Below are 72,089 nucleotides of genomic sequence, written 5' to 3'. Positions count from 1 at the left end.
GTCGATGATGCCATCCAGCCATCTCATCCTCTGTCGTCCCCTTCTCCTCCCGTCCCCAATCCCTCCCAGCATCAGGGTCTTTTCCAATGAGTCAACTCTTTGCATGAAGTGGCCAAAGTATTGGAGTTTCAGCTTCAGCATCAATCCTTCCAATGAACACCCAGGACTAATCTCCTTTAGGATGAACTGGTTGGATCTCCTAGCAGTCCAAGGGACTCTCAAGAGCCTTCTCCAACACCATAGTTCAAAAGCATCAATTTTTCAGCACTCAGTCCAACTCTCACATCCATACATGACCACTGGAAAAATCATAGCCTTGACCAGACAGAACCTCCCCTTATTCCAGGCAAGTAGAGATGAAAAGTAGAAAGTTCTTGTTTAATTGAGGTGTAACTTTGTATCAGCTGGTTCTTGGGAGAGATGGCTTAGGCAGGCCAGAGCTGATGTCCAGCTGCCCTTACAAAAACCAAAACCCTTTCTGCTAGCAAACTGAGGTACCAGTGTTGGGGGCAAGATAATGTCCTCTGAGAGGCCGCTGTTAAGTGTTCACCACTGCAGAACAAAGATTTGCCTTGCCCAGTCAGCAGCTGATGTTCCTAGGTCTTTAGCAATTTTTCTTCTAAAATAAATGCAAATGATTCACCCAGAACATCATGAACTCGTCCCTACCCAGACCGCTAACTGCATCTTATACCTCTCTCCCCTGTGGCTTAATTTCAGTCGCACTAAGCTTGATGTCTCTCAGGCAGGACAAGTTTGCTCTGCCACAAGGCCTTTGCCTCAGCAGATTTTCTGTCTGGGACCCCTTCTCTAAACCTCAGAGGACTGGTTCTTCTTTGTCACTCTGGTTCAGTTTAAGTCACCTCCTTAAAGAGGACTTCACTGGCCATGCAATCAAATGGTACCACTAGATCCCCCTTTTCTTTTTTCTGTATTTTTAATTAACCATTTTAAAAATTATAGTTAATTTACAATGCTGTGTTAGTGTCAGGTGTATAGCAAAGTGATTCAATTACAGTATACATACATATGTGTGTATATATACACATATATTCTTTCTCAGATTCTTTTCTAGTATAGGTTGTTACAATATCTCAAATAAATTTCTCTGTGTTACACAGTAGATCCTTTTCATTTACTTTATATATAGTAGTGCATATCTGCTAATCCCAGGCTCCCAATTTATCCCTCCCCACCCATTTCCCTTTCAGTAACCGTAAGTTTGTTTTTTATGTAAGTGAGTCGATTTATAAACAAGTTCATTTGCATCATTTTTTTAGCTTCCACCTGTAAGTGAAGCTCCAATACTTTGGCTATCTGATGCAAAGAGCTGCTTCATTGGAAAAGACTCTGATGCTGGGAAAGATTTTGCGCAGGAGGAGAAGGGGGCAGCAGAGGATGAGATGGTTGGATGATATGGACTCATTGCTCAAACTCAATGAATGAGAGTTTGAGCAAACTCCAGGAGGTAGTGAAGGACAGGGAAGCCTGGCAAGCTACAGTTCATGAATCTCTTTGGGGTTGCAAAGAGTAGGACACAGCTTATAGACTGAACAACAGTAAGTGACATTATGATATTTGTCTTTGACTTTCTTCACAAGAATATTGTTTGACAAAGAAAAGGTTTTCTAAAGGTTTGTTTGAGGCTGATTTATTTAGGAAAAGCCAAAAACATTTTAAAGACTTCCTCAATATTATGAAGATATTTTGTGAAAAGTGAACATCATAGTAATTTTCCCAAAAACAAGTACATAGTTTTGTTTTTGGTATAGAGGTAATGAGAAATAAATATGGTAGACATAGAAGATGTCGAAGAATTACAGAGATGCCACAAAATAATGACAAAAGTCTCTGAAGTACCAGGACAATGAGATCAATAACCGGCCTTTGAAAAGCTTCATTGTTTGTTAAAATAAATCTTACCCTCTCATTCCCTTCCTGTGTCCTTGAGTCTGTTCTCTACATCTGCCTCTCCACCTCTTCCCAGTAGCATTCACATTTATACACTAAAATGTGTAAAATAGATAACTAGTGGGAAGTTGTTGTATAGCACAGGGAGCTCGACTCGGTGCTCTGTGACAAGCTAGAGGGGTGGGATGGGGGTGGGCAGGAGGGAAGCTCAAGAGGAAGGGATATGTGTGTACACAGCTGATTCACACTGTTGTGAATCAGAAACTGACCCAACCTTGTAAAGCCATTATCCTCCAATTTTAAAAAAATAAAACACAAATAAATTTCTTTTAATATTTTAAACAAATAAATAAATCCTGACTTGCAGGAGGACTGGGTATAAGTGAAGACACTCTTGTTACCATGCCATTCCTCTTACATGCATAAGATTATTGTTTAAAATACTTGAAAACAGCCCATGTGAGCAAAAGGGTTAAACACCTTCTAGATTCCAATATGAATCTCTACCATTCCTGATATTTCTGGGAAAAGATAAGCAGACAGCACTGTTATAACAGCCAACCTGAAATTCAGACGCAAACAAAGAAAAGACCTCCTTTCCAGAAGGCATGTTGCTGCCACAGGACTAGAAATTGACCTCATAGGCTGTCAAAACAATGTTGCTGGGCTCTCTAGTGTTTTAATGGGAATGCTGGCACAAGATCTATGAGGAAGCAACTGGATTAATACACAGTCTAAGCATAGCATCATGTTCCAGTACCTGGTACAAGAGTAGTCCACGAGAGTTACTGCCAAGTTCATATAAGATTAAAAATAGATCCCCATTAAGAGAAATACCCCAGCACAGGCTTGAGTTTAAATGGAGATTACAAAAATAGGAATGACTTTGGTTGCCACATTACTAAATTCCTAATACAGCCTCCTTTCAATTTCCTTAGTAATATTTCACTCTCTCTCTCTTTTTATTTTGACCCAGTGGCATGTGGGATCTTAGTTTTCCCAACCAGGGATTGAACCTGTGTGCTTTGCAATAGTACAGAGTCCTAACCACTGGACCACCAGAGATGCCCCTTAGTAGCATCTCTTGACCAAGTTAGCAGCAGATGCCAAGTTATATTCCTTTCTGAAATATAAAGGCAATATAATCAATGACTTTACATCCCCAGTCAGGAGTAAACGTCATTGTGCAGATGCAGGTTTATTACAGTGTACACAGAATGCCAATTACCACCAAATCTGTTCCATGACGGGCATTCTGGAACACAGAGCTCAGACAGCCATATTTAATAATCTAAATTATATTAAGATAAAAGAAAAAATAACAACATAACTAAAAGAGCTTGGGGGTATGTGTGTATACAGGTTCTGTAGTAAATTTGACATAAACAAGAGGTTCTGAGCTAAATACTAAGAGAAACTAGAGAGTTCTAAGGTAAAATCTGACAGAAACTTGAGGGTTCTGAAGTGAATTCTGACAGAACAGAGGATGTTCTGAGGTAAATTCTGACATAACCTAAGATCTTCTTAGGTAAAATCTGACAGAAACTAGAAGGTTATGAGTTAAAATCTGACAGAACCTAGGACGTTCTGAGGTAAAAGCTGACTGAAACTGGAGGGTTCTGAGGTCAAATCTGACAGAAACGTGAGGGTTCAGAGGTCAAGTGTGACAGAAACTCAAGGGTTCCGAGGCAAAAATCTGAAAGAAAATAGGATTCTGAGGTCAAATCTGAAAGAAACTAAGGGGTTCTGAGGTCAAATGTGACAGAAACTAGAGGATTCTGAGGTAAAATTTGACAGAAACTCAAAAGTTCTGAGGTCAAATCTCAAAGAAAATAGAAAGGTTCTGAGGTAAAATCTGACAGAAACCTGAGGTTTCTGAGGTAAAATTTGGCACAAACTAGAGGGTTCTGAGGTAAAATCTGACAAAACCTAGGACTTCTGAGGTAAAATGTAATGAAATGTACAGGGTTTTGCAGCAAAATTTGACAGAAACTGGAGGGTTCTTAGCTAAATATCTGATATAAACTTGGACATTCTGAACATAGAATAAGTGAAGGTGAAAGTCTCTCAGTCGTGTCCGACTCCTTGTGACCCCATGGACTATGCAGTAGCCCATGGAATTCTCCAAGCCAGAATACTGGAGTGGATAGATAGGGTTTCCCTTCTCCTGAGATTAAACCCTGGGATTAAACCCTGCTCTACTCACATTGCAGGTGGATTCTTTACCTGCTGAGCCACAAGGGAAACACAAGAATACAAGAGTGGGGAGCCTATCCCTTCTCCAGGGGATTTTCCTGACCCAGAAATTGAACCAGGGTATCCATGCAGGCAGATTCTTGATCAAGTGACCTATCAGGGAAGCCCTACATCTTACTATGTTCTGTGGTAAATCTAACAGAAAGATGGAGGTCCTGAGGTGAAGTGAACTGAAAGTAATTTCTGTTGTAAATTTGGTGGGAAAGAAGGATTTTTTGTGGTGAAATTAGATCAAATAGAAAATGGAGCTTCTAGGTTATTCTCACAGAAAGAAGCAATTTTCAAACAGGGAGACAGATTTCTGAGGGAAGCTTGTATGGGAAAATGTCTACTTCTGACTAAAAGACAGGGATTTCTGATAGAAAGAAGGAAATTTCTGAGAAATACCTGACAGAAAGAAGGTTTCTTACAGAATAAAAGGTGATTTCTGAGGAAATTCTTACAGTAAGAAGAAGATATGTGACCCAAAGGACATTTCTGAGGGATTTTAAATGAAAGTTGGAAATTTCTGATTGCAAGATTTCTGAGGGAAACCTGACAAAAAGGATATTTCTGACTGAAAGAAAGATATTTCTGAGGGTACTTTGACTAAAAGAAGAAAACTTCTGAGGAAATTCTAACAGAATACAGAAATTTTCTGAGGGAAAGAAGATTTCTGAAGGAAAAATGGAGATTTATGAGGAAAAGAGGCAGATTCCTGAGGGAATTGTGAAGGAAAGAAGCAGATTTTGAGGTGGAAAAAGAGATTGCTGAGAGAATTCTGAGGAAATGAGGAGACTGAGGAAATTCTGAGAGAAAGGAAATTTCTGATGTAAATAATGAGATTTCTGAGGGAATTCTGATTGAAAGTAGGAGATTTCTGAGAAAAAGTAAGAGATGTCTGAGAGAATTTTGAGGTAAAGAAGATTTACGAGTCAATTTTGAGGGAAAGAATTGATTTCTGATGGAGAAGGAAATGGCAACCCACTCCAGTATTCTTGCCTGGAGAACCCAATGGACAGAGGAACCTGGTGGGCTACAGTCCACAGGATCGCAGAGTCGGGTACAACTGAGCGACTATACTTTATTGATTTCTGAAACAAAAAAAGACACTTATGATATTCTGAGGGGAAGGATGGAAATTTCTGGGCAAAAGGAGATTTCTGAGGGAATTCTTTAGGAAAGAAGGGGATTTCTGAAGGAATTCTGAAGAAAAGGAGGTGAGTTTGAGGGTTACTGAAAGGAGGGTGAGAGGGATCTGAGTGAATGTAGGTGAGAGGAATTCTGTTTGAGGGAGGATGTGAGGGAATTTTGAGGAAATGAGATTGACAGGGAATTCTGAGAGAAAGGTAATGTTCCTTCTTTTATTTTTTATTTTAGTTATATATACTTTTATCTCTTTTAGTATTCTAGCTGAGAGTTTGTCAATTTTGTTGACATTTTATCTTATTTTGTTGATTGTTGTTTTTCCATTCTCTATTTCATTTATATCTGTTCTATATTATTTTCCTCCTTCTATGCAATATTGTTCTTTATAGCACTGGACTTTACTTCCACCACCAGACACATCCACAACTGGGTGTTGTTTTCCCTTTGGCTCAGCCTCTTCATTCCTTCTGGAGCTACATCTCCACTCTTCTCCAATAGCATATTGGGCACCTACCGACCTGGGGAGTTCATCTTTCAGTGTCATATCTTTTAGTCTTTTCATACTGTTCATGGGGTTCTCAAGGCAAGAATGCTGAAGTGGTTTTCCAGTCCCTTCTCCAGTGGACCACATTCTGTCAGAACTTTCCATCATACCCATTCATCTTAGTGGCCCCACACGGGGGGGCATGGCTCATAGCTTCATTGAGTTAGACAAGGCTTTGATCCATGTGATCAGTTTGGTTAGTTTTCTGTGATTGTGGTTTCATTCTGCCTGCCCTCTGATGGATAAAGGTAAGAGGCTTGTAGAAGCTTCTTGATGGGAGGGACTAGCTACGAGGAAAACTGCATCTTGCTCTGGAGGACATCTTGCTCAGTAAGTCTGGAATCCCATTTTCTGCTGATGGGTGTGGCTGTGTTCTCTCCCTGTAGTTTGGCCTGAAGCAACTTCCTTCAAAAGGACTTAGGCCAGCATGCCCTGGCTCCCAGGACTATTATAGTCAGCGTCCCTGACTCCACAGCAGGCCACTGTCAACCCACGCCTCCACTGGAGACTCCAGGACGCTCACAAACTCTGGCTTAGTTTCTTGTGGGGTCATTGCTCCTTTTTCCTGGGTCCTGTTGGGCACAAGATTTTGTGGCACCTTCCAACAGTCTGTGTCCCTAGTCCTATGGAAGTTCTGTAATCAAATCCCACTGGTCTTCAAAGTCAATTCCTTGGGGGATCTCAGTCCCTTTGCTGGATCCCCAGGTTGGGAAAATGGTTGTGGGCCCTAGGAATTCTTGCAGCAGTGTGAGAATTTCTTTGGTATAATTGTTCAGTTTGTGGGTCATCTGATTGATGGCTTTATGGTGGGGCTAATGGCAAACTCCTCTAAGAGGACTTATGCCACACACCAAGCCACCCAGATCTGCTGCAGCCAGAGTCTCTGTCCCGTGTCAGGCATTGCTGACCCATGCCTCCACAGGAGACACTCAGACACTCAAAGATAGGTCTGGCTCAGTCTCCTGTGGAGGTCACTGCTCCTTTCCCTGGGTCCTAGTGTGCACAAGGTTTGTTTGTGCCTTCAGAGCATTTCTGGTGGGTATGAGGTTTGATTTTAAGTGATTGCGCATCTCCTACAGTCTTGTTGGGGCTTCTCCTTTGCCCTTGGACATGGGGTATCTCTTTTTGGTGGGATCTAACATTTTTCTGTCAAAGTTTGTTCAGCAGCAAGTTGAGATTTTGATGTTTTGCAGGAGAAGTTCAGCACACGTCCTTCTACTCTGTCGTCATGTTAGACACATCTGTTTCCACAGCCACGTCGAAAGTGGCCCCCTCAGCTTATCCTCGCTGCTGACAGCTCTCTACTTGTCCCTGGAATCTTTGCTGGAGCTTCCATCTCCAGGTCACAACCTGCTCTGCAGGCAGAAGCTTGCTAGGCAGGGACTTGTGTGGAGCTTTTCTCGGCTCCCCAAACATGCCCTCTGAGTGGGGGAGACTTGTGTGGGCTTCTGTCAGCATCCTGAGTTCACCCTCTGTGTCACAGGGCTTGTGTGTACATCTCTCAGCTCTCCAAGTCTGCTTTCTGCACCATGGGGCTTGTGTGTTCCTGTTTGTGGTCAACAGGAGATGGCAAGAGTGAACATTGACATTTTAGGAATCAGTGAACTAAAACGGACTGGAATGGGTGAATTTAATTCAGATGACCATTATATCTACTACTGTGGGCAAGAATCCCTTAGAAGAAATGAAGTAGTCAGTGAAATAATCTGAAATGCAGTACTTGGGTGCAAGCTTAAAAATGACAGAATGATCTTTGTTCATTTCCAAGGCAAACCATTGAATATCACGGTAATCCAAGTCTATGCCCCAATCACTAATGCCAAAGAAGCTAAAGTTGAACAGTTTTATGAAGACTTACAAGACTTTCTAGAACTAACACACAAAAAAAGATGTTGCTTTCACCATAGGGGACTGGAATGCAAAAGTAAGAGGTCAAGAGATACCTGAAGTAACAGGCAAGTTTGGCCTTGGAGTACAAAATGAAGCAAGGCAAAGGCTAAAAGAGTTTTTCCGAGAGAACGCACTGGTCATAAAAAGCACCCTCTTCCAACAACACAAGAAATGACTCTACACATGGACATCACCAGATGGTCAATACTGAAATCAGATTGATTATATTCTTTGCAGCCAAAGATGGAGAAGCTTTATACAGTCAGCAGAAACAAGACCAGGAGCTGACCATGGCTCAGATCGTGAACTCTTTATTGCAAAATTCAGGCTTATATTGAATTAGGGAAAACCACTAGGCCATTCAAGTATGACCTAAATCAAATCCCTTATGATTATACAGTGGAAGTGACAAATAGATTCTAGGGGTTAGATCTGAGAGACAGAGTGCCTGAAGAACTGTGGACGGAGGTTCATGACATTGTACAGGAAGTGGTGATCAAAACCATCCCCAAGAAAAAGAAATGCAAAAAGGCAAAATGGTTGTCTGAGGAGGCCTTACAAATAGCTGAGAAGAGAAGCAAAAGGCAAAGGAGAAAAGGAAAGATATACCCATTTGAATTCAGAGTTCCAAAGAATAACAAAGAGAGATAAGAAAGCCTTCCTAAGTGATCAGTGCAAAGAAATAGAAGAAAACAATAGAATGGGAAAGACTGGAGCTCTCTTCAAGAAAGTTAGAGATACCAAGAGAATATTTCATGCAAAAATGGGCACAATAAAGGACAAAAATGGTGACGACCTAACAAGCAGAAGAGATTAAGAAGAGGTACCAAGAATACACAGAAGAGCTGTACAAAGAAGGTCTTCATGACCAGATAACCACGATGGTTTGATCACTCACCTAGAACCAGATATCCTGGAGTGTGAAGTCAAGCAGGCCTTAGGAGGCATTACTATGAACAAAGCTAGTGGAGGTGACAGAATTCCAGTTGAACTATTTCAGATCCTAAAAGATGATGCTTTTAAAGTGCTGCCGTCAATATGCCAGAAAATTTGGAAGATTCAGCAATGGCCACAGGACTGAGAAAGATCAGTTTTCATTCCAGTCTCAAAGAAAGGCAGTGCCAAAGAATGTTCAAATTTCTGCACAATTACACTCATTTGACATGCTATCAAGGTATGGTTCAAAATCCTTCAAGTCAGGCTTCAGCAATATTTGTACATCTGGTGTACAAGTGGATGTACAAACTGCATTTAGAAAAGGCAGAAGAACCAGAGATCAAATTGTCACCATGCACTGGATTATAGAAAAAGCAAGAGAATTCCAGAGAAACATCTACTTCTGCTTCATTGACTACATTAAAGCCTTTGACTGTGTGGATCACAATAAACTGGAAAATTCTTAAAGAGATGGGAATGCCAGATCACCTTACCTCCCCTCTGAGAAACCTGTATGCAGGCCAAAAAGCAACATTTAGAACCAGGCATGGAATAACAGACTGGTTGGGAAAGGAGTACGTCAAGGTTGTATATTTTCACCCTGATTGTTAACTTCTATGTAGAGTACATCATGCAAAATGCCAGGCTGGATGAAGCACAAGCTGGAATCAAGATTGCTGGGAGAAATATCAACAGCCTCAGATACGCAGATGATACCATTCTAATGACAGAAATTGAAGAAGAGCCAAAGGGCCCCCTTGATGAGGTGAAAAAGAAGAGTGAAAAAGGCAGCTTAAACTCAACATTTAAAAAACTAAGATCATGGCATCTGATCCCATCACTTCATGGCAAATAGATGGGGAAACAATGGAAACAGTGGCAGATTTTCTTTTCTTGGGCTCCAAAATCACTGCAACCTGTGACTGCAGCCATGAAATTAAAAGACCCTTGCTTCTTGGAAAGAAAGCTATGATAAACCAAGACAGAATATTAAAAAAGCAGCAACATCACTTTGCTGGCAAAGGTCCATCTAGTCAAAGCTTTGATTTTTCTGGTAGTCATGTACAGATGTGAAAGTTGGACCATAAAGAAGGTTGAGCACTGAAGAATTGATACTTTCAAATTGTGGTGCTGGAGAAGACTCTTGAGAGTCCCTTGGACTGCAAGGAGATCAAACCAGTCAATCCTAAAGGAGATCAGTCCTGAATATTCATTGAAAGGACTGATGCTGAAGTTCCAATACTTTGTCCTCTTGATGCTCAGAGCCAGCTCATGGGAAAAGACCCTGATGCTGGAAAAGATTGAAGACATGAGGAGAAGGGGGTGACAGAGGATGAGATGGTTGTATGGCATCACAAACTCAATGGACATGAGTTGGAGAAAACTTTGGGAGATGGCAAAGACTGGCAAGCTGCAGTCCATGGGGTCACAAAGAGTCGGACACAACTTAGCGACTGAACAACAACAGCAATGTAGAATATTCATGATCTATTGAATCTGGTTTCTTGGTTTCCATATTAAACATGAAGAAAATAAAGGCTCTTACAGTAAAAAGAAACTAGCAAGATGGTGGAGGAGCCAGGATCAGACACCACAGTCATTCAGATTTCATCTTCTTGGCAGGTGCTGAAGTATCTTAAATGTTTCTTAAAAGTATCTTAAATGAATTCACCAGGGAACTCATCTGGACTTGGTGATTTCTGTTCTGGGAGATTATGAATTATTGATTCAATTTTTTTAGTAGATATGGATCTATTTACATCATCTGAATAAGGACACTCATTACTTTTTATAAGTTTAGAAACTGAAAATATTCTTTCATACTCTGATGAAGTTTCAAATTTTATTTCATATTCTAATTTTAATTAATCATTTTGGACTTTGCTTATATATTTTCTTAGAATTATATATATTTAATTTAATTCTTACCTCCAATACTAGTGAAAGGAAAGACAAAAAATAAAATCTAATTCGTTTTATTTTTTTTCTGATTTGACAGAACAGGACCCTACAGTATTGTATTATATCACAATCTAGTATATATAGAATAATACCTTCCAATAGACCTTTTGCAAACATTAGCTTAAGTGTTTTTTTTTCAAATCTATAATTCTGTGAGGTGTTTTAGTTCTCAGTTACTTCTGATTCAGGCATTCTTTATCCTCATAAGATAATTGATGCTAAAAAAAAAAAAAAAGAGAGAGAGAGAGAGTTACATTTCCTGACATTTTTCTCAGGTTAATCTTCAAAGAAGGGTAATTAAAGCTCTTATTAATTGAACGTTGCTAGGAATTGAACATATGCTAGGAATCACCACAATAATTAATCTTTAAAAGACATATTGAGGTCAAAGATAGAACTCTACTATGCAAGCAAAGTTTTTTTAAACAACTTTATTGAGGTAAAATTGGCATACACAAAAATGCAGGTATTAGAGGATACAGTTTGCTAAGTTTAGGCACATGTATGTTCCCATTACACCATTTCTACAGTTAAGATAGTGAGGGTATCCATCAGCCCTAAATTTCTTCCTGCTCTCTTGTCATCCACCCATCTCTCTCCTTCCCTGCCCCCCACTCCCATCCAGATAACCACTGATCTGCTTTCTGTCACCAAAGATTAATGTGCATTTTCTAGAGTTTCATATAAATGGAGTCATAAAATATGCACTCTTTCTATTTGGCTTCTTGCACTCAGCATACTTACTTTGAGAGATTTATACATGTCCATTGTCTGTATCTGTGTGTGTGTGTGTGTGTGTGTGTGTGTGTGTGTGTGTGTGTGTGTATGCATGTGTGTGTTCATTCAGTCACTCAGTTGTGTCCAACTCTTTTGCAACCCCATGGAGCCCATCAGGTTCCTCTGTTCATTGGATTTTCCAGGCCAGAATACTGGAGTGGGTTGCCATTTCCTACTCCAGGGTATCTTCCTGACCCAGGGATCAAACCTGCCTTATGTCTCCTGCATTGGTAGATAGGTTCTTTACCACTAATGCCACCCTCTTTTTTGTAGTTTTATCTCACCATGACTAGAGACACAGATGTAGAGAACAAAAGTATGCATACCAAGGGAGGAAAGGGGATGAATAGGGAGATTAGGACTGACATGAATATACACGCTGCTATGTATAAAATGCATAACTAACAAGAACCTACTGTGTAGCACAGGGAACTACACTCAGTGCTCTGCGGTGATCTCAATGGGAAGGAAATCCAAAAAAGAGGGGATATATGTATGTGTATAAATAAGTGCTCAGGCCTGGTGCACTGGGAAGATCCAGAGGGATGGGATGGGGAGGGAGGCAGGAGAGGGGATCGGGATGGGGAACACATGTAAATACATGGCTGATTCATGTCAATGTATGGCAAAAACCACTACAATATTGTAAAGTAATTAGCCTCCAACTAATAAGAGTAAATGAAAAAAAAAAAAAAGACATAGACTGGTTGGGGGGATGAAAACATATGCGTGTGTGCACTTCCACTTACCACCCCCCTCCCAAATTGTATGTAATTATTTTATATTGTTAAGTTGATCATGTTCCCATTATGGCTTGCAATTGTAATTATCTTTTTTTTGGCCTAGCTATTGATTGTGAAAACTGATAAACATCTTTTACTATTGTGATTTTGTAACTTTTACTCAGTTAATACCATTGTATCATGATTGGTCAACAAAAATAAAAGAACTCTATATCACCAATAAATAAATAAATAAATATACCTGATTCACTTTGCTGTATAGCAGAAGCTAACATGACATTGTAAAGCAACTATACACCAACAAAAATTGTTTTAAAAATCATCAGGATAAGCATTTCATTGAAATATGTAGGAATACCAAAGTATTTACCTTCACTAGTGTCTCCTTTGCTTAAAGATAAAAATCCGAGTTTTCCCCTGAGTTGAAAAGAGTAAGAAAACATGTTTCCTAAACCCTCCATTTAAAAACTGTGTGCTTAGAAGGCACTGGGCCTCAAACTAAGTGGTTATAAAAAATACCTGGAGAACTGATATTAAATGCAGAATCCCAGGCTTCGTCTCCAGAGATTCTGGCTCAGTAGACCTGAGGAGGGCCCAAGATTGTCAACTTTTATCATTTCCCCAGGTGTTCCTGATACAGGTGATTCTAGATCACTGCACGAGAAACCCTGCAGACTAATGGAAAAGCAGCTGTGCCCCGAGCACATTAAAACCTAACGATTAGATTCTAATGCTCCTATTGGTAGTCCTTCTAGAGAAACCGGACAGAGCTGCTACAAGGAAATTGTTAAATATTCTGTTCCAGGAAAGTATGAATAATCCCATTTCTTTCGCACTACAGAGAATTATCTTCTCAACATGCAATATGATTTCTTTTCTGAAAATAAAACTGTTGGCTTAAATAGTCACACTGTATCATAATTTTATAACTAACGAAAATGACCTGAGAGCTTTAGGAAGCATGAGGGCGAATAAATAAATTATATCTATTTGATGTTTCCAGCATTTTCTCCTTTCTATTTCCCATCCTATCTTGGAGTTGAACTTTAGTAGCTAGGTCCCTGGAACTTCAAAGGAAATCCTAGTTAAGGCTCAACATTTTCAGTGTCATCACTAATGGTACTGTTATCATTGCTGACATGAACCTATGAACTACTAAACCAGGCTTGACTTAATTCATATTAATCAAGATGTCAGATAGAGGCACTTACCCTATCTCCCATTTGACTTATAGGTCTCATATTTTCTATCCTTATAAAAGGTGCCACCCTATCAGTTGAAAATTGAACTGTGGCTTAAAGTCAAGTGGTTAAATCAATTAAAGCTATCCTTAGATGTTTAAGAACACAATGCTCAACTTATCACCTAGAAACTAGCATATCAGAGGAGGAAAACAAACACAGCCAGAAGAATTCATGAGGGACCATGTTACAGACAAATAGAAGGGGGTAAAGAAAGAGGGTGAAAGATGTGGAGAAGGTATTTGAAGGAGGAAGAACAGAAGAAAGGGAAACTAGCTTAGTGACATAGTGCCTGACAGAAGTCGTTCAATATATTTTGTAGGATTCCATAGAATTTTCTTAAGACTATAATCAAGTCGCTTACTATACGGCCCTATTTCCACTGTAAGGTACTGATGGTTTTGCACAAGAGTTATGATTGAAATAGCCTGGAGTGTATTATACCTACACATTTAACAGAGGCAACCAAGAAAATAGATGCTTCATTCTTTCAACAGAATCTTTATCAGGAGGCAAATGAGAGGAGAGCTAATGGTAGACCTATAGAAATTAAATGACTATCCCAAAAGAAATTTAAGTCTTGTTACTTTTTATTTCCTTAATTCTACCTCAGTGTCCAAAGAACCTAACAAATTTATAATAGAAGCTGTCTTTCTCACATTTATCATCTCATAAGATGGGGTGATGGAACAAAAAAAGCGGAAGGTGGTGGAACCAGAAAGTGGTGTGGAGAATTTTTGATAGAGCAAAAAGTTTGATTGTCTTATTTCTGAATACACCTTTAAATACTGATGGAGCAAAAGCCAATTTATCTTAAACAGAAAACCTTAACCTTAAGAGACACTCACTTGCCATTTTAGAGAGGAATGACTAGGTTTGTATGAAATGTATCTGAGAACTTCAAAACATCTCTCTACTTTTGTATAATAATGATTGTATAATAAAAATAAAATGATTGTATAATAAAATTTAAAAAATTGTATAATAATGATAATGATGAAAATAATGAATAACAACTATTGAGGAATTAGTGTGTGTTGTGCCAAGCACTAAGCTAACTGCTTCACCTGCATAATCTCACCTCATCTAATCAAAAAAGTCACAGTGGAACTTAAGGAGACAGATGCCACGACATTGTCAAAAATTAGTTATGTTCTGGTTCTCCAACTATCACAGTTGTCAATCAATCAATTTATAGATCACAAGCAACTTGAAGGCAATGTGGTATCTCATTCATTTTTGTCATTTCCATAGCACCTAAAATATTAAGCTGTTGGTAAACTAAATGGTTGAATTATTTTATGTAATTTTGCTGTCTATCCTCTGACAATACTGGTAGCTGTGGAATACAAAGGATTAGAAAATACTCCCGAATTGCAATGTGTGTTCAAAAAGGGTAATTTAACAATTGGGAAAAAAATAACTGTAGGCAAGTTAAAAAAAAAAAAAAAAAAAAAAAACAGGGTGATACAAACCAAAGGGGCTTCCCTGGTGGCTTAGACAATAAAGAATCCACCTGCAATGCAAGAGACACGGATTTGACCCCTGGGTTGGGAAGATCCCCTGGAAAAGGGATATTGGCAACCCACTGTAAAATTCTTGCCTGGAGCATTCTATGGACAGAGGAGCCTGGTGGGCTAGAGTCCGTGGGGTCACAAAGAGTTGGACAAGGCTGAGCAACTAACATTTTCACTTCACTTTTAACAAACCTAAAACATTTCATCTTAATTTTATTGTATACAGGACATTTTGGCTAGAAGAAAAAAAATGAAACCTAAGTCAATAATAATCTTTACTCCCAGAAAAGGGATACTCATTTTTTAAATCCAATCTATGTCATGGGACGGGGTAGCAGGGGCTCAGAGCCACTCTAATCCACTGTTGAGATGGTTCTGGATTTAGTGGTAGCCTTAGATCCAGTTCACCACTGGTTTCATGTCTTCAGCAGGATCTGGTGTATGAGCACTAAGGAGATACTGAGACTTCCCTGTGCTTTCCAGCTGGATCCTCGGCTTTCCAAAGTGCATGTGGTTCATCTCCACTGGGCAGTCCAGTGCCAACCATTGGGGCTCTGCTGTTATGGACTCAGGGAAAGTCTGGTGCACCAGATGGGGACTGGGTGGGATTTCCTTTCAGCCCCAGGCTCTGTACCAGCCTTTGGCACTCAGTAAGAGCCCTGGTAGGAGGGATGCTGACTCACTTTGTGACAAGGCTCCCTGGAGTTTTAATCCATCACAGCAGCCCACAGGTGGCTATCAAAAGTCCATTAAACATTGGACTGGTTTCTACTTACCCCAGTCAGTGGTGTATTTGCTTCTGAAAATGACCATGGGTCTCTTCTTTCCTAGGAAGGGCTTGTGACTCTTCAGAATTCACTTAATTTCAGTTTCTCTGCATCCTCAGTTCTCTGGTAAGTTTTGGAAAAAATAGGTAAGCAAGGATTTTGTAGCTTATCTGGATAGTCCTTATTGTTGATCAATGAATATTTATTAACAGACTAGCATATGACATCTGAACTCTCTAGTATGACCCGTCCATCTTGGGTGGCCCTTCACGGCATTGCTCATAATTTTATTGAGTTACACAAGGCTGTGATCCACGTGATCATTTTGGCCAGTTTTCTGTGACTGATCCTGGGAAAGATTGAGGGAAGAAGGAGAAGGGGACAACAGAAGGTGAGATGGTTGGATGGCATCACTGACTCAATGGACATGAGTTTGAGCAAACTCTGGGAAATGGTGAAGGACAGGGAAACCTGGCATGCTGCAGTCCATGGGGTCGCAAAAAGTCAGATACGACTTAGCTACTGAACGACAAGAATATGACATCTACTCACTTCTACAAACTTCCTTTTCACTATTCCCAACTCAGAAAACACCAGCTTTTGTTGCCCTGGTGGACTCTCTTGTCTTGAAATATGCCACATGCACCTCGTGGGAATGGCAGCATCCTCCACCATCAGTTACACTCAAGTCTAACCTGCCTAGCGAGGGTTAGGGCACTTTCCCCCGCTTTTGTGGTGTTGATCACCAGCACCATGCACCGGGAGAACTCTGCTGTGACAGCTCAGGTATGTACCTCTCTTCTTTCCAAAAGAACGCAGCCCTTGGAAACCAAGGGCAATGTGATCATCCTCACAACTTCTAGCAAAATGCCTTGAATAGAGTAGGGCTGATGGCATCCTCAAAGAATCAAAGGACTCAAATATTTGTACCAACCAACCAAATCCTAGGCTCCTGTTCTTGGGTTTGTTTGTGTCTTGGAAGATGGCATCCTTTTCTCTGTGAATCAGGGTTTCTACTGCTGCTGGTCTTAGGGGAACAGAGCGATGATGTTCAGCAGATCGGAACTGCCCTGTCGCTGGTGTGTGGCCTCAGCACTCATACACCTTCTCTGGCTTCTTGATGACTGTAGTCCAGCTAATGAACTCATATCAGGTAGAATACTGACTAGAGTAATAAACTAATGCCTCATTTACCTTAGATATAATTTTTTTTATTGCAGTATAGCTGATTTTTTATGACTTCCGAGGTGGCGAAGTGGTAAAGAATCTGCCTGCCAATGCAGGAGACGTGGGTTCAATCCCTGGGTCAGGAAGATCTCTTGGAGTAGGAAATCACAACCCACTCCAGTATTCTTGCCTGTAAAACTCCATGGACAGAGGATTCTGGTGGGATGCAATCCATGAGGTCACAGAGCTGGACATGACTGACCAACTGAGCACACATAATTTTACAATGTTGTGATAGTTTCAGATTTAATTTGAAAGGGACAGAGATAGTCCTAAAAATCAAGGTATGTGAGGCGGATGAATGCACAAAAAACTTCAGACATCACCTTCCGAGGCAAAATAGGAGGGGAAATAGAAGGCATCGTCTTTCATGCACCCTTAGGAAAGGATTCAAAACGTGTGTTAAAAAATCACGCAATCTCTTAAAAATAAAATTTAAAATATACAGTTCCTTCTTGAGGCTCAGACTTTCAAAAGAGCTGGGAAAGCAAGTGGCTTTCATTATTTCCTGAAGACTATGTGCCTTAGAATTAAAGAAATTAATTCTTATTTATTTAGGTGCTTCTACAAACAAACGGTAAATCACTGCATGTGATACTCAACTTTCTAGCAGTTCACTTCATAGTGGGAACTTCTACAGTGCCCCTAATAGATTTGTACCATTTTTCTCCTGGAAAAATTTTAGGCATGTTGAAGAATTCTTGCTATTTCACCAAAAAACCCAGCCACATGGTCATTAAAATTTTCTGTGGCATTTAAACTTAATATGACTAAGACGTGGTTATAAAATAAAATAACACTCCATATTGGGATACCTTTTAAAAAGCTGAATGAACCTTTTTATTCTACATACATCAGACTCTTAATGGCTTTTCAACAGTTTGGACCATTTTGTGCAATTGCCACAGCTGCTTTACATTAGCGGAGAGGTTTTGTTATAGAGGCTTCGAGTACAAGCTGCTAAGTCAAACTCCATAGTCCCAAAGTCAGTTTTGTTATTTATTCCTTGTGGGTCTTCTGGTTTGTTTTGTTTTCTACTTAATGAAGACTTTCCAGGAATTTTCTAAAGTAAAAACAAAAAGAAATCGATATTATGGTCTCCCTGATGAAAACACCCAAACAATTCAGGTCAATTATTTATGGAGCGTCTAATCATACCTGGCAAGAGGCCTATTAAAATATCAAAATATATCCTCAGAACTTCTGAAATCCTTGCTTTGTCATTTCCCTGAAATGGCAGAAACAAAAACCTCCCAGTTTCAATACATTGTTTTTTCAAAGAGAACAATTCACATTGAATATAGCTTTTCTTTTCAATTGTAACCACAAAATTAAAAAATATATCTTAACAAAACTAGTTTTATTACCAGGTACTCAGAATGTGGCTTTGAAGTGGGCACATCATAACTGTGAGTCTGATCACTTAACAAATAGGAAACACGAGGAAACCCTGGCTGCTTTTTTCCGAAGACCACATAACATTTACATTGAAGCCAAAGAAAACCTTTACAATGTCTATAAGTAGGCTTAATAAGATCCACAAGGTTCTGTTTCCAGTGACTTTAGCTTATGCAGAAAAGCTCCCTGTTTTCAGCATAGATGACTTTGATTTCAATTAGAATGATTTAATTCATCTGAAAAAAATGATAAATATTTCTTAGTAACATTACTATATCCTGACCTGTCCTTAAATAATTAAATAAAACTATGGTTTTTAAATGTTCTTAAAGTAAAAGTCTGTTAATTCCAAACTCCTAATTCATCCCTCCCACTCCCCTTTCTCCTTTGGTAAAGTTTGTTTTCTCTGTCTGTAAGTCTATTTCTGTTTTGTAAATAAGTTCACTTATACCATTTTTTAGATTCCATGCAGAAGTGATATCATGTGATACTTGTCTTTCTCTGTGTGATTTAATTCATTAGTATGATAAGTGGGATTAATAGATACACACTACCATATATAAAGGGGCTTCCCTGGTAGCTCAGACAGTAAAGAAACTGCCTGAAATGCAGGAGACCTAGGTTTGATCCCTGGGTAGGGAAGATCTCCTGGAGAAGGAAATGGCAAGCCACTCCAGCATTCTTGCCTAGGAAATCCATGGACAGAGCCTGGCAGGCTACAGTCAATGGGGTCACAAAGAACTTGATATAACTGAGCTACTAACTCTATATATAAAATAAATGGCAAGGATCTGCTATATAGCACAGTGGGTACTATAATTAATATCTGTAACTATATTAAATATTTAATATATTTAATATTAATTATATTTAATTAATTAATTATAATTAATATTTAATATATTTAATATTATAATTCAATTTAGTGATTAATAATATTATTTAATTTGATTTAATAATTAATAATATTATAATATAACTAAATTATAATTAATATTAAATATATTAAATATTAAAATATATTTAATATTTTGTAATAATCTATAATGGAAAAGAACCTGTATGTATATATATATATATATATATACACAAATAAGCTTCTCAGCTGGCTCTAATGGTAAAGAATCCACCTGCTAATCCAGGAGACAGAGAGATGTGGGTTCAACCCCTGGGTCAGGAAAATGCCCTGGAGTAGGAAATGGTACCCCACTCCAGTATTCTTGCCTGGAAAAATCCTATGTCTGAGGAGCCTTGTGGGCTATAGTCCATGGGGTCCCAAAGAGTTGAACATAACTAATCAATGAGCACACACATGAATAACTGAATCACTTTAATATACATCTGAATCTAACACAACATTGTAAATCACCTATACTTGAATTTTTTTTAAAAAAATTAAAAAAGACTGAACAATTCCTGAGGAAGATAGAAATATGTGAAAATTCAAGTGCCTTCAGCTTGAGAGCAGTGTGAGAAAAGACAACCTTGCAATTGTAAAGTAGCTGAAATAGACTCCTTTGTTTTTATTTTTTCCTGAAGAATTTAGTTCCATGGCCTACATTAATAACATTACCTAAACTTAACTATCTATCTCTTCTTAACTCTGTATTTTCATTCTTAAAGTAAGACACTGGCCAGGATATTTTCATAATTGGCAAAGGGCCAACTATTTGAGCTTGCATATTTTGCTTGCTCCTTGGAAGAAAAACTGTTACAAAGCTAGACAGCATATTAAAAAGCAGAAACATTACTTTGCCAACAAATATCTGTATAGTCAAAGCTATGGTTTTTCCAGTAGTCATGTATGGATGTGAAAGGCGGACCTTAAAGAAGGCTGAGAACCGAAGAATTAATGCTTTTCAACTGTGGTGTTGGAGAAGATGATTGAGAGTCCCTTGAACAGCAAGGAGATCAAACCAGTCAATCCTAAAGGAAATCAACCCTAAATATTCATTGGAAAGACTGATGCTGAAACTGAAGCTCCAATACTTTGGTCACCTGATGAGCTGACTCATTAGAAAAGACCCTGATGCTGGGAAAGATTGAAGGCAGGAGGAGAAGGGGATGACAGAGGATAAGATGGCTTGATGGCATCAATGACTCAATGAACATGAATGTGAGAAAACTTTGGGATATGATGAAGCTTGGCATGCTGCAATCCATGGGGTCACAAAGAGTCAGACATGACTGAGCAACTGAACAACAACAATTTCACACATGGATCTCAAAGACCGTGATAGTGTTAACTGATTTTTCTAATGATTGGTTGAATGAAAAATATCTAGCTGGCAACCAAGAGGTCTTTGTCCATTTGATTACTGTTTATACATAGGAAAAGAATATTGTTTCTATCTATAAGCAAAATTAAATTAAAAATAATTATTATGTGTTTGGGACAACCTAAACATATGGATTAGATCTAGTACATGACCAGATAAATCAACAATTACAGAATGCAAACATGGTGGGGGCAGCAGGGATGGGTAAGAAACAGGAAGGAAGAAAAAAGAAAAGCCAAAAGTAGGGGAGTGAAAGAGGAAGGGAGAGAGAGAAAAAAAGGAAATCCATTCTCAAATGATCACTTAACAGGCTACATGTGGACATTCCCTCAAAAAAGCTTATAGTTTTCTGTATTTTTTCAGTTCAGTTTAGTCACTCAGTCATATTTGACTCTTTGCAACCCCATGGACTGAAGCACACCAGGCTTCCCTGTCCTTCACCAACTCCCAGAGCTTACTCAAACTTATGTCCATCAAGCCGGTGATGCCATCTAGTCATCTCATCCTCTGTCATTCCTTCTCTTCCTGCCTTCTATCTTTCCCAGCATCAGGATCTTTTTCATTGACTCTGTTCTTCACATCAGGTGGCCAAAGTATTGGAGCTTCAGCTTCAGCATCAGTCCTTCCAGTGAATATTCAAGACTGATTTTCTTTAGGATTGAATGGTTGGATCTCCTTGAAGTCCAGGGGACTCTCAAGAGTCTTCTCCAACACCACAGTTCAAAAACATCAATTCTTTGGTATTCAGCTTTCTTTATAGTCCAACTCTCACATCCATACATGACTACTGGAAAAACCATAGCTTTGACTAGATGGACCTTTGTTGTCAAAGTAATGTCTCTGCTTTTTAATATGCTGTCTAGGTTGGTCACGGCTTTTCTTCCAAGGAGCAAGCATCTTTTAATTTCATGGCTGAAGTCACCATCTGCAATGATTCTGGAGCCCCTGAAAATTAAGTCTGTCACTGTTTCCATTGTTTCCCCATCTATTTGCTATGAAGTGATGGGACCAGATGCCATGGTCTTAGTTTTTTGAATTGAGTTTTAAGCCAGCTTTTCACTCTCCTCATTCACTTCCATCAAGAGGCTTTTTAGTTCCTCATCACTTTTTCCCATAAGGATTGTGTCATCTGTATATTTGAGTTTATTGATATTTCTCCCAGCTATCTTGATTTCAGCTTGTGCTTCATCCAGTCCAGCATTTCACATGATGTACTCTGCATATAAGCTAAATAAGCAGGGTGACAATATACAACCTTGGCGTACTCCTTTGCCAGTTTGGAACCAGTCCATTGTTCCACATCCAGTTCTAACTGTTGCTTCTTGACCTGCATACAGATTTCTCAGGAGGCAGGTCAGGTGGTCTGGTATTCGCATCCGTTTAAGAATTTTCCACAGTTTGCTGTGATCCACACAGTCAAAGGTGTAGTCAATAAAACAGAAGTAGATGTTTTTCTGGAATTCTCTTGCTTTTTCTATGATCCAACAGATGTTGGATTCCTCTGCCTTTTCTAAATCCAGCTTGAACATCTGGAAGTTCTTGGTTCACATACTGTTGAAGTCTAGCTTAGAGAATTTTGATCATTACTTTCCTAGTGTGTGAGATGAGTGTAATTGTGTGGTAGTCTGAACATTATTTTGCATTGCCTTTCTTTGGGATTGGACTGAAAACTGACCTTTTCCAGTCCTGTGGCCACTGCAGAGTTTTCCAAATTTGCTGACATATTGAGTGCAGCACTTTCACAGCATCATCTTTTAGGATTTGAAATCGTTCAACTGGAATTCCATCACCTCCACTAGTTTTGTTTGTAGTGATTCTTCCTAAAGCCCACTTGACTTTGCACTCTAAGATGTCAGGCTCTAGGTGAGTGATCACACCATTGTGACTATTTGGGTCATTAAGATCTTTTTTGTATAGTTCTTCTGTGTGTTCTTGCCACCTCTTCTTAATAACTTCTGCTCATGGTAGGAGATCCATACCATTTCTGTCCTTTGTTATGCCCATCTTTGCATCTGTATTTTTATGGGGTTACTTAAAATTCCACAGAGTTGACTATTTTTATTATATATTAAAGCACACTCTATACAGGCTATAATGACATTATTAAATACTTACACACACACACATTCAGCATCCTTTTCTCCTAAAATTTATATTGCTACATGTGTGCAAAGAAAAGGCAACTTATACATAAAATCCAAAATTTCTCAAAGTGAAGCTTGAAAAGATTTTTCATTTTGGATGATGGCTATTTAAAACCATTTATTTGTTGTTGTTTAGTTGCTAAATCATGTCCTATTCTTTGCAATCTCTACTACAATCCTATTCAAAAAAGAAGTCCCATAGCTCCATTCCATACAAATAATTTCAAATTATTTGTTAATATCTATGAAAAACCACATTGGTTTTGATAGGGACTACATTTAATCTTTAGATTGTTCTGAGAATATGGATGCTTTAATATTAATTCTTCCAGTCCTTGAGCATGGTATATCTTCCCATTTACTTGTGTTATCTTCAATTTTTTTATTAATGTCTTACAGATTTTAGAGATCTTCCACTTCATTGGTTAAACGTATTCCTAGGTATTTTATTCTTTTTCATACAATTATGAATAGGAATTTTTTCAATTTCTCAGTCCAATAGTTTGTTATTTGTGTATAACAACATAACAAATTTCCTTATTTTGATATTTTTCCTGCAACTTTACTGAATTAATTTGTTAGTTTTAATAGTTTTTTGATGGAGTATTTAGGGTTTTTTATACATGCTTTCATGTCATCGGCAGGTAGTTATTTCTTGACCATTTTTTCCCTATTTGTATGCCTATTATATCTTTTCTTATCTGATTTTTATGGCTAGAACTTCCAACACTATATTAAATAACCAGGCAAGAGTGGGCACCATTGTCTTATTCCTGATCTTGGAGGAAAAGCTTTCAGCTTTAGCCTTTGCTCATTATGTTACCTGTGGGTTTGCCTATTGTCCTATACAGGTCTGCAATTCTTACTGTGTGACTCAGTAACTTGAATTCTAAGCAAAATAAGAAGCCCTATGAGCTAATGTAAATAAAGTATCTGGAAGACTTTACTTGAGTCCTCCATTTTGCCTATTAAATATTCTAGAGGCCTGATGCAATTAAGTTTACATATGTGAAAATAATACATGGGCTTCCTTGATGGCTCAGTAGCAAAGAATCAGACTGCAATGCAGGAGACCCAGGAGACACAGGTTTGGTCCCTGGGTGGGAATATCTACCAGAGGAAATGGCAACCCTTTCCAGTATTCTTGCCTGGATAATCCCATGGACAGAGGAGCCTGGCAGGCTATAGCCCAAAGGTTCACAGAGTCGGACACGACTGAATGACATGTAATATATATGTAATTGGTCTGCTCTAGTGAGAGTGTTTGGGACAGATGTTTACTTTGGAGTTTTCACTTGTTCATTGTTGTTTAGTCACTTAGTCAGGTCAGACACTGCAACCCCATGGACTGCAGCACACCAGGCTTCCCTGTCTTTCACCATCTCCTAGAGCTCACTCAAACTCAGGTCCTTTGAGTCGTTGACACCATCCAACCACCTAGTTCTCTGTTGTCCCCTTCTCCTCCTGCCTTCAATCTTTCTCAGCATCAGGGTCTTTTCTAACGAGTCGGCTCTTCGCATCAAGTGATCAAAGTATTGCAGCTTCAGTTTCATCATCAGTCCTTCCAATGAATATTCAAGAATGGCAGAAAGTTTAAATTTACATAAAGACACACCAGCAAGGGTAACTTTCTAAAACCATTTCCCACATTCCTGGCATAGAGTTTATATGATCACATGATATGAAAAAGTGGTACACAATCAAGAAGTCTTAAGAATAGTTCTGATCTCACTGTGGATAAATGTACGGACTCTGAGACACACACACAAATCATTTTTTGATTAATTGCTACTACACTGATAACACATTCTATATAAAAATTTTTCTTAAATCCAATAATGTTTCACCTAACCAGCTGTACTCTTGAGAGTCCTTTGAACTTCAAGGAGATCAAACCAATCCTAATCCTAAAATCAAACCAAACCTAATCCTAAAGGAAATCAACCCTGAATATCCACTGGAAGGACTGATGCTGAAGTTGAAGCTCCAATAGTTTGGCCACCTGATGTGAAGAGTTGATTCATTGGAAAAGACCCTGAGCTGGGAAAGATTGAGGGCAGGAGGAAAAGAGGGTGGCAGAGGATCAGATGATTAGATAGCATCACTGACTGAATAGACATGAATTTGAACAAAGTCCAGGAGACAGTAAAAGAAAGAGGAGCCTGGTGTCCTACAGTTCACAGAATAGCAAAAAGTTGAACATGACTGAATGACTGAACACCAACAACAAATCAATTGTAATATAACATACATCATTGTTGTTACCATATTTTTGATTATACTCTTCCTTATAATAATTGACAACTACCTATGTTTATCATTAGAAAACATCCAAGAAAAGAAAAATAATGAAAATTTGCATTCACCTTCATTGCTAATATTTGTGTATCTCTAGGGTGCCTCTTGAGAAATCTGTATGCAGGTCAGAAAAGCAACAGTTAGAACTGGACAAGGAACAACAGACTGGTTCCAAATAGGAAAAGGAGTGTGTCAGGGCTGTATATTGTCATCCTGCTTATTTGACTTATATGCAGAGTACATCATGAGAAACGCTGGACAGGAGGAAGCACAAGCTGGGATCAAGATTGCCGGGAGAAATATCAATAACCTCAGATATGCAGATGACACCACCCTTATGGCAGAAAGCGAAGAAGAACTAAAGAGCCTCTTGATGAAAGTGAAAGAGGAGAGTGAAAATGTTGGCTTAAAGCTCAACATTCAGAAAACTAAGTTCATGGCATCTGGTCCCATCACTTCATGGGAGATAGATGGGGAAACAGTGGAAACAGTGGTAGACTTTATTTTGGGGGGCTCCAAAAATCACTGCAGATGGTGATTGCAGCCATGAAATTAAAAGATGCTTACTCCTTGGAAGGAAAGTTATGACCAACCTAGATAGCATATTAAAAAACAGAGACATTACTTAGCCAACAAAGGTCCATCTTGTCAAAGCTATGGTTTTTCCAGTAGTCATACATGGGTGTGAGAATTGGACTATAAAGAAAGCTGAGCACCGAAGAATTGATGCTTTTGAACTATGGTGTTGGAGAAGGCTCTTGAGAGTCCATTGGACTGCAAGGAAATCCAACCAGACCATCCTAAAGGAGATCAGTCCTGAGTGTTCATTTGAAGGACTGATTTTGAAGCTGAAACTCCAATACTTCGGCCACCTGATGCAAAGAGCTGACTCATTTGAAAAGACCCTGATGCTGGGAAAGATTGAGGGCAGGAGGAGAAGGGGACGACAGAGGATGAGATGGTTGGATGGCATCACTGACTCGATGGACATGGGTTTCGGTGACCTCCGGGTGTTGGTGATGGACAGGGAGGGCTGGTGTGCTGCAGTCCGTGGAGTCGCAAAGAGTCGGACATGACTAAGCGACTGAATGAACTGAGGATGTTGATATTTATGTCAACAGAAGCCTGAAATCAGCAGAGTTGACTTCATCCTGTCCTATCTATAAATCCAACATTGTACTTATTTTAATAGAAATCTTGGTTTGAACAATTTGTCACTTTTCCGAATTTAGATTTTCCTCAACCGAAAGCTTTCCTTTTGAAACATCCTAAATATTTGCTGACTATCATCACAAAGAAAAACAAAAAACTCATATCCAAATAAGTAAGACTTTATTAAAGCTTTGTACTATGTTCTGAAAATGCTCAAGCCCAATTTGGCTTGGGGCAGAAGAAATTTTCATGATAACTTTGTCAAATCATATAATCCAGGAAGTTTATTCTCATTATTGAGCACAATCATAATTTCTTTTGCTTCTAAACACCCTGTTTTTAAGATGTTCATAAAAACTCATAGCTGAAGAAGACCAGAGTGTTCACATGATTCAATTATCACTTGTTAAATAAGTAGTTACCCAATCTTATCTTTCACACCCCCAGTAATAGGGAACCCACTCTTTATTATTAGCTTCAACTTTTAGAAACTTCTTTCTTAAAATCATTTTTGTATTTTTATATTTCTTAAGGTCAGTCACCTTTAGTTGCAGATCTTTTTACTGCTGAAATTTTCACCCATTTCCCCAAGCCTGCATGGGAGCTGTAGCTGGAATTGTGCCTTTGTCATGTCCAAATGTAACCTGTATGGGAGGTGATGCTACCCGTGGGACAGAGCAGCAGCCAGAGGGAAGCTGGTGTGATTCCTTGAAATGGCATGAATGGCTCAAGGGAGAATCAGAGCAGAACCCCAGAAAATAACTCTTAGATTGAGTCTATGAAACATCCATACCCACTGGATTCCCCAAAATATTCAAGATAAAAACATGAGATAACATGGTGAAGGACCAACCACTTGTTATGAAATAAAGGTATAGCAAACTTTTGCAATTTGCACATAAAAGAGAAATATGATCTCTGTCCAGTGACTTCTACTAGACTGGAATCCCACATCATATACTCTGTTTTCCAGTAGTTAATTATAACAATCCTTTCAAGTACATATGTACATTTTGATTCATAGAAGAGAAACTCATATTTGGGGAGCTAAGTTTCTACCCCCAAACAATTTGGTGTTGTTTAGTTGTTAAGTCATGTCCAACTCTTTTGTGACCCCATGGACTGCAGCTTGCCAGGCTCCTCTGTCCATGGGGTTTCCCAGGCAAGAATACTGGAATAGGTTGCCATTTCCTTCTCCAGGGGATCTTCCTGACCCAGGGATCCAACCTGCATCTCCTGCATTGGCAGATGAGTTCTTTACCACTGAGCCATGGCTCCTAAATACCAACTCTAACTTTTAGGTTGAGTTATACATCTCAAAAGCTTCTGTTTGGTCTTTGAACCAAACTTCTTTCCCAAACTTGAAATTAACTATATAAAAAGCATTCAGGCAGACATTGAATGACAAGATATCTATGGATATTATAAAGAAGATCAAGTGTACATGTAGGGGGTTGACCAAACAATTCAATATGCTTTTGGTTCTGTGTTAATTACAAACCTAATTTCTTCAGGTGCTTAACAAGACAGAAGTCATAGTACATTAGCCTATGACTTTTCTATTCCCAGATCAATTGGATGAACTGGAACTCAGATAATTCTTTCAAAACAGGAAGTGAGCATTGGGCCTTGGATAGTATTTTTAAAAGGAAACAAATGACACCTAAATGAGGTATCCTTGTTGCCAGGTCTGTTGCAACATCGGCCATTAGCAGCAGGGTGGAATGTGTGGTTATAATGGAATGTGTGGCTTCAATGGAGTGCTGGCACGGAGACAAGTGTGGCCCCAGAGGTTAGCAGAGCACAGTGAGGAAAAGCACACGTTCTGCCAAGGTCATGAAAATGCTGAAGGTTTGCCAGGGTTAATTAGTAACACAGTGAGGAGACCCTGCTCACTGATGGTCACTTGGAGGTGAACCAAGAACTGATTGAGCAGAACCGGGCTCTTTGCCACCCTGGTCATCTCATAAGCTGCAGTTACTGGGTGCAGAGAGGCAACAAAAATATCCTGTTTTGACCTTCTTGTACCAAAAGTCTCCCCTTTTTCTTTTAAATATATGACTCAACATAGAAAATAGACTCCCCAAGTATCCTACCTTTGGACCTCAAATTGGCCTTTAGCTCTCTCTGCATTCTTCCTGCTCTGCCTGGCTCTTAGATCTGGTATTCTGATGCCTCCAAAAGCTAATTACACTATTTTTGTAAGAATTTTCTCTTCAAATCTAGAATAATAGGTAAATATTCACAATTTCTGAAGGACAGACTCAATGGACTGCCTGCCCCCCAAAGTATTCACAACTGCTCTTCTCTCTTGCCCCTCCTTGATGCTAAATAACTCAATATCTACAAACGCCCAAAACTCTTCTCTTATAATCTCTCAAAAGCTATCCTTTGCTCATTTACAAATTGGAGAGCATTCCTCTGGGGAGGGTAATTTCTGAAAACCTAAGAATATCTACATGTTTTGTTATATAAGGATTTACCAATAGATTCTGTATCAACTTATCTGACTTTTTTCAGAACTATGTGGTCTCCCAAATTCCAGAAACTTTTTCAAATATACTGCAACAAGCTTAAACCATGAGCAGAAATTTATCTTTTGGGTCAATGAGCATTGCTAGCATGCCTGACACATGGGCAAATAAATCAAGAAATGGACTGTATTCCAACTGTTATCTAAGATGACTTGAAAATGATCTGAAGATAATACGAAAAAAAAACTGGTAAGCTATTTGAGATTTATGAGGGAAAATGGGGGGGGAAATTAATTATATCTATCAAAGAGTTGCTAAATCCTGTACTATGATTTTACTTTCTCTTGGGATTTCCCAATAGCTAGTTCTGATAAACGGGCAGGGCCAGAACCAGGATTAAGTTAGTGAGGCACTTGCCTGGCCACAGAATTCAAGAGACTGCCAGAAAGAGCTAATAAATAAGGGAGATAATATTTATAAGCAATATTTTTCAGAATTAAAATCAGTGCAAAAGAATTTGTGATAAACAAAATATCAAAATTTAAACATGGGCAACATCAGCTAATGGATATTAGCTAAAAAGCGAAAGAGAGTGAAATTATTTGACATAATTTAGAATGATCCATCAAAACTCAACCATAATTTTAATTTTTTCTCATAAAATTTAAAGTAGAACTATGTGCAGTCCTGTCATTCCACTGCTGGGTTATCTATTCAAAGTAAACTAAGTCAATTTCTCAAAGATACATCAGCACTCTGATGTTCATTGCAGCATTATTCACAATAGCCAAGGCTCAGAAAAAACTTAAGTTGTTTGTCAAAGTGTCCTTTGACAGATGAATGGATAAAGAAATGTGGGAGTTAGATGGATAAAGGTGATAAATAAAGTGGAATATTACTCAGCCTTTAAAAAGGAGGAAAATCCTGCCAATTGCAAAAATGTGGATGAACCTGGAGGGCATTATGCTAAGTAAAATAGGCCAAAGAGAGAAAGATAAATACTATATGATTATAATTATATGCAAAATCTTAAAAAAAAAAAAAAAAAAGTCAAGCTCATAGAAACAAAGTAGAAAAGTGGTTGCCAGAGGCTGAGGAGATGGGTGAAATGGAGAGAGGTTGGGCAAAGCGTAAAGTATCAGGTATAAGATATATAGGTACTGAATATTAATATATAGTATGGCGACTACAGTTAGTAATTCTTTATTGTACACTAGAAATTTGCCAAAAGAAGAGATTCTCATCACATACAAAAAATGGCAACTATGTGAGGTGACGGATGTATTGTAAATATTAGCTGACTTGACTGTGGTGACTGTTTCACTTTGTATGCATAGGTGAAATCTTTACATTGTACGCTTTGTGTGCTCAGTCACTCAGTCATGCCTGACTCTGCAACCCCACGGACTGTAGCCCACCAGGCTCCTCTGTCCATGGGATTCTCCAGGCAAGAATCCTGAAGTGGGCTGCCATTTCATCCTCCAGGGGATCTTCTTGACCCAGGGGTGGAACTGTCTCCTGTATCTCCTGCACTGGCAGGTGGATTCTTTACCATTGAGCAACCAGGGAAGTCCAAATTTTACACTTCAAATATATGTATAATTTTACTTGTCAAATATACCTCAAGAAAGCTAAGGGGGAAAAAATTCAACTATGCAACAACAACAAAAAAACGTGCAATGGGGAGAAAAAAGGGCAATTTAACAACTGATGTTAGAATCCATGTTAGGAAAGAAAATGCCCTCTATTGACCCAGCACCTCAATCAGCCTTTCTTGATTGCAGTATGACCTTAGAGCATGACCTTCCTTAGAGCATGACCATGATGCGTTGGAAGTGAGAAAAGAGAACCACATGCTCAGCCAAAACAGAAGGAAGACAAGGGAAGTCAAGGTCTCTGACCAGCCTAAAAAACTATTACTAGGGTATTCAGGAGCAACTTAGAAATGGTTGCCATAAACCTATCCTCAACTTCCTGCTGGTTTCAGTTTATGAAAATATTTTGGATAAAAAATGCAAAATTAATTTGGATAAAAATACAAAAATTAATTTTTGTCTTTCTCATCTGTATAGAAGAACCACAGTTGTTTCCAACTAATCTGTTGTTTATGCAGAAAAGCCCACTCTGACCTGTGATTAGTCTATTGCTTAATGCAAACCATTCATATCCAAATAACTGTGGTTTTTTAACTGTTTTACTTTTAAAGGTACAAATCTGCTTAAATAACAATGTGATGAGTAATATATACTAATTGCAAAACATGTGAAAGAGTATGAAGAAAAAAATTAATATCATTCATAATCCCATCATTCAGAGATAAGAAAGCTGATATAAATGTCTATCCATTTATCCATCCACCTTCTTATCTAAATACACTTAAGATGCCACTGTGTTTGTATGTCTTACTTATTTCTTCCAACATATCATGTGCATTTTCTCATATAAGTATATATTTTTCAAAACCATGAATTTTGCTGCTGTGACAATTTATCATAAAGACATAATTTTCAACCTACTATTAGTATGTAGGTGATTTTTAGCAGTTAATTGTCTACATAACACCATGAAGAAAAAGCTGGATATAAATCTTTGGGTGAGAATCATTTATTATTCCTTCCATGGGGAAAAACCTAAAAAGAGAGAAACTGTGAGCTTGAAGGATATGATCCTACAAGGTCATGGAATTTCTGTCCTTCTGTTCCATTTACATTGAAATGAAGAGCTCTGAGGTCTTACCTCTATCAGTTTCTGCAAATTAAAAAAATAGACAAACTCTGATTTTATTGTCAAACCAGAAAGAATTTCTGCCTCATCATGACACTGGAGACAAGGTAGCTTTGACCAATTTTATTTCCGAGAGTAGCGCAGTCCAAACACTGATTAACACCGAAGAACCATCGGGAACACGATAGACTCCTGCTACTGAAACAAATGGCAGGCACATTCAGGGAAAGAGATTGCTATGCAGCGAGAGTGGGTTCATATTGCCATTTGCTGGATGAGACACTGCCTACCCTTTCCATCTTGCAATTGCCCTTCCACTGGTCCCTTAAGAAATGATATAATGTCAAGGACACTGTGTGGAAATCAGAGGAGAAAGAGGTGTGGGCCTTGTCTTTCTTACTCAGAGAAAATTATCAGTGAGATGAGACAGACTCCGTTCCTGGGGAGTTTCCAAATTTACTGTTTACCAATGGATTCATCCTCGAAATTGAGCTGTAAAACATCAAGACAAAGGATGGGTTTTGCTTACTACCAAGCCTGTTCCCCCACAGGGCAGGATAGTGCACTTCCAATACTTTACAGGCCTCCTCCAGATGACTCAAGGAATGGGAATTTCACCACCCCTTGTGGGAGATTTTTTTATGGCCTCTTAAGTCTCACCCATTAGGAAAGTTTCTCCCAATGAAGCCATTTTTCCCCCCTTTTCTTCAGTTCATTCATTACCCTTCGATAATCCCCTAAAGACCACCTCCACAATCCCTCTCCTTCCTCAGGGCTTATACTTTCAATTATCTGCAAACAGCTATCAGGCCCCCACCCCACACACATGCACATACTCCTTAGCTCTTTGGCCAACCTACACACATGTAATTCTTTTAATCTTTCCTCATACATCAAAACCTCCAGCTGCTTAATCATTTTAGCTCCTCTAATAAGCAGTGAATTTGAAGGGGGATTATGGTTTCCTTCTCAAGCTTGTCTCATGTCAGCTGTATCCCTTCTCCTCAACCACATGCCAGATTTCTGTATGCCAATAGCCATTCATCAGCGGAAATGAGGTTTTTCTGGAATGCTGTGTTCTATAGCACAAAAGAGGAGAAAGATCCCTCCTACCCATAACTCACTTCTAGGGTGAATCAATATTTATACAAACTAATAAGGAGGGAAGATCTAAGAGAAAAGTAGAACGACCCAAGTTTGCAAACCACTGAGAAACTTTTTAACTAGAAAAATTTCAAAAGTATTGTGCTTCATTTAAACATGAATAGCAGAGTCATAATGGCAATTCACTCACCTTTAGTTAAAGAAAGTGTTGAAGTGTTAACTATTCATTTTCTTTTTTTTTAAGATTTTTTTTTATGTGGACCATTTTTAATGAGTTTGTTACAACATTGCTTCTGTTTTATGCTTTGGTGTTTGGGCCCTGAGGCTACAAGAGATCTTAGCTCTCTGAGGGAGGATTGAACTCACACTGCCTGCATTGGAAGTCAAAGTCTTAGTCACTGGATAGCCAGAGAAGTCCCTAACTATTCACTTTATTGATGAAAAATTAGCTTAAGTGAGCCCCTGGGTGAAAAGAGACCTTTCCCCTGTTCTTTAATCACCTTCTGAATCACTGGTGGTTTCCATGATCCCTCAAGGAATTCATACACAAATGCTGACCATAACAGAGTGCCTCATTTTTATACAATCTTAGACCCTCCAGTCTTCACTACTTTATTCCAACTACACCAAGCGCTTTCCCAAGAATGCTACATGCTCTTAGTCTCCAAGCCCTCATCTACAGCTCCTCTAACTCCTCTACCTCAAAGGCCTCTCTTTGTCCAGTTTCTTTTGCAACCTTCATCCTTCCATCAATACTGACCTTCAGTCCCATTTCCTCCAGGGAAACTGCCTTCTCCTCTAGACTTCCTGGTATTTACTGTCTGTACCATTAAAATAAGCTATCTTGCACTTCTGCCTCCTCTATTTGCTTTACCTTTGAGAGTTTCCCCTCTCCACTGCCTTACAAGCCTGCTGTGGCAAGGATTGTTGTATTATTTAGTCACTCAGTCATGTGCGACCCCATGGACTGTAGCTCACCAGGCTCCTCTGCCCATGGGATTTCTCAGGCAAGAGTGCTGGAGTGGGTTGCCATTTCCTTCTCCAGAGGATCTTCTCAGCCCAGAGATTGAACTCATGTCTTCCGCATTGGCAGGCAGGTTCTTTACCACTGTGCCACCGGGGAAGACCCACAGCAGGGGGTCATATTTTTTCACTAATCCCCGCAAAAACCAAGACACTGTTCTCCACAAAGTTGGCAACACTTAAGAAATATTTCTTAATTCCATATAAGAAGTACCTTGTAAGACAGTTCCCAAGCATTGAGAGGGTTTTAAGGATTTATAAAATAGTATGTTTATGTTTAGAATAGTAATGTTCAAAAATGGCTGTCTTTTCCTGATCTCTGTTACTGAAAAGTGAAAAAAATAGCAAAGCCAAAAGATACATATTCCATTTGGGATACCCAAAGTTTCTCCTTCATTTTTCTGGAATTAGGTCTATACCTCTATCCACTGTGAAGATTGCCCCTTCTCTACACTACTGCTACTCCCCACTTTTTTCTCTTCTCAGAAACTTCTCCTGAGTCCCTATTTCACAGTCTCCTTTGTGCTTTATCCTAAGAGTGAAGAATATGAGAACAGCTATCCAAATTGTAAAACCTGCTTGTCAGAAATCAGCCACATCAACCATTGAATTTGTAAAATTACCACAAGTCCCTCTCACCTGCAAAGTATGTGGTCATCATTTTATTGTAAAATTTGACACATGTCACTCTTTAGTTTTCAGTTTTAACTAATGAACAATTAGCCTGGAAGTTAAAGTAGCCTTCCTTAAAATTTCCAGCAGATTGGAGAATTGTAGGTATCTATTCTCCAATAAAAAGGAGTTTTCCTTTCAAACATCACTTTTTGTCACACATTTTTCAGAAGCTTATGTTTCCTTCAACAGATCCAGCTTCCTGGTTGTAGGGGGGAAGGAGGCCACTGGGTACCCTGAGTGATAACTCAAACTCTCCAAGGATATAGCCAAACCAGACCCACCTCCAAAATGTCCCTCGTGTCAAATGGAATATGAGACCCCAGATTCACTCAAGCAAACATTGCAACAGTAATGCGTGCGTGTGTGTTAAGCTGCTTCAGTGGTGTCTGACACTTTGCAACCCTATGGACTGTAGCCCACCAGACTCCTCTGTCCATGAGATTCTCCAGGCAAGAATACTGGAGTGGGTTGCCATGCCCTCCTCCAGGGGATCTTCCCTACCCAGGGATCAAACCTGTATCTCTTAAATCTCCTGCATTGACAGGTGAGTTCTTCACCATTAGCGCCATCATAGCTCAAGTTCTCCAAGGATACAGTCAAGCCAAGCCCACCTCCAAAACTTCCCTCATGTCAAATAGAACACAAGACTCCAGATTCACTCAAACAAACATTGCAACAGCAATGATGGGCCCCAAACATTCTTCTGGACATCACTGGCTTCCTGCTTAAGTGAAAATAGAAGCCTGGCAGGAGCGGAAAGGATGCTTGCTTCTGAAGTGTTCTCAGCATCACTATAAAGAAAGGCATCATAGACACCAACTAACCTCTAATCCTGCTGGCCGACTTAGATGTACTTAGTGAAGTAAACATCAGTCCTCCAGGCAGTCTTTCCCTATGTTGCTCCTGTCCTACTCACTTCTGATGGTCTAGAATCCTTTCTCAACTACATCTGGTTTGCTCATCCATGTGTGAGACAGCAAAACGAGCTGGATTTGGACTTAGACTGATTCAGTCAGATGGATGACTCTCTCTTCCATCATGGACTCTGCTTTGAACTAGTTACTTAATTTTTCTAAGTCTCTTTTTCCCTTTTTGTCTAAGGAGGAAGCTCTGACCTCAATGATACAGTGGTTCAGACTAAAGTCTCTAAAATCTGACACTCTGACTTTGTCTCTCAACATTGGCACTTTTTAGCTGAGCATTTTGGGCCAGATCATAACCTCTTTAAGCTTTAATTTGTCTGTAAAATGGGTTAATAATAGCAAAGTTCACATGAGAATTAAATGAGATAATAAGACTAAAATGTAACAACGCTTGATCATTTTTAGCATCTCAGATTGCCCTCCACCAAAAAAAAAAAAAATAGAGTACATCTTTCAAGTATATTTTGATTGTATTTTACCATAAAATAAAAACTACACATATTTAGTAGCAAATAAATAAATAAATAAGCAAATAAAAAAGCAATTAAATAAAACAAAAATAAACAAGCAAAAAAGCACATAAATAAAAATAAAATGATTTTGAAGGGCACCTAATATACAGAATATGTATGAAGTACCTTTTTCAGTAAATACACTTTTCATTTTATTCTAAAGGGTCAAATACAAGAGTAGAGATTAATAGATCCAAAAAATAAAAATAATATACCAATTTCTCAGGATCAGTGCAGGTCCAAAGGCATGGTTTTTACCATTAAATCTTCCACAAATGCATTGGTTAAGGCATAGAGGTTTAAGCATTAGAACAAAAGATATAAAAACATCATTTTAGAAAAAAGTTATTTAAGAAATATCTGTTTATTAATAATACACATAATTTCCACTATTAAAATACTATTAAGAATTTCTAGGGATACCCCACATAGTAAAATATTAATTCCTCTGATGAAGCTTTAATTTTATTCTAAACCTTTAGGAGTATTTCAGAGGAAATGTAGAGTAAGCAATCTTCTCATACGGCTTTTGAAGAATCAATCTACAAAATTTCATAAAAATCACTTTGAAGGTAGTGGTTGCATACTACAGTATCAACTGCTGCTGAAATATAAAGAGAATAGTTACTAAAGGTAAGAAAAATAACTTCACTCACAAAATCAGGAAGCCAAAAGCATAAATATAATGATCCTGCTTTTCTTTTCCTTCTATAAAACTCTAGGTTTGAGAGGAAACTTGGACAGTTCACTTTTGCCAAATCCTCATTTTTATCCTCTTGGTCTTAGAAAGGGAAGAATAACAGACATTATTAGAAAAAGGTTTTAAGAATGGGTACCATTGGAAAATATGGCTAGACTTCTTTGATCTGTATGGAGAAGCTACTTGAAACAATGACACCAATTTAAATGCTGCATCCCGTATTTTGAATATATGTTTTAAAAATCCAAGGTGATGCAAGTTTTTTTAATCCAAAAAATGAAAACTTTATTCATCACTCACTCAGAGGAACAACAAAGCTGTTCCTTTAAAAAAAGATCTGACTTAGATATAGGTACGACACTTTACAAAATCTTCTTTATAAATAAAAATCCTCTACCTGCCTAAGGAGAAGGATAAACATAGGTATCTACTTACATATGGATTTGGTATCCACTTAAATATGGATTCCTATGTCACTGAAAAAGTACATCTCATTTTTTTAACCATCTGAAGGAGCCACCTTCAATTTAAGAATATTTAGAGGGACTTTGCTGGTGGTCCAGTGGTTAAGACTTTGCCTTCCAATGCAGGGATTGTGAGTTCAAATCCTAGTCAGGGAGCTAAGATCCCAAATGCATTGAGGCAAAAAAACCAAAACATAATGAAGATTTTAAAAATCATCCACATTAAAAAAAAAAAAAACTTAAGAAGAATATTTGGGAGGGATTTCCAGAATCCATACCGGTTTCCTCCAGAACAACCCTCATAGTTTCTCTGCCTCACCACCCATGCCTACCACATAGAACCCTACTGGGCATTATTGTCCCCAGAATTTAATCCCTTTTTTCACGGGGACACTGACTCACTTCCTTAGTGTAAGTCATTATTCCACAACTTTCAGCAAAACTGGATTTCAAAACTAAACACAGGAAAAGGCTGAGATTAAGGACTTAAAGATTAGTCCATTTAAAAAAATGAACTGATTCCCTTGTCTAACTCATGTGAAAACTCCAAATTAACTTTGTCCTCAGAGTTTCTTCTATGAGTACACTAGGGCACTCAGGATTAATTCTAAAATGTTTAAGACACACTTCAAATGCACCGAATATACATAAATATTTATGATGGTGTCTCCACAAGTTATTTTTAAGCACCAAAGAAATAAATGCTAAGGCAAACAAACAGCAAATATTTTGATGCACAATTAACTGGGTTTTCTTCCTTAGAGATATGGTTCAAATGTGTAGGCTAAGATTAAGACAAGAATGATCATATCATTAGTATTTTAATTTTCACATGAAGAACACTCATTAAACTCCAATCAGTAGAATAAACCATTATTTTATTTTCATTGTTCATCTCATATTACATTAAAATCAGAAAAATTCATTCAGTTAGTCAGTCAACCAGTCAGTGAGAAGTGGAATTAGTAATATATTAGCCATGGTGTTACTATAAATATCCTCTTAACAGATGTTTTGTGTTTACACAGGAGATAAAGAACGAAACTGTGGCAGTAATATTTCAGATTTTCTCCCCTCCAGTGCTGGCCAGTGGCACTTTCTGTAATAAAGGAAATATTCTATATCTGCATTATCCAAACATTAACTTCTGGCCAGACGTGGCTTTTGAGCACTTGAAATAGGTCTAGTGCAACTAAAGAATTAAATTTTTTATTTTATTTAATGTCAGTGCCTTGGGTGATCATAGAAGATAAAATCTATAGTAAAAGCAGGAGGCCCTCCATTTTCAGTGATCCAATCTTTTTGGAAAATTCTTAACATCCATACAATTATTATCATTATCAATTGTGAAATCTATTACAAGTAATTTACCTGCCGTATATTTGCAGAATTTCTTCAAAATCAATATCTACACTGATAGAAGCACTATTTCTCCAAGAGAAAATGAATGAAAAACACTTTAGCAACTGAACATCAACAACAAAGTTCTTCCAAGAAAAGATAAACCCTAGGCAACGGGGAGAAATGCTCACTGTGCTAGGATTCCAATTTGCTTGTGATTGTCTTTGGAACAAAAGCCCATGGTTTCTTTGACCTTAGCATAGCTTCTCAGTCATCAGACAATCTTGAACAGCCACTTGCTTGATGAACCTAACCTCAGCCTTCTTCTGAGATTTCTGTCACTTGACCCATCATTAGAATTGCTTGGGTCATGTCCAAACAAAAAATCCACATCGCTGCCGGTCCAGGTTCTACAAAGACGTTTTCTCATCACCAAGACCAGCTGTGATGGGCACACTCTGCTATTGTTGTTCAGTCGCTCAGTCATGTCCGACTCTCTGTGACCCCATGGACTACAGCACACCAGGCTTCCCTCTCCTTCACCATCTCCCAGAGCTTGCTCAAACTCATGTCCATCGAGTCGGTGATACTATCCAACCATCTCATCCTCTGTCATCCCCTTCTCTCCAGCATCAGGGTCTTTTCTAATGAGTCAGCTCTTCACATCAGGTGGCCAAAGTATTGGAGCTTCAGCTTCATCGTTAGTCCTTCCAATGAATATTCAGGGTTGATTTCCTTTAGGATTGACTGATTTTATCTCCTTGCTGTCCAAGTTTGTTTAAATAAGGCCCCATAGTTTGTTTAAAGTAAGGATAAAATCTTAATATAAAAATTAATCTGGCGACAGTAGAATTTTCTTCTCTTTTATGTTTTCACCTCGAATGAGGATGCCTATTATCATCTAATGGCCTCTAAAAGGTTAAAAAAAATACTCAACTGTAGTGGTCTGTAAGGGTCAGAAGCAGTATTCACGTGCCACTTGTCAGGGAAAGAAGAAACAAACAACATTCACTCTATGTTCATTCCTGTTTGCATTTCTAGATCTGTTTTTTTTTGGGGGGGGAGTTGAGTGTTTCTTCTTTGTTTTGCTAATTTTGTAGTTACACAAACACTAATTATGTATAGACGGTGTCTATGACAGGCTACAAATTGACAACTGACAAGCAGTAGAACATTCTAAACTTCCATTCCGTAACAGCACCTACTTAGATTTTGTTTCTCCACTCTACTAGTATGGATAATAAAAGTATTATCCATACTTTTATTGGATGATCGATACATATTGTTGCAAAAAAAAAAGTTTCAAAATCCAACATGAAATAGTGAATGGTTAATATTCCCATCAAAAAACTGAAATGAAAAAGCCATCATGGGGAAAAAAATGGCAACACTGTAATTATGCTTATAAATGCTGTCTACCCTCTGATAGCTAAACTAGAAAAACAAATGGTTTTAAGGCAAAAGTTAAACTCTCCACTGTTGTTCTTCAATATGATTTTACTCAGTACTTTTGCTACCCCATGTTTGCCTCTAAACATAACATTTATCATGTTCACGTTTAAGTCCCAGATTATTATCATAAACATAAATCTGATAATGAGAACATGAGTTGGTGCACATTGACATAAATGGGATAGTTACATAACTATAGGATAATCTATTATTATTTCAAACATCAAAAGAATTGCACTTCTTAACACATGTACAGAAACATTAGTGTTTGTTCTTATTTTTCTAACTAAGTAGGCCATCAAGACTATTTTTACACACATTTTACAGCAAAAATCTGACCCCAAACTATGCCATGATTCATCTAGCAACTCTTTTGTAGTTCATTCTTACACCATGAGAGATAAGAGGGCTAGACAGAGATAAAGTATATATAGAAAAAAGAATTTATATTTATTATTTCTATTTCAGGAACATACCCGTGTTTCTAAACTATTTGTAGTAAACTGCTGACATTTTGCTGCATGACAATTTAATTTTTATTTTGGCTTGGAGTCTTTCTTCAGCTGATCTTTGGGAAAATGCACATTGTGGTTTATTCACTTTGGAAATCATTCTGGAGTGAAGAGTGGCCTCCAAGATGAAGTTCACTCTAGCCACACATAATATTTTCCCCAGAAGTGCCTATAAAGTCAACTAAAATAAGAAAGTGCTCATTATTTTTGATAAACAGGAGAGACTGGAAATTCATATTTCATTTTAGTACCAGAGGTGTGGAGTTGAGATACAGTAGTGCTCTTTTTCTGTGCACTATAACAGCCTATTATTTTTTGAATTCCTATTTACTCTGTGTCTGTAGCTTACTTGGAGTAAATTCTACCTTTCTTCTCTTGCAAGCTAAGTGGGGGAAAAAAATTACCTCAAACCCTACCAACTGTCAAAGCTGCCTTAAAATATTGGTATTTAAAGGGGGTGTAATACCAATAAGTCTGGGGCGATTAAGAGTTCTGAGTGAGGAGATTCTAGGCTGTGTTATGTAGTTTGTGACAGAAATCTTAAATTAAAATTAGTGTGGCAACATGGTTGGCGTAACTTTCCTGCAAGCGAGAAAAAAAAAATGTTGTCAAACACTTAGTTTGTGGTGATGGCACCTAGTCAGTATTGCTCTAATAATGAAGCAAAGAATATGAGTCCCTCCAATTTTGATTTTTTTTTTTTTTCTTTTTTTTGTCAGAACTTTGAAGTTTTTAAAGCTCTGTTCTCTTCCTCTCTGCCAGGCCAATAAAAAGAATTATTATTACTACCACATTTGTGTCTCTTGGATTTTCTTTTTTGGCTAAGGCAAGCACTTTAATAACATGATCTTGGTTGAAGGAGCAATTAGAATTAAGGACCCTTATTCAACAATCACAGCACTTATGGCAATTATAATAGTAACTGAGTACATTGACGACTTACTGAGTTACCCCAACGCCACATTTTTATTTTGCTTTTAAAGTGATCGAAAGCTGAGTGGGTGGAGGTTCGTAATGACTCGATGGTGGCCAGATTGGAAGTCTGAAGCCCTGTCTGCCACACTGGGAGCCATCAAAGGAGGTCTGTCCCACCAAGCTCTCCGTTTTCACAACAGGATATCTGGTTTCTTTTATGAGGATACAGCTATGTTAATTTGGTTTAGTGGTTTGTTGGAGGTAAGCAAGCTCTTCACAGCACAAACACCAAAATCCCCTTAAAGCAGTTTCTTGTTAATAGCTGGGGTCTGATTGGCAGATTTGCATTGTAAAGTGTGATTCGGTTGGATAAATATGTTTAGTCTAGTAAGCACTTTAGTGATTGAGTGTCTGTTAATGGATAAAGGTGGATTATGGTGAAACCTCTACGGGCAGTCTTGGGCACTTAGCATCCTGAGACATGGAGGAGATGGAAAACAAGCTGGCACTACAGAACAGCTGAAGGGTTGTAAAATGTTCCCAGTATTCGGTGCTAATGCGGTTTTTTCAGGTTTCAAATATTAATTTCAACAGAGGAGAAAAAGTGCAAATTAGGTGTCAGGGCTTGGGTAACTTCCAGCAGTGACAAAACAAGGATGTCCCATACACAGGTTTTAAAGCTGACAGCTTACACTGGGTTTAAAATCAGAGAACGGACAGAGAGAAAGTTCACGGTAGTTCACTGATACTTGAGAAAGAATCCAAGTCCTGCTGAAATCTTTGCATTCTGATATTCCACAGGCAGAATGAGAATCAAAAAAAATATTTTTATGACTTTCAAGTTATTGTTAAAGAAGGTTACCATGCCTGTTCCCACCCACTTACGTGTATACCTAATGTTTCACACTTTTCCAAAAACAACAGATTTAAGAATTACAACAGTTACAAGAATTATAGATATTAATTTCCTCCCTCTCTCCCTCCCATCTCCAAGCATCTGGAAATGAAGACTTTTCCATTTCTTCCTTTTGAAAACGAACACTGGTTCCTCACAAAAGTCACCAGAAAATGTCACTTTTTTTTTCCTCAGGTGAACACGCAGAGGTATTTTTATGAGGTGAAAATATCAGCTTACTTCAAGGATCTAAATGGTATTTTAACATCCCAGACTCTGGGACATGGATGTTGGAATGAATGTCTGCTCCCAGCCAGTCATGAAATGCCTAAGACTTCAGGAACTAGTATAGTTTTGCAGGTTGACTTCTTTACTAAAGTTAAACATGTTTAAACCATTTTTCTCCAAGACTCTCTGAACTCTGCCTGACGTTCATCAGTTTTTATAAGCATCAGGTCATGAGCATTTATATTCAGGTCACCACATCTCAAAGCTTTGAGATTCCAAGTGTTCATCCATCACCTTTCATCCACAGGTTTCCCTAAAGTCAGTGCTATCAGAAGACAAATAATCTAGGAATAACATTCAGCAAACCTCAGACAAAAATAGGTCCGAGCCTTAAGTTTTCTGGATATGAGAGGAAAGTATTATTTCAACACCAGCCCTAACAAAGGCCAAATAAAATCCTAGAACCTAGCGAGGTGCTAGCCACTAATTTTTTACATGACCTTGGACAGTACACAGCCTTGGTATGTTCCAGTTTCCAATATGCATGGTGTTGATGGCGATTAATATGACAGTCCTGGTACCAATTCATTGTTATTAATGAAATTGTATAGTTTCACATACAGAGGTCCCAAATCTAGGTTTTCAGGAAGTATAATTTTCCTTACTGTCATTACACAAGACATAATTTCTACTTTGAGCTCCCATCCCATTGGATGGAGAAAGTTATATTGTTATGTATAACCCTAAAATATAGTTATTATAATAAAGATAAACGTATATCATATATAGTATTTTTATATATTGTAGCTTTATATAATATATATATAAAACACATATGTAATTTATATGCATTGTTATTTTCGGGTCTCTCCCTTTCACTCAACTCCTAGAATTGTGTCTAGGCACCAGGGGCCCCCGGAATGCCAGAGATGTGTCATTTGGTGGGGGGGGGGGAGCATCTGGTGCTTGTGTGTCATCTGCTCTTGCTGATACTTGCTAAGGCACCTCACTGTCATCTGGTGTCCAGTTCCTGAGTCACACAGACTACAGCCCAGTCTCCCAATATCCCCAAGATCTGTCTCAGGGATGTCTGCATTTCTCTCGGAAATGTAAGAATCATAAGTTTTTCTCACGTCTCACTGGGGCATATGGAAATCTGCATCTGATACCTCAGTCTAAACACCTTGATGCAACACAGTATGGTACTGGCACAAAGATAGATCAATGGAACAGAATAGAAAACCCAGAGATAAATCCGGGAACCTAAGGACACCTTATCTTCGACAAAGAAGGCAAGGGTATACAATGGAAAAAAGACAACCTCTTTAACAAGTGGTGCTGGGAAAACTGGTCAACCACCTGTAAAATAATGAAACTAGAACACCTTCTAACACCATACACAAAAATAAACTCAAAATGGATTAAAGATCTAAATGTAAGACCAGAAACTATAAAACTCCTAGAGGAGAACATAGGCAAAACACTCTCCGACATAAATCACAGCAGGATCCTCTATGACCCACCTCCCAGAATATTTGAAGTAAAAGCAAAAATAAACAAATGGGACCTAATGAAACTTAAAAGCTTTTGCACAACAAAGGAAACTATAAGCAAGGTGAAAAGACAGCCTTCAGAATAGGAGAAAATAATAGCAAACAAAGCAACAGACAAAGGATTAATCTCAAAAATATACAAGCAACTCCTGAAGCTCAATTCCAGAAAAATAAATGGCCCAATCAAAAAATGGGCCAAAGATCTAAACAGACATTTCTCCAAAGGAGACATACAGATGGCTAACAAACACATGAAAAGATGCTCAACATCACTCATTACCAGAGAAATGCAAATCAAAACCTCAATGAGGTACCATTACACGCCAGTCAGGATGGCTGCTATCCAAAAGTCTACAAGCAATAAATGCTGGAGAGGGTGTGGAGAAAAGGGAACCCTCTTACACTGTTGGTGGGAATGCAAACTAGTACAGCCACTATGGAGAACAGTGTGGAGGTTCCTTAAAAAACTGTAAATAGAACTGCCATATGACCCAGCAATCCCACTCCTGGGCATATACACCGAGGAAACCAGAACTGAAAGAGACACGTGCACCCCAATGTTCATCGCAGCACTGTTTATAATAGCCAGGACATGGAAGCAGCCTAGATGCCCATCAGCAGACAAATGGATAAGGAAGCTGTGGTACATATACACCATGGAATATTACTCATCCATTAAAAAGAATTCATTTGACTCAGTTCTAATGAGATGGATGAAACTGGAGCCCATTATACAGAGTGAAGTAAGTCAGAAAGATAAAGACTAATACAGTATACTAACACATATATATGGAATTTAGAAAGATGGTAATGATAACCCTATATGCAAAACAGAAAAAGAGATACAGATGTACAGAACAGACTTTGGGACTCTGTGGGAGAAGGCGAGGGTGGGAGGTTCTGAGAGAACAGCATTGAAACAAGTATATTATCTAGGGTGAAACAGATCACCAGCCCAGGTTGGATGCATGAGACAAGTGCTCAGGGCTGGTGCACTGGGAAGACCCAGAGGGATGGAATGGAGAGGGAGCCAGGAGGGGGGATCGGGATGGGGAACACATGTAAATCCATGGCTGATTCATGTCAATGTATGGCAAAAAACACTACTATAATATTGTAAAGTAATTAGCTTCCAACTAATAAAAATAAATGAAAAAATAAATAAACACCTTAATGCAGAAATGCCTGCTCTCCTAGCCTTGTGCCATATGATTCAGAAGACCTGTCTTCTATTCATTCATTTATTCTTATTTTTGGCTGCATCATCTTAGTTGTAGCACTCAGGATCTTTGTTGTGGCCTCTCTCTAATTGTTGTGATGGGGCTCAGTAACAGGTTTAGTTGCCCTACAGCATGTGGGATCTTATTTCCCTAACCAGGGATCAGACTTGAGTCCCCTGGATTCTTAACCGTTACTGGACCACCAGGGAAATCCCCTTGCTACTTCTGGCTAGGCAAAGCACAAGTTCCTAGCGCTCTCAGAGCCCGGAAACCCACACTGAATTTTATCTCATGACCCCACACACCTGAGTCCTGGTGTCGCACATTCAGAACTTCAGCTATATTTATTTCAACTCTTTCTCTCTTATATTTATTTGATCTTGTAGGGATAAAATCAGGTCTAACTAATCCCATATTTTATAAAGAAACACAGGGTGAAAAAATTGAAAATATTGTTCACTGACAAACCAAAGATGGTGATCACATTAGCTATGTTTGTGCATGACTCTACAAATGCAGAAACTTATCATAAGGTGTTAAGACTGAGAGCATCATTCAGTTGACACCAGGGCTGGGAATATCCACAAATTCTTCAGTCCTGCTCTTCCCATCACATCAGCCTGGACCAGGAACTCAAAATCCAATAAATTGGATTTGCAAGGTATTTTGCCTCTTTTAATCTTGAACCCAGAGCCAAAGATGATTTAGCACAGGGACTGTTCAGAGAATGAGTGTGTCATGCAGTAAAATAGTATGTGTCCATTGAAGAAGTGCAGAGGTTCTGGTGTTGAACAGACTTAAGTTAGAATCTTGCCTTTGCAAGTTAATAGCTGTATTCATTTTCTCTCAAGCATAACAAACCACACGAAGTAGGCACCCTAAAATCGTCCCCTTTTATCTCACCATTCTGCAGGTTAAAAGTGTGGTCTTTCTGCTTAGGGTCTCATAGGTTGAAGTTAGAGTCTCAGCTGGTGCTGGGTTCTCACCTGGAGCTCAGGGTCCTCTTTTAGTCAGTAGTCTGAGCATTACAGCTGTTGGACTGAGGCTTTGCTTGCTTGCTAGCTCTTGACTGAGATTGGTCTCAGCATCTAGAGGTTCCATCAAGTCACTACTTTGTAGCAGCCTCCATAGGCCCTCTGACCATTGCTTCCCTTCAGGAGGGGTCCAACCTCTCCTGGGCTCATCTGAGGTCAGACTCAAACAAGAAAACTTCCCTTTTTATTTAGTTGCAATTAGCTGATCAGGGACCTCAATACATTGGCAGAATCTCTTCTGCCACACTCCTCACTTTCACTTTGAAAGTGATAGCCTGGCATGGTCCTGCTCCCACTGAAGGGTAGGCACCTGCAGATTGTGTATAACAGGAGGGTGGAAACTCAAGGGCCATCCAGGAATTTTCCTACCAGAAATTTTGTGAATGCAGGCAAGATTTTTAACCTCTATCTGCTGTTTCCTCATCTGTAGAATGAGAATAGTAATAGCACCCACATCAGAAGATTATTGGAAGTACTAAACATACATTGGGCTTCCCAGGTGGCGCTAATGGTAAAGAATCCATCTGTCCAATGCAGAAGATGCTGGTTTGATCCCTGGGTCACGAAGATCCCCTGGAGGAGGAAATGGCAACCCACTTCAATATTCTTACCTGGGAAATCCCATAAACAGAGGAGCCTAGGGGGCTACAGTCCACAGGGTCACAAAGAGTCAAACACAACTGAACATGCACACACACACACACACACACACACACTCAAATATATTGCCAGTTCTACGCCTTTGGATCAAATAAGTACAATAAACATTTGTTGCTACTACTACTGTTGTTTATTTGTGGTAAGTGTTAATTGAATCTAAAAAGAAAAAAAAAAAATGTCACTTAGTCATGTCTGACTCTTTGTGACCTCATGGACTATACAGTCTGTGGAATTCTCCAGGCCAGAATACTGGAGTGGGTAGCCTTTCCCTTCTCTAGGGGATTTTTCCAACCCAAGGATCAAACTCAGATCTCCCACATTGCAGGCGGATTCTTTACCAGCTGAGCCACAAGGGAAGCCCACTTTCGCTACTGTTGTTAATTTGTGGTTTAGAGTTAACTGAATCTGAAAAGAAAAAAATATCTTTTTTTTCCTTTTTCTTTTTATTGGCCACACCACATGGCATGTAGGATCTTAGTTCCCTGATAAGAGATCAAACCAGCACTCCCATGCATTGGAAGGCAGAGTCTTAACCACTGGATCACCAGAGAAGTCCCCAAAATGTCTTATCTTAATAGCACAAATACTAAAGAACCGTAATCTAGGTTCCCTGGGATGATGATATGGACCAAATGAAAACAATTCATTGTTTCTGTGACTTCTGTTGGAAGTGGAGGTAGAAGGCTGATAAGTCTGACACTTTCACCTGATGACCCTAAAAGTTCAAATGCTCTCAGGATCCAGGGTCTTGGGCTCTACACCTGATCTTATACCACTTTTCATCTGAAGTCGTAGGAGATCTGGGAACTCTCCTCTAAAGGGCTACTTCCACTGTAATTGTCTGAATTTTATTAACATCAAGTTTAATTATTGTGACTCCTTCTTTCTCAAGAATTTCTCCAAGACTGCCCTGCAACTTCAGTGAAACATAATACAGGAAGTGAGTTGTTTTCAGGGTGCACACATAGATGGACATATGCAGTATTTGGACCCAAGTACAATGAGAAAAGCTGGTTTCAGAGAACAAATTATGTCATCCAAGAACATCCACGTACTCCTTAGAAATAACTGATCAGATAATATGATTATGAACATAACCTCCACACATGCTCTAAGGAAAAGTACAGACTGTGTACATGTGTCTATATACCCATATTGGACTTTAGTATCTGCGAGGAAAGAAAGTGACAGCCCTTGTATCTTTGAATTTCTACAGTTGAGTCCTGCTGTAACAGAGTATCTGACTGGCCCTAGTAACTAACTAAGAGGACCAGGACCTGCTTTAAATCATAGAATGGTAAGAAAACCAACAAGTGCAACATTTAAAAAGATATCCCTTAAAAATAGGTGGACTCAACAATGTGTTTCATTCTGACATTCTCAAAAGGAAGAAAAGTCACCACTTTAATAGTATTTGCAAATAATGGACCATCATATTGGTTTTCAAATCAAAGGGACTATCACCTGAATTTATCTTAACCGGAAGAGTTTGACCATGAATACATTTGAAAGAAAGCTAATAAAGGCCAATATCAGAAACAACCAAAGATATCTATTTGAAGTTATATTTTTAACTCCTATTTTTATAAGTTCTAATCACATAGAACATAAAACCAGAAGATTTGAAAAATACTTTCATGTACTATTACTTGAAATGTGAAAGTTTTTAAAGTGGGTAGTCTTAACTTTCAACTTATATAAATTTATATCAAAAAATAATTGGCATAAGATTACTCTTATTACTCATATCTGTGGCTGCAATATGACCTTGGTCAGTTTATATTGTCTTCAAATATCAATTTGTAAAATGAGGACACAAAGAATTTTATAAGGCCAAATCGTATAAGAATTTGTATTATGAGATTTTTGCATTCAAGATCAGTACATACACAATTAAGCTTTTACTCAAACTACTATAAAACAAGTGCTTGTAGCATCTATCTGTTTTCTTCCTTTCAGTTTTATCAATATATAATTGACATATAGCACTGTATAAGTTTGCATGCAGCATCTATACTATATTTTTTTTGCATGTATCTTTTTTTTAAATTTATTTTTATTAGTTAGAGGCTAATTACTTTACAATATTGTAGTGGGTTTTGTCATACATTGACATGAATCAGCCATGGATTTCCATGTGTTCCCCATCCCGATCCCCCCTCCCACCTCCCTCTCTACATATTTTTTAACTAGCCCTGAACACAGATTAAAATGGCCTTGTCTTTCACCTACAGTTTGAGACTATACTTGACTGCAAATCTAGCAGAAAGAAGCACAGTTTATGATGGTTTTGAAAAAGAGAGAGTGCTTAGGGTGCAACATCAGCCCTTATAAATATTAACAACATTTATGTTTCTCAAAAGATATAAAAATTAGCCCTATGACATAACAAAAATATACAGTGTTTCATTGTTTAAAATCTGAAAGTTATATGAAATTGTTATTACTTAGTTATATAAAATTAGTTATATATCAACAATAGCCCCAAAGTTACTACAACATTGTCATGCTTAAAAAATAAGTGAAAATGAGACTTGCTTAGAAATAGTTTTCACATGTACCTACTCGTATGTTAGTGAGGATGTGTGGGAATAAATTACCTTAAATTCATGATTAAACATAAGTTCCCCATCTTTCCCTTAGTAAGCATCCAACTATCTTGATGCTGGTAGTTGCAGGATTTAAATTCAATCAGTATTTCTCCATTAAATAAACAAAAATTTGCAGAAATGTAAAAGAAATCTGCAGCTAATTACGCTTATTTCTCCATCTTTTCATTATATATTTGCCTCTGAAGCATAAAAAGCACTGTCAACTTGAAAAACAGTGTTGTTACCATATTATTAAATTCTGAGATATTATAGAGCAGTTCACAGGGCTTCCCAAGTGGCACTAGAGGTAAAGAACTCACCTGCAAGGACAAGAGACGTAAGAGATACAGGTTCGATCCCTAGGTCTTGAAGATCCCCCGGAGGAGGGCATGGCAACCCACTCCAATATTCTTGTCTGGAGAATCCCATGGACAGGTGAGCTACAGTACATGAGGTCACAAAGAGTCAGACACAACTGAGCGACTCAGCACACACACGCAGAATAGTTCATACAAGATGATTTTTGTAGACTTTACTATAGAGTAGAACATATATACAGTTTCATGAGTTTAATTCCTTAGACCTAGAGTGTTATACTTAAGAAATATTTTTCTGCCTAAATTGTGTTTAGGAATTTTTATTTCTCTCAATGATTCCTCAGAAAAAGAAAATGATATGTTATTTTCCTGATGAAAATATTTTATGTACAAAAGAGCTGGCCAAATGGAAAAAGAAATGGTTATAGTCACATCTGTAGGGGAAAAAAAAACAAAAATGGTGGAATTAGATTTTTGTGAATGAAAAATAAAAAATGAAACAAAGCAAACGCAGAAAAATAGGTTGCAGTCAGATAGGTAGGGGCTTTGTTCCTTGCCCAAGTCCTGCCTGAGGGAACATGAAACACAAAAGCCGTCCACATATCTGGAGGAAGCAGCTGCAAGAGTGATATAGGACCTATTATAAAGAAAGAACACTAGCAAATCCCTTTGAGCATGAATATTAGATTTGCTGAGTTCTACTGACATCACCACTGGAGATAAACATATTACCAAGACGTACATAGCTGGGCGGGGATGCCAGATGAGAGGAGCAATGCCGCTCCGACAACCTCGTGTCCGGCTGGAGGCTGCAACCCCGCCAAGTGTCATCTTAAACATCACTAGTCCAGAACAAGTGGATCCAAGTGAACTCTGAACCTGTGTTTCCTTCCCTGAAGGACTAACAGCTGCCTGCATCTGGAAACTGTGTGAAAGTTCTTTACAGCTGTAGCATAATAAACAAACTGAAAAAAAAAGGAAAAATCCATGAGCTCTACCATTCCATTCACATTCCTGCCCCTTCTCTGGCCTCATTAAATTGTAATCTCACATCTAATTACATTTTTATCAATTTATTATTTCTGCAACTCAAGAATTAAATTGAAAACATATTGTAGCAAAAAATGAAAGCTCTCACAGTTGTTCTTCTTTCTTGTTTTGTGTAAGGATGTGATGACCAGGACTTGGGTTGGATAAGGCAGTCATCCTGGACGGTGTGCTTTTGGCAATAAATGAGGGGTATAGGGGTGTGGGGGAACCAACACGTTCAAGCTGTAGAATATGATTTACCAGCTCTACAACTCTGGGGTCTACATTTTCATAAATATAAGTGACAAATTATCAATAAATCACTCTTTGGTTCACCATAATGCATAATGTTTATTGAAACCCAGTTCCAATAAATATGACTCTCCCTTTTTAGCCAAAGCATAAGAAACAAAGATGACAGGAATTACAAACAGAAATGAAAAATGGGGAATAAGCGCCTGGCCAGCGAGGAACCTTCTTTCTTTCCAATCCAATCTTAGACCACCGGATTCTGAAAGATACTTTCCTATGTGTACACTTGTTTCCAAACGCCATTTAGTTTTCATTTTGACTTAAAGAATTTGCAGAATGAGGCAGTAAGAGTAATGTTTGATCCCTGAACAGTTTACTGGGTTTTTTTTCTCACTCATATGCATAAGATTCAATGAGATTCCACTAAAATAAGAATAGCATGAATTAAACTGTCACAATATTCCTGGTTTGAAATACAACAATGTCCCCATTCTTTCTTCAAGAAAAATGACCTGTAGGAAAAAAAAAAAAAAAGCAGTCAACACATACTAAATATATGCAAAATTGTCTACTAAAAAAAATGGAAAAGTGTAAGATAAAATTAGCATTGGAAGTAATCGGTAATTTGCACCTAAAAGTTTACACATTTTGTTCCATGCATATTCCTACAAAAAGAGGGGAGAAGAGGAGACTAAAGACTTATTAATTATTATTGTTATTTTTTATTTATCACATATTGTGCTTGTGATACACTTTTATGCACTTTGTGATTTATCTTCTGTGTTTTAAGAGTGAAATTAAGACGTGTTGCAGACAGCGCTGTTGTAATGCCCTATAACTTTACAAACTCATTCGGCAGCTGGAAGCAATTGACATTGGGTAGCATTTGTCTTGAACAACACTTTAAAAAGTCAACTTGAATCTTAATTGAAATACCCTATATTTCACGTTGGAGATATGACCCAATTCTAGCCTTTTGTTTCCTTTTAGAAAGCAAGGCAGTGAAATCTTGTGCTGCTTATGAGACTATTATTATGTGACTACTTATTATTATTAAACAGTGGTATTTACTCTAACAAAGACTTTTTAAAATTGACTCTCTGAAAAATCTGTTATGCATATTTATCTTCTTATAGGAAATTGATATAGTAAGTAAAATTTTTCAAGGACCAAAAATTTGCCATCACCAGGACATGTGAAAATACTTTCTCTTTGCCTACTGTAATTCTTTTGTCTTTCTCCTCTGCCTATTTATTACTTACATTACTGTTTTTACCTTTTTTATGCTTAAGTGTTTTATATATTTGCTTACATGTTTGTGATGCTGTGTGTTCTTATCCAAACCACCTAAAAACTATTATATTAAATTAATTATAAATGTGACAGAAAAAAAGAATGGATGAACAGTTATTTCTTATCAATGAGCCAACTCTCATTGAGGTGCCAGACCACTGTTCCAGCTGTTTCATCACCTACACACAATTGCTATAAGAGTTAGTTACTATTATTATCTATGTTTATCGGATGAGGCAAATGCCTCGCAGAGAAGTTAAGTAACTCTCAAGGCACTGTGCTAGTTAAGTAATAGCATCAGGATAAGAGAAAGCCGTCTATCAAATTTCCTTCACCTTAAGCACGATGCGTGTGTTGGAACACAAGTTTATACGCCCATGAAATATTTTTAAATTGAATTATACAATCAATTCCAGCTAAGTATTTAATGAGGTGAATCATTTCATGGTGATAATGCCCCCAAATTTATCTGTTTACATTTTATTGTATCATGTTGAGTTATTCAGTACTCTTTAGGTACCTAGTGACATGAACATAACTCCAACCCTTGGGGCAAACTAGAGAGAATTGTCACAACGGTAGCTACAAAGTCATTTCAGGCATGAGCAGATTCCGAGAAGATGAGAAGCCTGCCTGCAGTTCCTATCTTTGCCCTACAACTCTGCCTTCTTCACTGGTTTCATTCTCAAGTAAGATTTGTATCCACTGGCGAGTCTTCAGTTTAAGTGGTCTCTACAGTCAGATACTTTGCCTGCTAATGCAGGAGACTCAGGTTCAATCCCTGGGTTAGGAAGATCCCCTGGAGGAGGAAATGGCAACCCACTACAGTATTCTTGCCCAGGAAATCCTGTGGACAGAGAAGCCTGGTGGGCTACAGTCCATGGGGTGGCAAAGAGCTGCAGGCGACTTAGTGACTAAACAACAACAAAGGTTGGATACAGAACACAACAAGCATCTTAGTGGCTCAAGCCAATTTTTAAGAGTCAATCCTAATTAGCAGAGTTAGGTCACATGCCAATCCCTGGATCATCACTGTGGCTGGAAAACCACAGTCCTCTCTCCCCAGCCCTACCCAGACAAAGAGTGGGGGAAGGGGTGATTCTCCAAAGGGGGTTTAGGATGTCTCTGCATAAAGAAGAGGGGAAATTGTGGCCCTATCCCCAAAATCCAGAAATCCCTCAGAAACAAGTTCTCTAAAAGTGATCCTTAGCTTGGGTAGAGTGATGTGTTTCTTCAGTATAAACACGCCATGTGGCACTGTCAGGGAGGATGCGGTTGTGATTATCAAATCTGCTCGAGCTGGTTTAAGCTGAGATGGATTTATTACAGGGTTTTAAGACACATATTTCTCAAGGCAAACAAAGAGACAGAGTTTCTTTGAAGGTCCTAGGAAATATGCTAAGAGAAGGTTAAGCTTTTTAGCGTAAAAGGGTTGGTTTTTATATAAATATTCCAGGCTGAGTTTGGAACACTGCATTTCCTCTTTGCCTGGCTCCTGGCTCCTAGCTTCCAGGGTGACCAACTGGTCGAGGTTTGCCTTGAGCTTTCTTGGGTTTAAAACTGAAAATCATGACTTCTCTCACTGTCCAGTGGTTAAAACTTCACCTTCCAATGCAAGGGGTGCAAGATCAATCTCTGGTCAGGGAGATATGACTCCGACAAGCCTTGAAGCCAAAACAAAACAAAACGGAAACAATACTGTAACAAATTCAATAAAGTTTTTTAAACGGTCCATATCCAAAAAGAAAAAAATCTGAAAATCTCATCTACCAGGAGCCTGTCAGAGCAGGGGCATCTGGGTCAGTTGGTCATTTGCCTCACACCTGTTCTCCCGGTAGTGATACAAAAAAAAAAGAAAGAAAAAGAAAAAATTGGCCAAAACCAAAATTTGAAGTCAGCTAAGAAAATACCATAGGATCCAGGAAGGACATGTGAGGGAACAAAAAGACAAAGACCCTACATGTCTGTAATGAAAAAAATGATGATGAGAGGGAGAGTCCAAAATGAAGAGGTTTCCCAAGAGAGCACATGAGACATCATTACCACAAGGGTCTGGAGAGGCCTCAGGTGTGTTGGGAATCCAAATCCAAGAAAAGAGGAATTAAGTCCCAAGGTCCATGGTCCACCAGGTCTGTGGTGATTGGAAGACTTAGCCGAAACCTAAAGGTGTGCTTTGTTTTCCTGCTAGACTCTTGAGTGTGTGCCTGCAGACAGACAGAAACACTCTCTGGCAAATGGCTTACCTGCCTTCTCCTTTCAGTTTTAAAGGGGAAAGTGCAAACGTCAGACAGAAAAAGACAAATATTGTATCACTTATTTGTAGAACCTGGACAGTATATGGCGAATAGAGATGGCAGAGTAGAAGGATGTGCATTCATCTTCTCCCGCGAGAACTCCCAAATTGCAAGTTGCTGCAAACAACCATCAACAGCAGAATGTTGGATTGGAACAAAAAACATATCCCACATCCAAGGGCAAAGGAAAAGCCACAACCAGACAGTAGGAGGGGCAAATTCCCATTTAGAATCAAACCCCTGACAGTAATTCAAGTCTAGGCCATAACAGTAACGCTGAAGAAGCTGAAGTTGAACGGCTCTGTGATGACCTGCAAGACCTTCTAGAACTAACACCAAAAAATAATGTCCTTTTCATTTGAGGGGATTGAAATGTAAAAGTAGGAAGTCAAGAGATACCTGGAGTAACAGGCAAATTTGGCCTTGGAATACAGAATGAAGCAGGGCAAAGGATAACTGAATTTTGCCAAGAGAACACACTGGTCATAGCAAACACCCTCTTCCAACAACACAAGAGAAGATTCTACACATGGACATCACCAGATGGTCAACACCGAAATCAGATTGATTATATTCTTTGCAGCCAAAGATGGAGAAGCTCTATACAGTCAGCAAAAACAAGTCTGGGAGCTGACTGGGGCCCAGATCATGAACTTCTCATTGCAAAATTCGAACTTAAATTGAAGAAAGTAAGGGATACAATTTGATCATTCAAGTATGACCTGTATCAAATCCCTTACAATTATACAGTGGAAGGGACAAATAGATTCAAGGGATTAGATCTGATTGAAAAACTATGGATGGGGTTCATGACATTGTACAGGAGGCACTGATCAAGACCATTCCCAAGAAAAAGAAGTGCAAAAAGGCAAAATGGTTGTCTGAGGAGGCCTTACAAATAGCTGAGGAAAGAAAAGAAGTGAAAGGCAATGGAGAAAAGGAAAGATATACCCATCTGACTGCAGAGTTCCAAAGAATAGCAAGGAGAGATAAGAAAGCCTTCCTCAGTCATCAGTGCAAAGAAAAAGAGAAAAACAATAGAATGGGAAAGACTAGAGTTCTCATCAAGAAAATTACAGTTACCAAGGGAACATTTCATGCAAAGATGGGCACAATAAAGGACAGAAATGGTATGGAACTAACAGAAGCACAAGATTTTAAGAAGAGGTGGCAAGAATACACAGAAGAGCGATTTTAAAAGATCTTCATGACCCAGATAACCACGATGGTGTGATTACTCACCTAAAGTCAGAGACATCCTGGAATGTGAAGTCAAGTGGGCCATAGGAGGCATCACTACAAACAAAGCTAGTGGAGGTGATGGAATTCCAGTTGAACTCTTTCAAATCCTAAAAGATGATGCTGTGAAAGTGTTGCACTCAATATGTCGGCAAATTTGGAAAACTCAGCAGTGGCCACAGGATTGGAACAGGGTCAGTTTTCAGTCCAATGCCAAAGAAAGGCAATGCCAAAGAATGTTCAAACTACTGCACAATTGCACTCATCTCACACGCTAGCAAAGTAATGCTCAACATCCTCCAAGCCAGGCTTCAAGAGTACATGAACCATGAACTTCCAGATGTTCAAGCTGGATTTAGAAAAGTCTGAGGAACCAGAGATCAAATTGCCAACATCTGTTGGATTATTGAAAAAGCAAGAGAGTTCCAGAAAAACATCTACTTCTTCTTCATTGACTACACTAAAACCTTTGACTGTGTGGATCACAACAAACTGTGGAAAATTCTTAAAGAGATGGGAATACCAGAACACCTCACCTGCCTCCAGAGAAATCTGTATACAGATCAAGGAGCAACAGTTAGAATGGGACATGGAACAATGGACTGGTTCCCAATTGGGAAAGGAGTACATCAGGGCTGTGTATTGTCACCCTGCTTATTTAACTTCTATGCAGAGTACATCATGTGAAATTCCAGGATGAAGCACAAGCTGGAATCAAGATTGCAGGGAGAGATATCAATAACCTCAGATATGCAGATGACACCACACTTATGGCTGAAAGTGAAAAGGAACTAAACAGCCTCTTGATGAAAGTGAAAGAGGAGGGTGAAAAAGTTGGCTTAAAACTCAACATTCAAAAAACAAAGACCATGGTATCTGGTTCCATCACTTTATGGCAAATAGATGGGGAAATGGTGGAAACAGTGACAGACTTTATTTTCTTGGGCTCCAAAATCACTGCAGATGGTGACTGCAGTCATGAAATTAAAAGACGTTTGCTCCTTGGAAGAAAAGCTATCACCATCTAGACAGCATATTAAAAAACAGAGACATTAGTTTGCCAACAAAGGCCCATGTAGTAAAAGTTATGGTTTTTCCAGTAGTCAGGTATGGATGTGAGAGTTGGACCATAAAGAAAGCTGAAAATCGAAGAACTGATGCTTTTGAACTGTGGTGTTGGGGAAGACTCTTGAGAGTCCTTTGGACTGCAGGGAGATCCAACCAGTCAATCCTAAGGGAAACCAGTCCTGAATATTCATTGGATGGACTGATGCTGAAGGTGAAGCTCCAATACTTTGGCCACCTGATGTGAAGACCTGATTCATTAGAAAAGACCCTGATGCTGGGCAAGATTGAAGGCAGGAGGAGAAGGGGATGACAGAGGATGAGATGGTTGTGTGGCATCACAGACTTGATGGACATGAGTTTGAGAAAGTTCCAGAAGTAGATGATGGACAGGGAAGCTTGACGTGCTGCAGTCCATGGTGTGGCAGAGTCAAACATGACTGAGCGACTGAACTGATACTGATACTGATGTAGAACCTGAAAAATAGTACAAATTAACTTATTTACAAAACAGAGACAGACACACAGACATAGAAAATAATTTATAGTTACCAAGAGACGGAGTGTGTGCATGTGAAAGTCTCTCAGTCATGTCCAACTCTTTGCTACCCCATGGACAGTAGTGTGCCGAGCTCCTCTATGGAATTCTCCAGGTAAGAATACTAAAGTGGGTAACCATTCCTTTCTCCAGGGGATCTTCCCAACCCAGAGATCAAACCTGGGTCTCCAGCATTGCAGGCAGATTTTTTACCATCTGAGTCACCAGACAAGCCCCAAGGGAGCCAGTGGTTGGTTGGGGGTTCAGTTCAGTTCAGTTCAGTCACTCAGTCATGTCCGACTCTTTGGGACGCCTTGGACTGCAGCACTCCAGGCTTCCCTGTCCATTACCAACTCCCGGAGTTTATCCAAACTCATGTCCATTGAGTCGGTGATGCAATCCAAACATCTCATCCTCTGTCATCCCTTTCTCCTGCCTTCAATTTTCCCAGCATCAGGGTCTTTTCAAATGAGTCAACTCTTCACATCAGGTGGTGGGGGGACTCAATTAGGAGTATGAGATTGACAGGTACACATTATCATATATAAAATGGGCAGACAACAAGGGTTTTCTGTATAGCACAGGAAACTATGTTTGATATCTTTTTTGTGTGTGAACTTTTTTTTTTAAGTCTTTACTGAATTTGTTACAATGTTGCTTATGTCTTAGGTTTTGGTTTTCTGGCCACTAGGCACAGTGGGATCATAGCTCCCTGACCAGGGATCAAACCTCCACCCTCTGCACTGGAAGCTTAGAGTCTTAACCACTGGGGAAGTCTCTGTTTGACATCTTGTAATAACCTATAATGGAAAAGATTCCAGAAAACAATATATATATACATATGTATAATACATATACATATACATACATATAATACATATACATACATACATATACATATACATATACATACATATAATACATATACATACATATGTATAAAAAATATATATATATATATGTTGCATGCTCAGTCACTCAGTCCTGTCTGACTTTTTGTGATTCGGGCAAGAATACTGGAGTTCAGTGCCATTCTCTTCTCCAGGAGATCTTCCCAACCCAGGGAACAAACCTGGACCTCCAGCATTGCAGACAGATTCATTACCATTTGAGCCACCATGGAAGCCTATATATATATATATATATATATATAAAACCAAATCACTTTGCTGTACACCTGAAATTTGCTGTAGATCAGCTATACTTAAATAAATAGATAAGTTTTAAAAATTAAAAGAGGAAACATAAAATAAAGAGGGAATGATTCTTGCACATTAGAATATTTTCTGATACTATCAAACCCTTACATCTGTAGGACATAAGTGAAATCTTTATTAAATCCCTCCTCCCTCAACCTCTAGACCTATTCCACTAGTATCCCAGAGAGAGGAACTCTGATTCCCTTTTTCCACTTCCGTGACTTGGGGGGTTTCTCTCACCGAAGGACTCACTTGTACTTGAACTGAAAGGTAGGACAGTAAGATTATTCCACTGGGGAAAGGGGCCCCAAAAAAAGGGTCCCCCTTAACTCTTCCATGCCTGCATCTAATTTTATTGAACTCCTAAACTACCTCTTTCCCAAGGAAAGAGGCTGTTTTATTTCTTCAGACTAATTCTGCAAGAGGTAACCAAAAGTACTTTGCACTCTGTCTGTTGGAAATGGGAGATAAACATCAGTGTTTAAATTCCCCCAGAATCCTGCTGCTTGCCTGCCCCTACCATCTCCAGCATGATTTACTCAACCTGTATGCTGAGCACCCCCCAAATCATCTCCCATCCACATGTCTCTGTTTTGGAATTGTCTGGAACTCCCAGGTTACCAAACCTCTGAACCTGGATGAATTCTACCCCCATGCATCCAAAAGCCATATGTGGTTCTTACTTTCCTCAAATGCCCTTATATTCAACAGCGATAAGATGGGAAAGATGGGTATTATTAAGTCTTTATTTTACCAAGAGTTTCACTGGTGGCTCAGCAGTAAAGAATCTACCTGCAATGGAGGAGATGCTGGTTTGACCTCTGAATGGTGAAGATTCCCTGGAGGAGGAAATGGCAACCCATTCCAGTATTCTTGCCTGAAAAGTCCCATGGATAGAGCAGCCTGGTGGGCTACAGTCCATGGGGTCACAAAGAGTCAGACATGACTTAGGAACTAGACAACAGTGTACAAAATGCCTTTATGTATCTTCATTCATTTATTTGTTTCACCAGTGTGTGCCAGAGTTTTTATTTGGTTCTCAAAATTCAGGGTGTCAGGGCACAGGCATCGTCCCTGTCTCATATATAAGGAAGCTAAGGCTCAAGAAGGTGACTATTAACCCAAACTCACATGGTTACTGGCAGCACTGGGCTTGAGTCAAGAGCTCCTGGCTCCCAGTTCTGGGAGTGCTGAGGTGTTTAGCATTCATTACCATGCTTTCCATGCCAGGAAAATTGTCCTGATTTGGTCAGTGACAAAGCTCAAGCCACATTTTTGCTGGGTTATATATTGTTAACTCAGAAGATGAAAAGGTACAGGTGCTAAGTTTTCTCCATCAGCTTCACTACACTTTTGCCCTTAAAGCTTTACTTCCTATTATGGAAAAGATTATCCTGAACTGTATTTTTTTTCCCCTCGAGTGGAGCAAAACAAAATTTTTTAATGCCTGCAACATTCACCTTTAGCTCTACGCATTCTGTGCATTTCATAGGTTCATTTCAGAATAGCTTATGTTAACCTCTAGGTGACATATTTTTAAGTTACTCGCTATATTTTGTTTAACTTTCAACTCTAATTTTATCCTGAGTGTACACCGTTTAGATCAGAACGTTTAAGTGTTTATAGTAATAGTATGTCTTTATCTTGCTGACGTTGCCCTCGAATGATCTATGTGTTTTTATAGAAGACGTCTCATAAAAAATTTCAGCTATTGTAATATAAGTTCTCTCTCTTACTCAAAGTATGCTTTTGCTTAAATGTTTAGTAAGTCGTGTTTTGACACTAAGTCTTTTTTAAGTGTAATCAAAGCAATCCAAAATTTACCAAAGTCCTAAAACGACATTACTAAATATTTCCATAAATAATCTTAAAGACTTTTGACAAGGCATTTGAAAAAGTTTCCGACTTTAATATCTGATTGTTGATTTAGAATACTTAAAAATACATGAAGTTATTTGGCCTGAAAAATTATACTAAACAAAATCAGAATCTAAATGGGATTTTAAGTCCAGCTCTTAATATCCTTATTTGATTAAAGTACTAACCTCATTCATAAATGTCAGCAAAAATCACTTGATGCTGGTTTATGTAATATTCTCATGTTGAACACCACATTAAAACAATCCTTAAAATAATAATAAACACTGACTCAGCTAATGCTGGAATTTTAGACCTCATTTTAAGAGCATAACTACAACAGAAAAATAATAAGGCAACTGGAAGTGGACATAACTACTTACTAACCAGTCATACCACTAAATAATAAAGATCAAATTAATTTCACTCCTACACTATTTGTTATCCTTTGCATATCCTACAAGATGGCGAAGTAGAAGGATGTACACTGATCTTCTCCTGCAAGAACTCCAAACTCACAACTCACTGCTGAACAACCATCAACAGAAGAATGTTGAATCCCATGAAAAAAAGGTACCCCATGTTCAAGGGCAAAGGAGAAGTCCCGGAAAGATGATAGGAGGAGCAAAATTGCACTTAGGATCAAACCCCATACCTGCCAGAGATGCTCGGAGGCTCAAATAAAACCTTGTGCACAGCAGGAGACCCCACAGAGACTGGGCCAGACCTGCGTTTGAGTGTTTGAGCATCTCCTGCAGTGGTACGGGTCAGCAGTGGCCTACCACACGGGCAGGGGCTCTGGGTGCAGCCCACCTGGCTGTGGCATAAGCCCTCTTGGAGGAGGTCGCCATTAACCCCACCACAGAGCCACCAGAACTTACATAGGACTGGGGAAACAGACTCTTGGGGGGCACAAACAAAGCCTTGTGTGCACCAGGACCCAGGAGAAAGGAGCAGTGGCCCCACAAGAGACTGCCCAGACTTGCCTGTGAGTGTCCGGAAGTCTCCAGTGGAAGCGTGGGTCAGCAGTGGCCTGCTGCAGGGTCAGGGGCTCCGAGTGTGGCAGTGCCTGCATGGGGCCTTTTGAAGGAGGTCGCCATTATCTTCATCACCTCCACCACCTGGCCTCCGGTCAAACAACAGGGAGGGAGCACAACACCTCCCATCAACAGAAAATTGGATTAAAGATTTAATGAGGATGGCCCCGCCCATCAGAACAAGACCCAGTTTCCCCAACAGTCAGTCTATCCCATCAGGGAGCTTCCATAAACCTCTTATCATCATCCCTCAGAGGGCAGGCAGAATGAAAACCACAGTCACAGAAAACTAATCAATCTGATCACATGGACCACAGCCTTGTCTAACTCAATGAAACTATGAGCCATGCCATGTAGGGCCACCCAAGACAGAGGGGTCACGGTGGAGAGTTCTGACAAAATGTGGTCCACCGGAGAAGGGAATGGGAAGCCACTTCAGTATTCTCACCTTGAGAACCCCATAAACAGTTTGAAAAAGTAAAAAGATATGACACTGAAAGATGAACTCCCCAGGTCGGTAGGTGCCCAATATGCTACTGGAAATGAGTAGAGAAATAACTCCAGAAAGAATGAAGAGACAGAGCCAAAGCAAAATCAACCCCCAGTTGTGGATGTGACTGGTGAGTGAAGTAAAGTCTGATATTGTAAAGAACAATACTGTATAGGAATCTGGAATGTTAGGTCCATAAATCAAGGCAAATTGGAAGTGGTCAAGCAGGAGATGACAAGAGTGAACATCAACATTTTAGGAATCAGTGACCTAAAATGGACTGGAATGGGTGAATTTAGCTCAGATGACCATTATGTCTACTACTGTGGGCAAGAATACATTAGAAGAAATGGAGTAGCCCACATAGTCAACAAAAGAATCAGAAATGCAGTACTTGGGCACAATCTCAGAAATGATAGTATCATCTCTGTTCGTTTCCAAGGCAAACCTTTCAAGATGATAGTAATCCAAGTCTATGCCCCAAACAGTAATGCTGAAGAGGTGACATTGAACAGTTCTTTGAAGGCCTACAAGACCTTCTAGAACTAACACCCAAAAAAGATTTCCTTTACATTTTAGGGGACTGGAATGCAAAAGTAGGAAGTCAAGAGATACCTGTAGTAATAGGCAAATTTTACCTTGGAGTACAAACTGAAGCAGGGCAAAGGCTAACTGAGTTTTGCCAAGAGAACACACTGGTCACAGCAAACATCCTCTTCCAACAACACAAGAGAAGACTATACACATGGACATCACCAGATGGTCAACACCAAAATCAGATTGATTATATTCTTTGCAGCCAAAGATGGAGAAGCTCTATACAGTCAGCAAAAACAAGACTGGGAGCTGACTGGGGCCCAGATCATGAACTCCACATTGCAAAGGGAAACAACTCGACCATTCAGGTATGACCTATATCAAATCCCTTACAATTATACAGTGGAAGGGACAAATAGATTCAAGGGATTAGATCTGATAGACAGAGTGCTGAAAAACTATGGATAGGGTTCATGACATTGTACAGGAGGCACTGATCAAGACCATTCCCAAGAAAGGGAAAGGCAAAAAGGCAAAATGGTTGTCTGAGGAGGCCATACAAATAGCTGAGAAAAGAAGAGAAGTGAAAGGCAATGGAGAAAAGGAAAGATATACCCATCTGACTGCAGAGTTCCAAAGAATAGCAAGGAGAGATAAGAAAGCCTTCCTCAGTCATCAGTGCAAAGAAAAAGAGAAAAACAATAGAATGGGAAAGACTAGAGTTCTCATCAAGAAAATTACAGTTACCAAGGGAACATTTCATGCAAAGATGGGCACAATAAAGGACAGAAATGGTATGGAACTAACAGAAGCACAAGATTTTAAGAAGAGGTGGCAAGAATACACAGAAGAGCGATTTTAAAAGATCTTCATGACCCAGATAACCACGATGGTGTGATTACTCACCTAAAGTCAGACATCCTGGAATGTGAAGTCAAGTGGGCCATAGGAGGCATCACTACAAACAAAGCTAGTGGAGGTGATGGAATTCCAGTTGAACTCTTTCAAATCCTAAAAGATGATGCTGTGAAAGTGTTGCACTCAATATGTCGGCAAATTAGGAAAACTCAGCAGTGGCCACAGGATTGGAACAGGGTCAGTTTTCAGTCCAATGCCAAAGAAAGGCAATGCCAAAGAATGTTCAAACTACTGCACAATTGCACTCATCTCACATGCTAGCAAAGTAATGCTCAACATCCTCCAAGCCAGGCTTCAAGAGTACATGAACCATGAACTTCCAGATGTTCAAGCTGGATTTAGAAAAGTCTGAGGAACCAGAGATCAAATTGCCAACATCAGTTGGATCATTGAAAAAGCAAAAGAGTTCAAGAAAAACATCTACTTCTTCTTCATTGACTACACTAAAACCTTTGACTGTGTGGATCACAACAAACTGTGGAAAATTCTTAAAGAGATGGGAATATCAGAACACCTCACCTGCCTCCAGAGAAATCTGTATACAGATCAAGGAGCAACAGTTAGAATGGGACATGGAACAATGGACTGGTTCCCAATTGGGAAAGGAGTACATCAAGGCTGTGTATTGTCACCCTGCTTATTTAACTTCTATACAGAGTACATCATGCAAAAGTCCAGGCTGGATGAAGCACAAGCTGGAATCAAGATTGCAGGGAGAGATATCAATAACCTCAGATATGCAGATGACATCACCCTTATGGCAGAAAGTGAAGAGAAACTAAAGAGCCTCTTGATGAAATTTAAAGAGGATAGTGAAAAAGATGACTTAAAATGCAACATTCAGAAAACTAAGATCATGGCAGACAGTCACATTCATGGCAAATAGATGGGGAAATGGTGGAAACAGTGACAGACTTTATTTTCTTGTGCTCCAAAATCACTGCAGATGGTGACTGCAGCCATGAAATTAAAAGACGCTTGCTCTTTGGAAGAAAAGCTATCACCAATTTAGATAGCATATTAAAAAGCAGAGACATTAGTTTGCCAACAAAGGCCCATGTAGTCAAAGCTATGGTTTTCCAGTAGTCATGTATGGATGTGAGAGTTGGACCATAAAGAAAGCTGAGAGTTGAAGAATCAATGCTTTTGAACTGTGGTGTTGGAAAAGATTCTTGAGAGACCCTTATACTCCAAGGAGATCCAAGCAGTCAATCCTAAAGGAAATCAGTGCTGAATATTCACTGGAAGGACTGACAGTGAAGGTGAAGCCCCAATACTTTGGCCACCTGATGTGAAGAACTGACTTATTGGAAAAGACCCTGATGCTGGGCAAGATTGAAGGCAGGAGAAGAAGGGGCCAAGAGAGGATGAGATGGTTGGATGGCATCACCAACTCGATGGACAAGAGTTTGAGCAAGCTTGGGAGTTGGTGATGGACAGGGAATCCTGGCATGCTGCAGTCCATGGATTCGCAAAGAGTCAGACACAACTGAGAGACTGAACTGAAGTGAACTTGGATAGCAAATCTGTAAGTATAACAGCATAAGGATATTTGAAACCTTCACCGTACATTTGTTGAAGAGCATTTGGTGGGTGAAGGGTGAGGGGATTCAGGATAAAACCAATGAATAGTATAAGCATATCCCATTGCTACACTTCACTTGACAAAAAAGTACTTTAATTGTAATGAATGTTGTAAAGCAACAGTCCCCAACTTTTTTGTCACCAGGGATCAGTTTCATGGAAACACTTTTTCCATGGACTGGGGTTAGGGAGATGTTTTCCTGATGATTCAAGTGCATTACATTCAGGCGTTAATGCCAGTGATGGGAAGCAACTGCAAATACAGATGAAACTTCTTTTGTTTGCCCACCACTCACCTCCTGCTGTGAAGCCTAGTTCCTAATAGGCACTGGAACAGTACTCATCCGTGGAAAGACTTTGAATGGTATGGTTTGCAGAAGAGGTTTGGACAAGTAAGCCAAGTCCAAACACAGTATGAGTCAAGTGAAGTGCTAATAAATTGCTGCTCCTTCACGGGGGAGGGATCCAAGGTTATCTACTGCCTTGGGGTAACTGGTTAGTCCTCTGGGAAAAGGTGTTTTGCTGAAGGCTTGGTGTACACCTGGCTATCTCCTCAGAATTCCATCAATCGCTGTCTCTCTTAGGATCTTCACATGATCTTAACAGTACAACCAGGTTGAACACCTAAATTGAACATTATCAGAGCAGCTTGGGTGAGGGGAAGCCCATGACACTGAGTTCATTTCATTGCTGCCACTTGGTTCATGAAACCAGGAAGCAGCTCTGAATTGGGGAGGAGAGACTGGCTGAGAGTGAGTGGTCCGATCTGCTGACGACAGAGCCCACAAACACATCCTGTCTCTCATCTTCTTCCTGAACTTGCGGCCAAGCTGTTAGCCACAACTCACTAATTCCTCTAGATTTGTATCTCTGCCCCTTTCTCCTTCCAAGCAAAGCAAGGAATCAGATGCACTCTGATTTTTTCCTCTGGGTAAGATTTTCCTTCTCCGGGGTTCTGGGCCACCTCAGAGGAAGGTTGCAAGGATGCACCTGTCCAGTTCTAGCTAGAGCCTGCATGTTGTACAAAACCACCTATGGTCTACCCCTGAATTTTTTTCTTTTCAGTCAGTTGATCAAAGGAAACTCCCCAAGCAACAGGAGAGCTGGACTGAGGGTAAGGGGTTAGAGCAGCAGAAGTAGGTGCCAAGATAACCCCAGGCTCAATGCAGTGCATGTGCGTCCAGTAATGCTCCAAATCCCGCCTCTTAGGTCCTCTCTGCGGCTTGGTAGACTGCTTCTATGGAGACCCAGCTTTACGATGTCTGGGGTCAAAAAGACAGTTAATGTTACATGTTCACTTGGTGCATCTGAGCTAGGTTCCGTGTCTACCTGGAACTAGTAGTAAGTTGGGAGAAGAAGCTATTTCTCAAAGAGGAAAAGGACTTTTTTCCCCCAAAACCCTAAGAGTCTTCTCTTGGGGGCAGCAAGGGGCTGCATAAAACATCTCTTTTTGTCCACAGACAGTCTGGGAGTCATTGAATCTTTTCAGTCATGAAGGCTGAGGAGCAGACTTTCTTCTGCTTCAGCTTGGACCATCTACAGATCCTTTTCTTGCTCCGCTCAAGCCTCACTGCTTCATGATAAACAGGGCAACTTAGCAGATTGAGATGTAGTTTATGTTGCTACTAGATGCCCTTTTTTTCCATGAAAAATAAAAAATGGTGTCTCACACTTGAGTTAATCAATTTCATTGGCAAAGAAAATGCATGTGTACATATACGTATGTAAATGCTGTTTCCTAGTTGAAAGAGTATGAAGCAATTTATATATGGTATTTGAATAGTTTCTTCTGAAGCAATGAAATGTATTTTAGTCTAAAGGCAAATTCCCACAACATAGTAAGTTCTATTTTTAAATTATACTGCATCAGCAACATGCTATTGAATACTTTGACTATTTTCATTTATCATTTCTCTTGTTTTTATCATGAGGCCTTGTTTGAAGAATGTACCATTCCATGGAACTAGCAAATGATTAATAAGACTTCAATTTGGGGGAATTAAAGAAATTAGTCAGCATGAAAACTCTTGCTGCCTCATCTGGTCTCTATCATGCATGCCTAAATTATCTGTGCATCATTTTATCTGGATTTATATCCCTCATTACTGAAAAAAAATTAAAAGGTGAAAAAATAAAAAAATATTCAGAAAAAAAAGTGTATGTTAACAAACATCCTGAAAAAGAATTCTCCACTGATTATTGATATCACAGATTGATGCTGTGTCTTTTAGGGTGGAAGAATTAGTCTTCTGTTAATGAAAAGGAAGTAGGTTAGCCAGTTTGTACTCAAATCCAGAAGAGCTGAAATATACTGATTAAAGATGACTTTGAAAGAGGAAAAGAAAATCTAGAATCCTGTACAATGAATCATTTTACATACTGATCTCTTCCCACTGAATGCATATTTTCTACATTATTTATTAATACAGTCAAAAGCATTTTCTGAGTCTCCTCTATGTTGGCATTGCTATAAACAAAGCATATGCACAATTTTGCATTTACATTTCAAAGTAATATGATGATCATTTTTGTTATATTTCTAATGATTAATGTCAACTTTTTCAGCATCATTTTACTAAAACAGAAATGTTATGGGAATGTAGGTTTTTCAAATTTTACCTTCACAGACAACTCTTCATTACAAGGCAGTACAACATAGGTTTGGGTTCTGAAGCAACATGGTTCAGTTCAGTTCAGTCGCTCAGTTGGGTCCAACTTTTTGCGACCCCATGGACTTGAACACACCAGGCTTTCCGGTCCATCACCAGCCCCTGGAGCTTGCTCAAACTCCTATCCATCAAGTCAGTGATGCCATCCAACCATCTCATCCTCTGTCGTCCCCTTCGCCTCCTGCCTTCAATCTTGCCCAGCATCAGGGTCTTTTCCAATGAGTCAGGGCTTCGCATCAGGTGGCCAAATTATTGGAGCTTCAGCTTCAGCATCAGTCCTTTCAATGAATATTCAGCAGTGATTTTCTTTAGGATTGACTATTTGGATCTCCTTGCAGTCCAAGAGACTCTCAAGAATCTTCTCCAACACCACAGTTCAAAAGCATCAATTCTTCAACTCTCAGCTTTCTTTATGGTTCAACTCTCACATCCATACATGACTACTGGAAAAACCATAGCTTTGACTACATGGACGTTTGTTGGCAAAGTAATGTTTTTTAACATGCTGTCTAGGATGATGATAGCTCTTCTTCCAAGGAACAAGCGTCTTTTAATTTCATGGCTGCAGTCACCATCTGCAGTGATTTTGGAGCACAAGAAAATAAAGTCTGTCACTGTTTCCATTGATTCCTCATCTATTTGCCATGAAGTGATGGGACTGGGTTCAATGAGCTTAGTTTTCTGAATGTTGAGTTTTAAGCCACCTTTTTACTGTTCTGTTTCACTTTCATCAAGAGGTTCCTCTTCACTTTCTACCATAAGGGTGGTGTCATCTGCATATCTGAGATTATTGATATTTCTCTCGGTGATCTTGATTCCAGATTGTGCTTCATCTAGCCCAGCATTTCACATGATGTACTATGCATAGAAGTTAAATAAGCAAGGTGACAGTATACAGCCTTGACATACTCCTTTAACAATTTGGAACCAGTCTATTGTTCCATGTCCAGTTCTAACTGTTGCTTCTGGACTGCATACAGGTTTCTCAGGATGTAGGTAAGGTGTTCTGGCATTCCCATCTCTTGAAGAATTTTTCACAGTTGTTGTGAGCCACACAGTGAAAGGCTTTACTGTAGTCAATGAAGCAGAAGTAGATGTTTTTCTAGAACTCTCATGCTTTTTCAATGATCCAACAGATGTTGGCAATTTGATCTCTGGCTCCTCTGCCTTTCTCTAAATCCAGCTTGAACATCTGGAAGTTCACGGTTCACATACTGTTGAAGCCTGGCTTGGAGAATTTTGAGCATTACTTTGCTAGCGTGTGAGATGAGTGCATTGTGCAGTAGTTTAAACATTCTTTGGCACTGCCTTTCTTTGGGATTGAACTGAAAACTGAACTGCTCCAGTCTGTGGCCTCTGCTGAGTTTTCCAAATTTGCAGGTATATTGAGTGCAGCACTTCAACAGCATCATCTTTTAGGATTTGAAATAGCTCAGCTGGAATTCCATCACCTACACCAGCTTTGTTTGTAGTGATGCTTCTTAAGGCTATATGGATCCAAGTCCATGAAGCTACATGGATCCAAGTCCAAATTCTGGTCCCCACATACCATGAGACCTGGGACCCGCTAACCACTTCAAGCTTCCTTTTCCTCATGGGTGGAATAGTAATAATAGGAGCATTATTCCTATGGTTGTTTTCAGGATTAAATGACATAATAACATATAAAATGTTTAAGACAGTGCCTAGCACAAAATCAACAGTGCCTGTGTTATTTTTACACATCTCTATTATCAGTCAGTGGATGTTCTTTTTATTCTTCATGGCTCACATCACATGTTCTCTCATTCATTAAGCTTTTCCTCATCTTTCCAACTGGGGATGCTCCTTTCTTCCATCCACCTTCTATACTTTGTGTTTGTATTGTTCTCACGGTACTTGACCCTTCATACCTTGCTCTCAAAAATGTGTACACCCTTCTCTTACCCAAACTGCCAGATTACAAACTCCTCGACAGTCTTTTTGCCTTATGCCCCTACTGGGTGCCTAACAGTCTTGTGCATTAAATAGAGGTTCAATAAATATTAAGAAGTTAGAAAAATTGTGGATGTGACTACATTCTACATGTAGGAATACAATGATACAGACACATGATGTGTTCTCAATTAAAATTTTTAACTTTCTGATTAGTTTTTAGTTGATTTTAGTTTCTGATTATAAATGATTCCACTCTTTTGCAAATCAGTAGCATCTGAATTGGAGAAGGAAATGGCAACCCACTCCAGTATTCTTGCTTGGAGAATCCCATAAACAGAGGAGCTTGGTGGGCTGCAGTCCATGGGGTCACAGAGAGTCGGACACAACTGAAGTGACTTAGCAGCAGCAGCAACATCTGAATTAGAGACTGTTTTTCTATACCAAGCTTACCTTGTCCTTGGATGGTTTCATTATTTTTTTAAATTCTTTTGACCACTTGCAACTTTTTATTCAGGTTAAGTTTATTTCTCTTAGAAACATAAGTATGTCATCTGGCACAGTTACAACTATTTTGGTTCTCCAAACAAATCAATGTTTTTCCAAATCTTTTCCTAATGTTCTGGCTTACCAATGATCCCTTACTTCTTTGCTATATTTAGTTATACTATATTTTTTGGCATAAAGCATCAGTATTATTTTCTTCTTTTTGCAGATTATTCCCCTCTGTTTACAAGTATCTGCAGTATCCATAATGGTGTCAATTAAACTCATGAAATAGTTTTAATATAACTTTTCTGTATCTATATGAGAGAACTAAAATGACAAATGACTTTCAACCTTTTAAGTAACACAAATCCCAAAACCTTTTCTTTATATCAACATGTTACCATAAGTAACATCATCATAAAATAATTTAAGAGCATAAAGCAATCTGATTGGCCTCCAGCCCATTAGCTTATAAACTTATCAAAATAATTTCATTCTTATCTCTTAATTGATGACCAGGAATAATGAGTTTCAAATGAAGCTATAATTGCATTAGTCGTGGTTATCCTTGATGAATGAATAAATGTAAAACCTATTGCACTACAGAGACACACATTAATATAATCAGTCGTGTAATTATAGTACAGTAATTCAGTGCCCTTACGTCGTCAGTATATAACATACAGGCACATCACTGGAAAAACATTTGATTCAGATTTTTGTAAGGATCCACAAAACTCTCTGTAAGCTATTACAGAAAAGTTAATTAAAATGTGTGCCCTTTCAAAAGCTTGCAACTCATCTAATTTCCAAAGTAAAATAAAATTAGCTCAATTAGAGAAAAGCAATAACAAATGATTATTTCTGTTTCTAAAACTGCTCGGCATCTCTCACAATTTATCTTGTGATTATCTTAGACTTTATAAACTTTATTAAATACACCTATTATAGGTTAGAATGAAATTATTGCCCCCATAATAACACACTAATGTTTTTCCTCTTTTTTTTAATTTTTGTTTTATGTTGGGGTTTAGACGATTAACAGTGTTGTGATAGTTTCAGGTGAACCGTGAAGGGATCAGCCATATGTATACATGTATCTACTCTCCCCCAGACTCCCCTCCCATCCAGGCTGCCACAGAACATTGAGGAGGTTCCTTGAATAACACTCTAATCTTATGTATCTACTGGGCACTTTATAATTCTCAGCCATTTCACCTGCATTATCTTATTTGAAATCAGTTTTTGCCAAATGTGTCATCCCCTCGTGGTATGCAAGCAACCTTCTACTATAGGGTCGTTAGGGCCCTTGTATATTATATGTCCCAGTGCCAAGGAAACTCTTGGTCCCAATTTTCCCAACAAGGTCAATTACATGGTATTTTCCGCAGCCCCCAAACCTCCGTGTGCTTTGTAATGCTGATGCTGGGACCCTCCAGACTAAATGTCTGCTTTGCCACAGGCTTCTTAGGGAGAGAGAGGCAAACCAGAAGAGAGTTGCCTCTGTTTAGGTCCTGTCTCCCCTCTGTCGCCTCAAGACGCCCTCCACACTGGCACCTGATTCCAGCCTCTCCCCAGCACTCCCACAAATGGCCTTGTTCCTCCCTCAGAGGTACAACCCCTCCAGGAGTGCCCGCTCCTCAGAACAGGGTCCACTCCATAGCACTCTCTCCTCAAGACATCAGGTTCAGGACTCCCCTGGTGTTCCAATGGCTAAGAATCCGCCTGACAAGGCAGAGGACATGGGTTTGATCCCTGGGCTGGGAAGATTCCACAGGCACAGCCTGTGTCCCACAACTGTGCTCTAGAGCCCAGGAGCCGCAACTACTGAAGCCCGCAGAACCTAGAGCCCACGATCTGCAGCAGGAAAAACCATCACCATGAGAAGCTCACACACTGCAACCACAGTAGCCCTCTCTCACCACAACCAGAGAAAGCCCAAACCACAACGAAGAGTCAGAGCAGGAAAATGAACAAATAAATTCAAAATAAAACACATCAGGTTCTTTTCCCTTCATGATCTCATTTTGATTTATCAGGTATGGAAAATATTTACCTAACTCCTGTGTGGCCTTCACCCTATTCCCTTCCCTCACTCTATGGGCAACCACTTTCATTGGCTTTGAGCTTACTCTTTTATTACTTCTTTTGAAAATATAAGAAAATGGTATGAAGTCTTATCACTCCTTCATGCTTTC

The sequence above is a fragment of the Muntiacus reevesi genome, chromosome 17, assembly GCF_963930625.1.
Source record: "Muntiacus reevesi chromosome 17, mMunRee1.1, whole genome shotgun sequence".
NCBI classification, from domain to species: Eukaryota; Metazoa; Chordata; class Mammalia; order Artiodactyla; family Cervidae; genus Muntiacus; species Muntiacus reevesi.
The sequence above is the reverse complement of the archived record's forward strand: the minus strand, read 5'-3'. Positions refer to the sequence as shown.